Here is a 71219-nt window from a genome sequence, read left to right as displayed (position 1 = left end):
ATCAGCAACATCAACCTGTGTCACCCTTATTCTGAGACTTTCAACTTTACTAAGGGACAGGATCCTTTTTTAAAAAATAAATAAGAGATGAGCGTGGTGGCGCACGCTTGTAATCCCCGCGCTTGGGAGGCTGAGACAGGAGGATCGCGCAGGTTCAAAGCCAGTCTCAGCTACTTAGTGAGGCTCTCAGCTACTTAGTGAGACCCTGTTTCCAAATAAAATATAAAATAGGTCTAGGAGTGTAGCCCAGAGGTAGAAAGCCCCTGGGTTCCATCCCTGGTGCCACAAAAATTAAATTAAATTAAATTAAATTAAAAATAACTAAGTAAAACCTATGTGTCACCCATTATGGGGGGAGCTTCTCTGTTTCACCCCTGCAGGAACTTCCACCTCCACCCCAACAAGGTACCTCTAAAGAACATAATTTGCAAATGTCTCTTTAATCAGACATCTTTAATTTACAGATAAGAAAAGAATTTGAGGTCTACCTATGGGGTCTGATTTGCACAAAGCCTCATAGCAAGTCCGGACCGAGAACCCTTCCTTTTCTCCTGTCCAACCTCCCTGCCCCTGTAAAAATCCAGAGACCCTAATATTTGATTCATATCTGTTGAACATTGTTATCCTCCTTAGAAGGTACTATAAGCACTGTTCAACCCATTTCACTGATAAGACTCACTCCCAGGTATGGGTTATCCACTTTCCGAAGCCATCTGGTTAGCAGGTGAGAGCCTGGATTTGAATCTGGGCTCCAGGAGCAGCCCTGTGTTCCAATCTCCAAACCCAGCTCCCCATGGTTGGTTGCTGCCGAATGCCTTGTGGTAAGGGGTTTGGGGCAGGACCATCCAGAAGCACGGGAGGCCCTCCCTGAGCGCACCTGACCATCGGCTCCATGGAGGTCTCCAGACTGACTTTCATGTCCAGGGGGTAGGAACACGTGAAGTTGATTTTGATGTTGATGTCACGGACGATGATCTCCTTTGCCAAGTACAGAGTGTTGCTGTAGGTGGCGTGGGTTTCGTTCCTCTGTGTTGGGGTGAAGAGTGGGAGAAAGGGTCATAAAGATCTGAGCAGGATTTCAAAGCTGAAGCAGTTAATCTCTGGCCACCTGCAAGGCTCCCTCTCAGTCACTGCAATTAAAAGTTACAACAGCAATGACTATTTATGAGCACATGTCCCATGCCAGACCTAGAGCTAAACTCTCCTCTGAGACACTGCCTTGGTTCCTTCAACGAACCTGCAGTGCCGCCACAACCCTGCTTCGTGGGTGAAGAGACAGAGGCTCACGGTGGGACCTAATAAGCTGGGGCTCTTTCCAATATCCCACACTTCCTCTCCAAGATTAAAAGCCATACAAGTTATCACTAATGAAATTCTGCACACAGTCCTTGGCAAAGGACAATACATTTCCTCCTCCTCCTCCTCCTCCTCCTCCTCCTCTTCTTCCTCTTCTTCTTCTTCTTCTTCTTCTTCTTCTTCTTCTTCTTCTTCTTCTTCTTCCTCCTCTTCTTAATTTTCCTTTTCTTTCAGGGGACTAGGGAGTCAGGCAGATGCAGTGGTCCTCTCCAATACTGACAGAGTCCCCTGCAGGCACGACTAGAATATTCCAAATACTGATGATACCACTCTGCCTGTTCCAGGGCCTCTGGAGATAGACACTTGCTCCAATCCCAGTGGTGAGCCTACTGGCTCGGAATAAGAATGGCCATGTGGGCCCTAATTTCCCCATCTGTGAAGTGGGGACTTAGCATCATGGGTCACCCTCTTTATTTGAAGATGACTTATTGCCAGCCTCTGTCCTAGTCATGTGGGACACGTTGACTCATCTCATCCTCAGGATTCCTATGGGGTAGGTCCAGTTATTCCTTCTTTTTAGCTTTTCAGCCAGGCTAAATAACTCCCCCAAGCTCACCCAACTAGTAAGTTGTGGATCTGGAGCTTCACCAGGCCATGCTCCAGCCCTAGCTCCACATACCGTCAACTTTGTCCCACAGGCACCTTCGTGGGCCGGGGTCACCACAGACATCCAGCCCCGCTGGTCCCTCTCGCTGAAGCCTGAGCAGTGGCTGTCATGTAGGTACATGAAGACCTTCTTGAAGCCCAGGCTCCTCAACTGGCACTTGCTCAGGGACAACTTGATGTCATTGGCCCCACACTCCAGCCTTTTCTCCAGGAGGGAGACATCTGGAACAGTCAGGAAGGGGAGGGCTGGGACTCTTGTCTGCAGCTCAGGGGCCCAGCGTGTCCCCGGGGCCCAGTCTGAGCTGGCTAGGGGACACACAAACTGGTGGTGCTCAGAATAGTCTTGGGGTGATCATGTTCCCCTCTCAGAGTGATGAGGACAGGAGATTGGGGTCTGAGCATCATCAGGTGGGTCCAGTGGCTAAGCATTCCATGTTCCTCCAGGACTGAGCTGTATACAAGATGCAGGATGGTTTGGAGACATTCACTGGCCCAACATGAAGTATAACTGAATCTCAGTTTAAAAAAAAAGAAAAAGGTAATTTTGTTGCTGTCTCGTGTGTGTGTGTGTGTGTGTGTGTGTGTGTGTGTGTGTATGTGTGTGTGTTTGAACCTAGGGGCATTTACCTCTGAACTATACCTCCAGCCCTATTTTTATTTTGAAACAGGAGCTCACTAAGTTGCAGAGGGCCTCACTAAGTTTCTGAGGCTGATTGTGAACCTCCTGTCTCAGCCTCTCAAGTACTGGAATTATCAGCATGCACCACTATGCCCGGCTGCTGATGTCTTTAATAGTGTGTCCTTGCTAGTTTCCTTCTTAAACAAGAACAGGCCTCAGGCTTGGAGTATTGGGCCAGCAACAACCATCAGCCAGAATTTTTTTTAATTTCTTAACTATTAAAATGTTTTAATTTTTAGTATTTCTAAAAATTCTTTTATTGAAGTATTATGCAGCTGTTAGATTTTTAACAGCTTCCTTTTTGATGTTTTATTTTGACAGTTAACCTTCTAAAGTAAGTGTCCCTTGCTGAAGAAAAATACAGTGGTAACCCTCAACATCCCACCTAAAGCCGGGCATGGTGGCACACGCTTGTAATCCCAGCATTCAGGAGGCTGAGACCTGAGGATTATGGTCCGCCGACAGCCTCAGCTACTTAGTGAGGCCCTCTGCAACTCAGTGAGACCCGATTTCAAAATAAAGAATAAAAAATAGGGCTGGGGGTGCAGCTCGGAGGTAGAATGCTCCTGGGTTCCATCCCCAGTACCGAAAAAAACAAAAAAACAAAACAAAACAAAAAAAACACCTGAACTGAAAAGAAGGGACCCATCCGTTGGAAGAAAAACAAATTAATAATAAAAGTGGTCACTTTTTGTTTGGAGAAAGCAAAGTTATGAAACTGGTCCTCAGATGTGACAGAAATCATGCCCGGAGTCTGGAAAATGAGAGCCATCTTCCATAATTGTCTATAGGAGGAAACAGGCACAGGGAGGGCCAGGCCCTTGCCCTGGATCCCACGCTGGTCAGTAGACTGGTGAGTCCTGTGTTCTGGTGCTCCAGTGGGGAGCAGACCGTGTAGCCACTGTGTGTGGGGGGAGGGGCTCAGCAAGAAGTCTGGGTGGGAGGCTCCTTCCTGAACTTTGGAGCTCCCCTAAAGGATACAGGAAACCCCAACAGTTTTATTTTTATCTTTTTCCAGTATTGGGGATTGAACTCAGGGGCATTCTCCAATGGAGCTCCATCCCCAGGCCTCCTTATTTATTTATTGGGACTGGAGATTGAATCCAGAAGCATTCTACTTCCCAGCTACACCCTCAGCCCTTTTTTGAATGTTTGACTTTGAAACCATCTCTTGCTAAGTTGCTGAGGCTGACCTCAAACCTGCAATTCTCCTGCCTCAGCCTCCCAAGTCCTGGGAATACAGGTGTGTGTCATTGTGCCTGGCTCCCAGTGAGCTTCTTGCCAGTTTTAACGGGTACTTTAACTCAGCTGGGGTATGAACCCCCTGGTTTGTATCTACCCCCTACGCCTCCAGGGCTATGTCCCAGCCACTGGCCACTTGCTCAGCAATGGCCACCTCTCCGCTGGCCTCACCGGTGATGTTGTGGTCTTGTTTGCACTGGCAGCGCCAGCTTCCATTATCCGAGAAGCAGTCCTCGTCGACGCCACACTCGTCACATGTCCCCTCCACGGAGCTGGGATCTGCAGGATGGGTCACAGGGACGGAAGGTCAACGGGGCGGTGGTGCCCTGCGGTGCCCTCGGGGCTGGGGCAGGCAGTCTTACCTGTGCAGTAGGCCAGGTGGCACTCTGGGGGTGCCGTCAGGTTGTAGACGTAGTAGCCGCCGGCACAGGCCTTCACCTGGACCGCCGTGTCCCACTGACAGCAGTGGTCGCTCCAGTGCGCACAGGCCGTGCGGTTCACGATGCCCTCGTCGCTCGATGGGTGTGTGCCGTTGAGCCACATGGGTGCCGCCGTATTGCAGCGCAGGACGGGCACGCAGGTCTCAGCCAGGCGCGTGCCACCCTGGCCCACGAAGCGGTACCAGCCGCTCAGAGCCCTGTCGCAGGAGTAGCCCGCCCCGTACTCGGAGCTGCGCCAGTATTCGTCCAGCCTGTTGTGTGCCAGGCACGGGTCGGCACACACCAGCTCGCTGCCCTGGGTCACGCAGTCCAGCCCCGGCCCGCAGGAGCCTGGGGAGCACGCACAGTGCCACCCATCCCCTCTGTAGCCCTCGGGGCACACGCACGAGTAGCTGCCCTCATGGTTGATGCAGGTGGCCAGGGCATGGCAGCCGCTGAGCCTCGGCTCTGCACACTCGTCCACGTCGGTGCAGCCCTGCCCCGGCGTCAGTTGGAAGCCGTCCTGGCAGATGCATTTGTAGGAACCCAGTGTGTTCACGCAGTTGCTATTGGCCGAGCAGTTGTGCGCCTCTGCAAAGGCACACTCATCCAGGTCCACGCACGACAGGCCATCACCAGAGAAGCCCTTCTGGCAGGAGCAGGTGGTGACGACCCCGTCCTCTATGCAGGTGGCATTGATGTGACATTCAGAGCATCTTACTGCAGACAGAAGAGAGCTGGGCAGCTAGCCACCCAAGGATTCTTCTTGCCACCAGAGGGAACCTCTGTTCTTTTCAGACTGGTTTTCTAACTGACTCCCTCCAGACCAAGTGACCAGCCAGCCTCCCTGGCTCCACTTAAGCTTCAGGTTGAGTCTGCTTTCAAAATATCCACGTTCCCACATCCAAAGAAACAATCCTGACACATCAGTAGGGTTTCTGGTGAACCTGCTGCCCCTGCCTGGGTGCCTTCCCCCCAGGTCCCCTTCCCTGCCCGGGGAGCTGAAGACTTCCCCTAGGCCACCTGGCAGGAAGATTGTACTTTATTTCTCCACAAATAATGTAAAGAAATTAAAAAATAAAAAATTAGGCCTGCTGTTTAGTAAGCATTTATAACATGCCAAATAGGCATTGGTTGAATCCTTCCCAGTGGCCCCTTGAGATTGGTTTTTATTTATCTTTATTTTAAAGACGAGGAAAGCTGAGAGTGGTGGCACACACTTGTAATCCCAGTACTTGGGAGGCTGAGACAGGAGGATGACAGATTGGTTCAAGATAAGCCTCAGTAATTTAGTGAGGCTCTGTTTTAACATTAAAAAAATAAAATAAAATCAGAGCTGGGTGTGGTGGTACACATTTGTAATTCCGGTACTTAAGAGGATGAGACTGAGGATTGCAGGTTCGCAGCCAGCTTCTGCAACTTAGTGAGGCTCTCTGCAACCTGGTGAGATATAGATCAGAGGTGAAAGCCTCTGGGTTCAATCCTCAGTACCACAATCAATGAATAATCAATCAATAAAAATCCAGCTGGGGGTGTAGCACAAAGGTAGAATGCACCTGGGTTCAGTCCCCTGTATCACACACACACACACACACACACACACACACACACACACACACACACATAAATAAAAAAAATAAAATAATATATATATGTAAATAAATAAATAAATAAATAAATAAAAGATGTGCAAATTGAGGTTCAGAAGGGTTAAGTCACGTGCTCAGTCGGTGAACAGCAGAGCCGGGACACACCTGCACAGGCAGGACCACAGAGTGTGCACTTGAGACTGTGACCCGACAATGTAGCATTTGCTGAGCTCCATAGAACAGCAGTAGTACTTGCTGTGCCCCAAGAAGCCGTGAGTGGGGTGAGGCAATGCTCAGCTGGAGGGAAGACTCCTATGGTTGAAAGGCGAGGTGTTTGGGAGACTTTCTAGTAGTGTTGGAAGGCCTTAGGGATGATGATCTTCACACCCTTGCCTTTCAGTGTGTGGTACCAAGACAGCAGCATCTGCATCACCTGACAGGTGTGTAGGAAACTCAGAGCCTCGGGTCCCACTCCAGACCTACTAAACCGGCACTTGCATTCTTTCAGGTGAGTCCTGTGCACTGTGAAGTCTAACACATAGACTGGGAATAAGAACTATGCAAACCCCAAGGCTGATAGGAAGAGTAAGATTGCCTCTGCCAAGGTGCGCACACACACACACACACACACACACACACACACACACACACACTTACTTGCTTCTGAGGTGTCAGTGACCACAGCTGGGATGAGCCAAGAGGTCACCATCGTGACCATCAGCGCCCAGGTGAGAGAGAACAGCCGCGCCATGCCTTCTGCTTCCACAGCTGCTTCTGGTCCTGGAAACAGCTGCCCAGAGGCAAGGATGGTTTGGCTCCTTGGGATTTCTCCCCTGCAGCTGCTACCTGAAGTCCTGTGACCAGAGATGGGTGGGGTAGATTCCTGCTCTAACTCCCCACCCCTCCAGGAGAAGCTGTTTATGTGGGCTGCAAAAGTTGTGCAATGCTGTGGCCCTGGCTTTGGTGACACGAGGTAATTAACCTTGGAAATACATTTTAATGCTTTGAGAGCAGTCACTTATTATTTTACCTGGTTGGTAAAAACAATCCTAGGTGGATGCTAGTATTATTCTGATTTTTAACCGAGCCTGCAGCAGAGATTCAGATTCCTGTGCTGCCAACCACAAACTATGCAACTTGGGCAGAGGTTTTAAGGTGCTACAACTCGGTGGTTTTCTCATCTATGAGATGAGGATTGAAGATCACTGCTTTCGAAAATTGAGTCTCAGATGTTCCAGGCTCACTTCTAAGTAACCTTAGTTCTTGAAGAACTTGTGTTCTAGAATGATATTTTATACACCTTTGTGACTAAGACATGCCATTAGAGGAAAAAAAAACATTTATGGTGCAGAGCACTTGATCGGGCATGTGTGTGCAAACACACACACACACACACACACACACACAAGCAAAATATGCATTTTATCAAATAATTCTAATCCTTACTGTATGCATTGTTTACTGACATATTCTATTCTATTTAATTAAAAGAGGATTCTGGATACAAACTACAAGTGGAATGACCTCATGACCCACTGATGAGGTATGACATACAGTTTGAAAACAAAAGTCATGTGATGGATAGAAAAACCACCACACGCGAATGTCACTGGGATCCCCTAATAAGACATGCAAAGCTGGCCTGGTACACAGCACTGATGTTCACTGCTGTATCCCCCATGCTTAACTAATAGTCACAGAATGCATAAAAATAGTAAGCACTGTTATTAGGAAAGATTTGGCTCAAAGAGAAGGAGACTAACTTGCCACAGACCATGAAGCCAATAATCAGCAGAGTCATGATGCCAATCCAGCCCTGACCTGGGTGTCCAAACTCTTAACTTTCATGCCTATCTCCCTCAAATAGAACGGGAGCCCTCAGAAGACTAGAGAGGGGAGAGGCAGACAGCTAGAGGTAGCCTTACCTGAAGCCAGAAGGGCAGGACTGGCCCATTCACAAATGTTGCCTCTTATATACACACACTCATTTGTCCCCCCGGCAGGCGCCCTCTCCTCCAATTATTCTCTGTTCTGTTTCTTGAGACTGTTTCCTTGGGGATGGAATTTTTCTTTTTCCTTTTGGCAGTGTTTGCCTTTTCCAAGCTGTGAGGTGGTTGTTGTTGTTTCATTAATAGCCAGAGACACCAAATGATTGACATTGGGGGTCACACTATACCTGGAAATACAAGGTCTTTCTTTTGCCCCTTTGGCATCAAGAGATTCCTTGGTTAGACATTAACTGGATAGGAAGCAGTGCCAAGATGTTAGACTTTTCCTTGGTCACTGACGACGACCAGGGGGACCCCAGGAGCCAGGCAGTAGACAGTATCTGAAGCCAGGCTGTGTTAGAATCAAAGGGATGTGTGCTGCCCCTGCCTGGCGGGGCACCTGTCCTGGGGAGTCCACTCCATCCTCAGCCACTCAGCCACCTCCTCTAGCATCCAAACACAGGCAGAAGAGGAGATGAGAATGGCTGAAGGTCAGAGCCAGAAGACAACTCACACGCCTCACACATGCTATGAAACCAGAAACTTGAGGGCGGATGAGCGGGGAGCCCTTGGGTGGTGGAATAACCTCGTGACTCAGCAGACTGATTTTGGAGGCAGTCAGTCTGAACCCTGAACCTGCCATTTACGGTGTGCAGGTGGGCTCGCTTCTTAACCTTCCTAGAATCATTCTCCTCATCTACAAAACGAGGTTGCCCATCTCCCTGAGACATAGTGATGGTAACAGACGATGCACATAAAGGCACTTGGTGATGATTTTTTTAATAGGTTCTTCTTTTGTGTGTCTTTTTGGAACCGGGGATAGAACCCAGGGCGCTGCACCTGCAAGCAGGTGGGCTGCCACTGAGCTTCATCCTGGCTCCTTGGTGATAATTTTATTCATGGACAGTTTTCAAATGCTACTTGGCTAACATACGGTGACAGGGAGAGGGAATGACAACCCCTGTTGAAAGCCATGCCCTCTGACCCAGGCGCCTGCCCTCACCTTTGCCAAGAAGATGAGGGAGAGGGTCTCAGTTTGGCTCAGAAGGTCCCATCTAAACCCTAGTCTGGGTGTCGTTCAGGGGTTTAAAGGTGGTGGCCCCGCACGGCCTCCGGAGTTTTCTGGGTGGGAGTTTGGCTGGAATTTCTCCCTCAGTGTCCATCAGTGTCACTGTCTTTTCTGGTTTCTGTATTTGATGCTTTTATATCTCGGTGGGTCCAGAGGACAGCCCCTCCCAGGGAAAGTGAATTTCTAGAAATCATCAACAACTTGCCTTGGCTGAGCCTTTCCTAGGCAAATCCCCCACTCTATCCCCATTCCCCATCCTGCCTCCTGAAGGGGCTTCCACACCCAGGGTCACTGTCCCCATCCTAATCACCCCAGGGGAACAGCCAGGAACCAGAAAACTGGGCACCACTCCAATGCCCTGGAGCCCACTGAAATTGTGAAAAATGGCCGATCGTAAACTCCTTACCCTACCTCTCCCACGCCTCCCTGTAGACACCACATCACAGGCTCTTGTCCGCCCCTTCTGCTGGTTCCCTTTGCTTTGTGGTCAACCCAAGTGCTGCCCCGTGCTCCTTACCCCACTGCCTACCCTCTCCCGTGTGACATGACCTCTATTTTCTCTTAAAAAGTATTGCTGAGTAGAATTTTCATTTTGTAATCCGTTCATCTGTTGATGGACATCTCGGCTGGTTCCATATTTGGCAATATGAATTATGCAGCTACAAACATAGATGTGCACACATTACTATGGCAGCCTGGTTTTGGAAGGTCAGATGTTCTCCCTCATATGTGGAAGCTGGGAAGAAACTGGGACACGAGAGGAGGGACTCCAAACAAAGGAGGAGAAACCTTAGTGGGGTGAAGGAGGGGACTCACTGAGAGAGGTGTCCATTAGTGTCGCTGGGGAGGAAGGCTTGAGGAGGGAAACGCCTCAATGGACGCGATGTCCCTGCACAGACCACAGACGTATCAAAGCCAGCCACTGTGTTGGGCGTGGGAAGGTGCTGAGGGAGGGGGAGGGGAGCTGGGGGAGGGCTCTGTGTGTGCTGTGTGCGTCTCCATCACCCTGAACTGCATCAAGATGTAGGATTACAACACACCAACAAAAAAAACTGTTGGTGCATTCTAATTCTACATGGTAGACTCAGCGTGATATTCATATATACACTTAACATTTCTTGGTCTGTCCCCTTCCCCATCTCCCTATTTCCCGCCCTTCCTCCCCAGGTGCCCCTCCACTCTCCAGTAGACGGCCTCTCCATTCTCATGAGGGTCCCTTTCTTCCTTCTTACTAACTTCCATACATGAGAGAAAATAGGAGACTTTTAATTTCCTGAGTCAGGCTGGTCTCACTTCAGCTTCATCCATTTTCCTGTCAGTGAAATAATGTTCTTCTTTATGACGGAGTAAAGCTCTGTTGCGTTTCGCTCCACTTTGTACCACGTTTTCTTTACCCGTTCGTCTGTTGATACAGACATTTCCGCTGGTTCCATTGCCCCGCCCTGTTGGCCTCGCCTTACTGGAAGATTAATACAAGCTCCGTGTTAAAGCCAAAGGCACTGGCCGGGCGTGATGGCGCACGCTTGTAATCCCGGCATTAGGGAGGCTGAGACCTGGAGGATCGCGGTTCGCGAACAGCCTCAGCTACTTAGTGAGGCCCCTTGCAACTCAGTGAGACCCTGTTTCAAAGTAAAGAATAAAGAAAAATAGGGCTTGGGGGTGTGGTTTGGAGGTAGAATACCCTTGGGTTCCATCACCAGTATTTCAAATAAATAAATAAACAAATAAATAAATAAAAATAAATAAAGCCATAGGCACTGTCTTCACCGCACACAGCCGGGTCACCCTGCAGAACGTTTCTAGCTGGCCACGTGTTCCTGCTCCTCGGACCTCACTCACCAGCGACACAGTCAACGAGCTGGTGGCGACTAGCGTGGGAGCCACTAAGCGATGCCTCCCTCCTGGTCTCCGTCTACCCGTATCGCATCTCCTGTGGTGAAGTCATGTCCTTCTTGCAAAAGGTCTCTCTCCTGCAGGTCCTCCGAAGGCCTGCCCTTCTCCCCTGCAGTCACCCCTGTACCCTCACTCTTTCTTATCCCCCAAAGTGTTCTCAGCTACTAACCACTTCGACGAAACATTCCATCTCACACCCACTATATAATTTTTTTCTCTTTCTACTCTTTTACACAGCTAAATTTTTTTTTGTGTGTGTGTGTGTATGTGTGTTGTGTACATGTGTGTTTGTGTAACTGGGAATTGAACCCAGGGACATTCTAATCTCCGAACTATATCCCCAGACCTATTTTACTATTTTATTTTGAAATGGGGTCTCACCAAGTTGCAGAGGGCCTCGCTAACTTGCTGAGGCTGGCTGTGAACATGTGATCCTCCTGTTTCAGTCTCCCAAGTACTGGGATTACAGGCATGTGCCACCACATCCCACAGCAGCTCAGTTGTTTTTTTTTTTTAAGATTTTCATGTGTAAACTCTCCAACTTACACCCATATACCATTGACATTAACCATCAAAACAATCAAAGGCCTCCAGGCTGCCAAATGCAACACACACACACACACACACACACACACACACACACACACACATATATATAGTCTTATTTCCAGGGTCATGCTCAATAAATATTTGTTTTTGAATGAACCTCACTTGAATGCTTGAATACTCTTCCCTCTAAATTCCAAGCATGAGTAGGAGACTTAGTCTTGATAATCGCGACAGCTCTTGAGTACCCAGTGCCTCCCTGTGTCACACACTGTGCTTTTGAAAGGTCATTGGACACAGTGAAAAACAGTAACACATGTTACCGGAGAGAAGACTGAGGTTCAGAGAGGTTGGGTAACTTCCCCAAGATTACACGGCTACTTAGTGCTAACCCCAGACGAAAGCCCAAACCTCGGCTCAGATCGACCCCTCGTATGCACTGCATTCTGCGAGTGTAAGAATGTTCCATGGGCAGCCGTGGAAGGGCCTCAGAAGTGGTTTTAGGTCTTTTCTGGGAGAGTGAAGGAATGGAGTGTTTGGGGAAATTAGTCAGACAGAACGCAAGGGCTTAGGAGGAGAGGTTGATGTTGGAGAGGTGCAGGATTTGAGCCAGAGGAGGAGAACTTCCCGATAGAGGGGCATCATCTGTCCTGTGTCCCTAGACTGCCCCCCAATCTGAGCCCCACCTCTGTGGCTCCAGCTGCACCTGTGGGATTTGCGAGTGGCCCAGCTGTTCTCTGGCTCGTGGTTTGTTGGGGGTTCTGTTCCTTGTGACTTAGGGCAGCCCCCCTCGGACCCCGCCTTTGACAGGCAGCCACCAGGCCTCAGGTGAAGCAGGTGAGACTTGCGCCGTGTCCTGAATACTAACACCTGCCCGGGTCAGAGCGCCAGCTCCGGTGAGCTCCAGGCCCCAGGCTGTTCCCTGCTCTGTCTGGATGTGGACAGACCAGGCTTGGGGGTGGGGGTGGGGTGGGAACGGGCTCTGGAACTCTGAGAAAACAGCAGCAGCCCTTGCCTTCTGTGATGGATGGAAGGTGGAAGGATCCAGATGGTTTTGGGGGGACTAGCATTCCTAAAATAATACCCCTCTCCTTCTCTCAAGAAGTTCTATTCCTTGGCTGAAATAACACCTATCAGTAGTGTGTGCGGTAGGCTGAATAGTGGTTCCCCCAACTATGACCCCATCCTAATCCCTGGAACTCATGAAAATTTCCTTCCAGGACAAAAGGGACCGTGCAGGTGGGATTATCTAGGAAGCTGAGATAGAGAGGTTACCCCGCAGGCTAGACACAAGCACGGCAGTACTTTGAGAGGGACTGGGCAGTCAGAAGACACCAGGGATATAAGGATGAAATAGTTATTCTAGGGTAGAACCACACGTCAAGGAATGCAGGTGGTCCCCAGGAGCTAGAAAGGAAATAGACACTCCCACTCCCATGGGGCTGCTGTGCTGGGGTGGGGGGGGGCAATATACCATTACACAGCAGTATAATCAGATGGGTGTCTTTGAGGTGGCAACATTTGAGCTGAGTTTCAAATGGTGAAAAGGACATAGTTATATAAAATTCTGAAGGGAGAGTATTTAAGTGGAAGAGACAGCCATGAGGAGAGAGAATTTGGCTTGTTCAAAAAATAGCAAAGTAGCAAGGCTAGAGCTTAGACAGGGTGGCAGAGGGAGGGGAGAGACCTAAAGTGCAGACCTTTCAGAACCGTGCAGGCATGGCAAACAGATGTTACCTTAAAAGCAGTAAAGATGCCACTACAGGGTAGAGGTGTGAGCACTTGTAGCTGTGGCTGTTTGAAACATCACCTCAGCAGCTGGAGGAGTGTGGAGTGCTTTTTTAGGGGGAAGAGGAGAGGGATGGAGTGGTGGGAGAGAGGGCACTGATCAGGCTTCTGTGCTGAGAAATGCCTAGGAACTGTCAGTGGAGATGGAGAGAGGAGAGTCAGGTGGAATAAAGCAAATGGAGTCACACGGAAGGAAGTGGGCGGAATCCTATGGCCTAGTAAAATACTTTATTTTTGTGGTACTGGGGTTCCTGGGCTACACTCCCAGACCTATTTTATATTTTTTATTTGGAAACAGGGTCTCTTAAGCCGGCGTGGCTCACTTTGAACCTGCGTGATCCTCCTGTCTCCGCCTCCCAAGCGCAGGGATTACAAGCGTGCGCCACCACGCCTGGCAGGTAGTAGTTAAATACTTTTATGGTAGTCAAAGGAGGCCATGGGGGATGTTTCTAGCATGATTGAGTGCCCAGGCCACTTACAGCTATGTGGAAGTGTGGGGATAGGTTGGGGGTTGTATCTATTTCTTACTGTTTCAGAATGCAGCATAAGACATCAATCCAGATCATTTGAAAGGCACAACCTAACTCTGGGGGCTTCGAGCTGGTAGGAGGTGGTTTAGTGCAGTCTCTGGAGTGAGATGCATGGACTCTAGCTTGACAGCTTCTTGGCTGTGTAATTCTGACTGGCTGCTTGACCTCGCTGTGCCTCGATATCCCCATGGAGATAAAGAAACTCAGATGAGTGTGCAACCACGTGTTCAGTGTTGCCATCATGGCTTCCCTTGGCAGCCCTGGCTGAATTCCAGGTCAAAGAGCTCTCCTGAGCTGCGCCACACCAACCACAAAAAGAGGTCTTGAGCAAAACAGGGCCCAAAACATTCTGGGGCTTTATTATCCCACTTGCACCCACCCTGCCATAGCAATATATCATCGGAGTAGATTTGCTCAAAAATGATTTTGGGACCAGGAAAACGCACCCCCACCCCAGCGCTGGAGAAGCTACAGTTCATCTTTGGCTTTGGACGTCTTCTCCTGTCTTGCAGGTCCTTTTGGCTTGGCCACCTCTTCCTCCTCCTCCTCAGTGGTTTTCTTCTGCTCCACTGGCTCTTCCAGTGTGGTCACATTCTCCCCCATGGGCATCTGTTGCTCAGGCAGCTCCTTTTCCATAAAAGGCACCTCCTTCTCCTCAGCTATGATCTCCTCCTCCATCGATTCATTTTGCTCCATAGACAATAGCTAGTAAAGAAAAGGGGCAAAGGAGAGGGAGGGGAAAGGGAGATAAATACATATATGTGCATGATAATAGTGATGTAATTGTCAAGCCTCTTTTTCTGACTGTGCCCAGAGAGAACCGGTCTTTGGCTTGGAGGGTCCTCAGAGACAAAAAAGGGCCACTTGGATTGAAAGTGACCAGCTCTGGTTTTGACCTTCTAGTGAGAGAGTATTTGGGGGAACCACCCTGCTCCCCCTCTAGACGAACAGATGCCACATAACCCTGCCTGACTAATGAGATCCCAGCCAGGGCATTTGCTGAGACTGCTAAGAAGTAACTGGTTTGGAGCTGTGGGGTAACCTTTGATCCCCTATTGGGAAGTAACTGCAGGAAGATAAGGATAACATAGAAGAAAGCAGAGATGGGATGATAGAAAGCGAGTCTGAGCTTCAGGATTCACCCATGCCAGAAGTTCTTTTAATTTGTATGGGTTAAATCCCATTGCCGACATTTGCAAAAGAGAGAGTCCTCGTCGAGATGGCACCTTCCTGAAGATGGCCTTGCTGAGATACACTGTGGGGAAGGAGGGATTGTGGGCTCATCATTCTCCAGGAGGATGATGCCAGAGGGCAGAATCTCAAGACATCTGGCTGCCATCTCCAGAAGGCAGATCCGGGGAAAAAGCAGCTGTGCGTTAGCTCCGAGATGTCCCCTTCCCCGGTGTTTCTGGAGTCTGCCATTTCTGAGTCCTTATAGTAAATGCCTTTGAAATAAGGGTGACTAGTAAAGTCCACCCCAAATGGGTGATCAGCTACCCCTCCTCAGCCATCTTCAAGAGCATGGGGTTATAAAACTCTCGGCACACTTTTTCCTCGTCCATTGAGTTTTTGATAATTTTGTGTGGGAGAGACTAACACAGCAAGTTGCCACTGCCCCTTACCTCATCCTCATCCTCAATCCTGACCTTGATGTGGCTTTCCAGAAAGTCAGAGAAGTCCTTCATGGTATGCTCCCCCTTATATATCACAGCCTAGAAGAAGACAGGACAAGGTTAGCATGGCGCTTTCTCCTACAAGCTTTCCGTGGATGGTTAGAAAGGCAAACCCAGGGTCCAATTCCTAATAATAGCCTGAGTGTGTTGAGCAGGTTTCCAGACCTCTCAGAGTCTCCATTACTGTAGCTGCAAAAATAGGCAAAACAAATATTCCTCCAACATAGGATTGTAGCGTAGTGGGTCACAGCGGGGACTAGAAAGCCACACTGCCAGAGATTAGCCCCTGGGTGCATTGCTTAGGAGTGTGATCTGCCTGATGAACTTCTCTGACTCTGTTTCCTCATCTGTAATATGGAGTTAATGCTGGCACTTACCTCGAAGTGCTATCACAAGATTAAATGGATTAATATATGAAAAACGCTTAAAACAGTGCCTGGCTCATAACGAGCAGTATGTGCATATGCTATTATTATACAGTTATAATAACAATAATTTATTATCATGGCAATAACACTAATAATAGTTATTTACTAAGCATCGGGCATGTGGGCAGTCTTCAGTCATCACTAGGCAGTGCCTGTTCTTCTTCCAGTTCTTTGGGATGTTAAGAAGCTACTGACTGCTCAATGGTTGTCTAAAATCTTTGGAGAGAGCTGGAGATTAGTGACTCCTAGCCACTCCTCTCCATCCAGAGCCTCGCTTTCAACCACCGTCCCACTTGATGCACGATGGCATCTGATGCAGTTGCTGCATTCATCCTTCTGTTCACTTCTTTGCTTATACCGTCCTCCTTCCTGTAATTCACTGCCCTCTTAAATATTCTGACTTAAACCCTCACCATTCCCCAGAGTTCCAAGTCCACAGAAGACTTCAGTCCCATCAAGCCCAGTTGCACCTGAAGACGGGCCCATCCCATAACAATGTCTCCCTTGTGCTCCGCTTCCTTTCAGGAGCAGAGACCTTGGCTCATGTTTCTTTGATTGGCACGGATCCCATATGCCAAGGAGGCATGGGGATTGTGCCCCACTGATGTTAGTGATGGCTGATTGATGACTAATCCCAAGGTGTAAAAGACACACTGATGCTGATGATTTCTCTCTAACATTATCCTTCCTTCATCTGGTAGCGAGCACCCATCCCTGCTATTCCCACAGAGATCCCCCCACCTTCTTTTATATAGTATGGGTGGAGCTCGACCTCAACACTAGAAGGAACCACGAAGTCCTGCCTGATCAGAACACCCACATGCACTTGGCCACAACGCCTGGGTCAGGGATGAACCACTGACCTAAGCTGTGTGCAGTTCTGGGAGTGTTAGGTCTTTAGTGAAAGCTGTTGGAAACTCTACTTGAACATAAGAGTTAATCATAACAGGAACTGGAGCTCAGATAGAAGCTGGCTTGGTAGAAGGCAGAGCTGGAGAGAGGGAGAAATGGATAATAATAGCACTTTTCAGCTAGGTGGGTCCAAAGACCCCTCACCTGTTGAGAGTCGGTGGGGAAAAGCCGGAAGAATGGGTACCGGTCCAGCTTTGACAGCTGGACATCGTTTGCCGTGATGTCGATCCTGGCGATGGTGACTGTGGAGTGGTTTTGATATTTCCTACCCAGCTCCTCCAGCAGGGGGAACAGTACCTTGCATTTCTCAGACCAGGGGGCATCTAGGAGACAAAGGTCACTGCTCAGGACGACAAACGCCAGCATCACCCATAGACACCGCTGCTCTTCTGTGCGGCTGCTTTGAGAATTGTGCTCTTCCTTTTATTCACATGTTAGGTTGTTTTTAAAAATCTTTCATAGCACTTGCTCACTATCAAATATATTTTGTGCCTGTTCCACCCAGGCACTAACACTTTCTGTTAGCATCTTCTATTGTTTTATTTATTTATTATTCCTTTTAATGTAGCATTCCACTCCAGTAGGAGAAAAACCAAGAAAAAGATATTTGTGCTAAATGATTCCTCATGCTCTGCTAAAAATAAGTATGTGTACATTTGTGTGTGCGTGAGGGAATGAGTTGTGAGTTATGACACAGGGTTTTTCAAATGAAGGTTAAGCTACCTGTCCAAGGATTTGAGGACAAGCGGCATTGACTTGTAACCACTGTACTAAAACTATAACATAACACAGGGTTGTATTGCACAACATAACATAAATACACTATGCCTTTCAGTTCCTTGCAGGAGAATATGGCCAAGAAGTGAACAAGCGTGCCCCCAAATAATGACAAGTATGACTATCCCTCGATAGGGGACACCAGACTTTCCTATTAATGTTCTTTGTGCTGTGAGTGAGGCCCAGGCTCCTAGTTGTCCAGAGAGAAGCCAGAGACCACCTGTGATGCAGAGGAGCCAGACCTCACCTGTTCCTCCTTGCTGTAAAGCCTTGCACTCGAAGTCTCAGTTCTGTGGAAGGAATGGCTCCCAAGGTCCTGGACACTGCCTTTGGGTGATCATGGCCACATTTACAAACCAAGTGCCTCCATGTCCATCTCCCCTACCAGCTACACCCCAGGGTGCCCTAAGCCCAGCAGGCCCTGGGTCTGAACAGGAGATAATGGCCGGAGCCCCAGGGGGCCAATCTGACCGCCCTGCTTCTGAGAAAATGAGGTTACTTTTACCTTTAATCAAAACCAAATGAGTGTTCTTAGAACACTCTGGCTGTCTGGTAAGTACTGCAAGGCCACCCCCAGCCTCTCGTTTGAAGGCAGTGGGTGGCAGGGATTCAGCTACAGAGCCCCAAAACACCTCGCTCTGGGGACAGGAGTCCAATTCGGTGAGATTGCAAAAGGCCTGCAGGCTGCAGTTAATCAGATGATGGTGCAGAGCTGACTTTGAACGTCAGGTTTTGGTACTTACTGTGTGACCTGGGGTAAGGGAAGGAACCTCTCTGAGGCTGTGCTTCCTGACATACCGTGGGGAAAGCCACCCTACCTTCCTCACGGGCCTGCTCTTACACACCTTACACCAAAGTCATGCTGGTTCAGGGTCAGTGCTCATTAAATGGTAACTGCCTGTTAAAATAAGAGGTGCCTGGAGTGACTTCAGAATTACCTTCTCTGATGTCTCACGGTGGGAGAGAAGGTCTCTGGCTTTGGAGCCAACATAGGGAAACCATGAGAAAGGTCAACTAATAGTACTTACTTGAGCATGGAAAATAATGATAATAGTTGGGATAATAAAACAAATACTTGTCATTCATCGAGTGCTTTTAATATGCTAGATGCTGTATTTAAGTGTTCTATGTGAAGAATTTGGGTCACCACCTCCAGGGGGCCATCACACTCATTCCAAAGCAAGGAAATTCTGTAGAGCAGGATGAGCGAAGGTGCTGGGGTCAGACAGCTTAGGTTCAAATCCCAGTTAGAGCACTTAACAGCTATGTGGCACTGGAAAAGTTCCTTTACCCTCTGAGACTTTGTTTAGTCATCTGTACCAGTGATCATGGGAGCCATCAGCAGTATTATAAATAGCTCCAGGCCCGGATTATACAGAAGGCCTTTTGTACATTCCAAGAATTAGGATTTGGGCAGGCAGAGCTGCACTGAAGCGGATCCAATCTCTTTGTCTATCTTCAGACCACCATTGGCATGGCGTCTTGATGGGTTTTGAAGACTGTAGTGTTCTTCAAGAATTGAGGAATGTCAGCTAAAAGTACTCCCGGGGCCCTGACCCCTCCACAGCCCCGCACTGGTACTTACAGAACATTACAAACACATCCCTTTCCTTGTCGAAGACAACCACATTGAAGTTCTTCCCGACAAGCTGTTTCACCGGACCCTGGTCCCAATAATTTGGGATCTCTTCACTGGATTCATGTTTCTAGGAAGGAAATTGGAGAGGTCTGAGTCCAGAAAGGGGTGTGGAGTTAGGACTCCTCACCCTGCTTGGAAACCTGGAAAGGCTTTCTCTCTCTTTTTTTTTTCCCTCAAGAGTCATGGGAAAGAGTTTGAAGTATGGATCTGGCCCGTGAGCCTGATGTCAGCTCCAACTGTCCAGAGCAGGTGGGGGTCAGAGGGCTGAGGAGGAGATGAACCTCCAGGGAAGTTCAAGCATTCAAATTTATGACTTAGAGAAAAGAGGGGTTCACTTTTTTTTAGCATCTTATATAGTTTATTTCAAAAAATAGGTGTCCCCAATGACTCTGAAAGGCCTAAGCACATATTTTATTACACTTTGGATCCTGCATTTATAACCATTCTTCTTCTGCTTTCTCCAGCCATACAGGTCATCAGTGACCCCAAGGATAACCTTCCCCCACCGGTGTTCTTCATTCATGCTGTCCCTCTGCCTGAAAGGTCTCCCCCATTCTCACCCCTTTATCTAATCTCCCAGGCTGACTTCAAGGGGGAATTTCCTGGGCTCTCCCCTAGAGTACATGAAATAGATTCCTTGAGATAGGTTCCTCTATCTCAAGTTCTTTTTCCTTGTAGGACGGATAAAATTTTATCCTTGACATTTATTTTTCTGGTTATTTGATCCATATGTCTCTACCATGCTAGGTGGAATGTCATGTCTGGTTATTTGATTCATATGTCTCTACCATGCTAGGTGGAATGTCATGAAGAACATTTCTTCCCTCGTCATTGGGTATCCACTGCCTGGCACATCATAGGAGCTCAGGAAGGGTTTTACAAGTGAAGGAATGGATTCAGCTCCTGCTTTCATTTGGAGGAAGTAGAAATCTCAGAACATGTTTTTATCCATGACTGTTGGCTTATTGGCTCTCAAATATCTCTTGAATCCACATTCTTCTCTTCATTTACCTTGCTGCTTCCCAGGGCAGGTGACCTAGATCTCCCACCTAGGCCTCCGACTGTTCCCTCCTCATCTCCTTCTAATTCTCACCATGCTTTTATTTTCTACAAGCAGGGGTCTGTTTTCACAGTGCAAATCTAGATTCTCATTGCTCTTAAAAGAGAAAACCTTGAGTGTGCTTTTGAGGTTCTTGCTCTCTGGCCTTGATGGCCCAGTTCACCAGCTTTTTCTCCCATAATCCCTTCCTCTCACCACAACCTCTGGACAAGACTTAAAGATTCTTCCAATGGGAGCATAACAGAGGTGGGGGCTGTGCATGGGGGATGGACAGCAGTGAAACTGATGGAAAGTTGGGAATGGGCCAAATCAGGTAAAGCATAGGTCTTGTAAAGGATGCTCTGCTACAGAAGCACCAGAGGACATGCTGGCTACCAAAGGAAAGTAGATATCTCCTCAGATCTAACAGGAGGGAAGAGAGAGGGGATGGGTCAATCTCTAGGTAGGTTTACAGAGGTGATAATAGAAGCCTCAGGTATGGAGGCTTGTCTTTTCTTGGTGACATATGAGAAGAGTACTCAGCTAAGAGTGAAGGCAGGAATGAGCAGGAGAAACACTCAACAGAGATAGATTGGGGTGTTTCTGCATCCATGGGAGGTTTTGGTTGGTAGCTCCATGAACACAACCTCATGGTGATGTCTTTGTCCAGCACTGGTCTGGAAAAATTGGTCTGGAGGGGGAGCAGCTAGAGTTGGAATCTTGCCTGGCGAGTACCACAGAATCTAGAGGAGGCAGAAGATGGTGGGGATAAGGGAGTGATCAGGATGACAAACTGGGTTAGAAGTTCCTGAGTGACATGGCATTGAAGAGACTGTGAAATGGGATCAGGAGATTGGAGACTGTGAGATGTGTGAGGGACTGTAGCAATGTGGGCAAAGAGGGTGGGAAACTTGAAATAATAATAAAAGAAGAGCGTCTACTTGAGAAGGTTTAAGGAGTTGCAGTATCCTTAGGAGAAGGCACAGAGGTCATGAAAGCACTTGGAGATAAGGTGACTGCAGATTTGGGGCTGCCTGGAGAGTCTACATTGACTCCTGTTATTCTAGAGTATTTTTGATGAATGTCTCCTCTTTACTCTCAAAGGTGTTCCAATTGGAAAAATAATAATTAGTGGGCAGGATAATTGAAGATACAGTAAATGCTAACCAAACAGTGGATGGTGATGTAATATATGGCAATCTTCCTGAGCTTCTCCTCCTTTTTTAACAACACAGACCCCCTTCTAACCCTACCCAACCAAAAGGTCCCTAAAGCCTTTAAGACTCCGATGTTCTATCTTCCCTGGTCCCCAAAGCAAGCATCTATCCTTTCATTAAAAAATTGGCTGGCTTCAAGTTTGGGGGAAAGGGAGAATGAACTCACAGTGAGCCTCACACTCTGCATCTTCATTCAAGATTAAAGGAAAGGAATGATTTTTGAGGTTCTGGCTAAAACAGATCTGAGAGAAAGCTTACCTTGGCACTTCGACTTAGGTAGCTGCGGCCAAATTTCTTGAGTTTGGGATAGGTGATCTCGTCCGAAGGCATCTTGTACCTGGCGTCGGAGCTCAAGTTGAGGATTTGGACAGAAGGCAGATGGACTTTCATGACATGGAAGTAATTGAAGATGTGTTTGTTTTTTGGTTCATCTGCATCCACCAGGATAAAAAGAATCTGCCAATTCAAATAGCATCTTTGTTTTTTTGAACCCTTTACTAAGAGAGAGAAACTACTGGGAAGTCGTGGACTAATGGGATTCAAAGAACAAGTCTGTGTGGCACTTCTGAAACTGGGCTCGGTAACATTGCCGGAGCCAGCTGGCAAAAGTACGGGCTCCGAAGAGAGGCGTGAGGATGAAGAATTAAACTCTTAAGAATTTGATTCCAATAATTATTTTATTTCTAACGTGGGGGGGATGCCAGCCTACTATCTCTACTGACTGACCCCTGCTCCTGGGTCAATATCTCTACTGGTCAACGACTACTCCTGGGTCAGTATTCTCTATTGGACTGACCTACTGGCTGACCTACTGGCCGACGCCTATTTCTGGGTCAATATCATCTCTCTCTGACCGACTTACTGGCTGACCTACTCCTGGGGTATTTATAGAGTTACAGGTCAGTCAACATCCCCGTGCTATCACTGCCGGAATACAATAGAGACCAATCTAAAGCACATACATTACAGGTAGGTTAATCAGTACCCTCCTGCCTTCACCACCTGATCTTCTCTCAGACCTTTTACTTTGAACTTTCCATAACCCCAAACCTTGTTGACTCTGGGCGAAGGACAGTCAGCTGAATCAGAAATATTCTTTAAGGGGAAAACCTTAATAGCTCTCCACATAACATGCACATGATTTTAGAAAGTCAGGAAGCCCAGAGGTTTGATCCTTGTTCTATACCTCAGTCTCCTTACTTTTAAAATGGTCCCTGCCTTCGAGGGTTACTGTGAAAATTAAACAAGCCAGTAGATGTACAGGCTTAGTTCAGTGACTTAGTGATGGGAAGGTAGAAAATGTTCAATGCATACACACCATCCCTGGTTATTATTCAAAATTACTCATTCAAGGAAGCCCAGGAATTCATTTTTTCATTCATGTAATGAGTACACATAGAGCACCTACTATGTGTTAGGCATTTTACAGAACACTGAGGACACAATGCTGCCCTGCTTTCACAGAGCTCCCATTCTAGTGGAGATAACAGACAATAAATGAGTAAATTGATAAATGTTGTGAGTGACAGACAGTAGAAGAGAGCCATGGCATACAGTGACTGCCCAAACGAGGTGAGATGTTCAGCAATATTTAGGGTTATCAGGAATATCTGATAGGCTGGGACGTAGGAGATGAGTCACAGGTCAGAAAACAGAGGTCCAGGTCTTGGAAACGGTCAACACAAACCAAGAGCTCAGAGTGTCTGCCGAATAGAAGAGCCATTGTAGCTTGAGTCACAGAGACGGGTCAGAGGCGGTGAAGATAAGGTCAGAGGCCCAGTACCAATGAAAGACAGGAAGCCAAGGAGAGACATGATGAGGAATTTTAAATGCCCTCTTTGGTTGCAGAGAAAAGCAAGTGAAGAAGAGGACAAGTTAGGGATCCTGGTGACATCTGGTGAGATGGTCATTTATCTATCGAGAGATCATGGGCCCCAGAAGGTACCACTCTTCTAGGTGCCAGGGAGACTCTGAATATCAGAGTGGGATGTTAAACCCAACCTTGTACATGTTTATCTTTCAAATACTGGCTGCCTTCCACCGGCTGGGTGCTGAGCAGAGGCGAGAAAGATAGATGTGGGATACAGTCTACTGGAACAATATCCATCCAACTTTGTTTTTTAGCTCGTAAATGGCATTTATGAAATATCATGAATTAGGGAAACAAGAATTTATAACCTCATCTCCCAATCTATGCCAAAATAAATTCCAGTTAGATTTAAAAAGTTTTAAAAAACATGGAAGAAAATATGGCTGAAAATGGTCCATTATAGTAGAAATAGAAGAAAAGCAATCATATCATAATCAATTTAGTTACATCACCTTAATGTGTAACATTGAACAATCAGGGAGTATATTTATAAGAGCTATTTCTATGATTAGAACCATCATTCTGGAAACTGAGAGGGTGGGATGTGGTATGAACATTATATATATCCATATTCTAGTGGCTTTCTTCTGTGTCTGTTTTAGGTCTAAAGGGTTTTTAAATTGCTTACTTTTAGAATAATTTTCTTTGAATGAAAAAATTTGCCAGTTATCATACTTCTTAAAAAGATAAAAAGAATGCTGAGTAAATAGCACCCATACTCTGGGTGTTGGTAACTAAGTTACACACAAGGTCTGGAGAAACGGATTTGTTTCTAAGAATGATAATGACAGCAATATTAATAATAATAAACAACATGTTTGTACTTTTGTTCGTTGCTTTGTGTATAAACTTTCTAATTCTTATTACAAGTCTCCATTTCCTGCATATCAGCATCCTGGGGCTGAGAGGTTAAGAAACTTGCCTAAGGCAACATAGCTTATAAAAGGAAGAAGAGTTGAGTTCAGGTCGGTATGATGTCAACATTCAGAATTTTAGCAACTATTTGCCAGATAATTCTTGCTGTTGCACACCTCCAGGCTTTTCATGAGTTCCTTGTTCTCAGGCAAGAGCAGTCTTCCCTCCTCCTCTCCACCAAGCCCAATGCTACCATGTTGCCATCCCCCATGGCTAGTGGGTAGTGGTCCATTAGAACATTGGTGAAAGCCTTGTGCTCCCGGGGGGAAGACTCATTAAAAAGAGGGAGTGCAAAAGGAGTGTGAGTTTGGCAAAAAAAAGAAAGTGAGAGGGAGCAAGAATAGAGGAGGCTGATTGAAAGTTAAGTTGTAAATAACAGAGAGGTAGATAAGAAAATCAATATGCAAATCCATGTACAAATTATTCCTGACTTAATTTATGATAACTGGGGCAGTTATATAGCCTGAGAGTCTGTAGGTCTTGTGTTTCTGTCCAGGAGCCCCAAAGAACAATGACACATTCTACAAACCTTGTTCTGGAATACCTTCGATGCCATTTTATAATGCTGAATTATGATTCCAAATGCCTCGGAGCTTTTGGAGACAAAGAGCAGCATGTGATTCAAGATGGCCAATTCATAAATCAGATCCTTGTTCTGAAATTACAAGGAAAACACTTCATCCCAGGCACACACGGCCTCCCCAGCTGTCCTCCCCCTGGGAACCTTTCCCTCACTGACCTCAATGTTGTATTCAATCACAAAATCCGTAAGGTGCTGTTTTATGACGTACTTGAGGTCATGTTTGTTGCTACTCTCATTAATAAGCTCTTGGCGGTTCACTATTTTTCCCTTGAGCAAAAGAAGAAAAGCATTGGAAGGCAGTAGTTTCCATCATATAGGAACTTAATAAATATAAGTAGTACAAGCTTTCCCTTGGATAAAATAAATGCAGTGAGGGGCATTGTCAGGTATAATACATAATCCGGGTACTTAATAAATATGAACAGCAGAGCAGATTAGTCTGTGGGTAGAATATGGGTACCTGGACGGCAGTCATGAGATTCTCAGGGCTACAAAGGGGAGTGTCAGAGACCAACAACCCCAGCCGAAACCCACCCAAACATCTGGGCTGAGGCTGCCAAGCAATGACAAAGGGATGCTAAGGGACCCTCTCCTAGAACCGCCAGGACTTTCCTGATGGCCATCTCTGATGAACTTTCTTAGAACTCCACCTCAGAGTCTCACCCATCCAACCTTCCTTCCTTCCTAAGGATCAGCCCTTCCTTATGGTCTAAAGTCCCTCTGACTCTCCTCCAACTCTTTGCTTTCTTTCTCAGTCCTTTTCTCGAATAAATATTTTGCATCTCTAACTCAGGGGGTAACTGTTTCCTAGAAGAATCAGAGTGAACAAGGAACATTTTGTGTGTGTGGGGGGTACTGGGGGTGGAACCCAGGACTATACTCCAGACCTATTTTATATTTTATTTGGAAACAGGGTCTCACTAAGTTGCTGAAAGCCTCACTTAGTAACTGAGGCTGGCTTCGAACTTGTGTGATAATTCTGACTCAGCCTCCCAAGTGCAGGAATTACAGGTGTGCGCCACCATGCCCAGCTTTCATGAATATTTTTTTGTTTTTGTTTTGTTTTTTTTTTGTTGTTGTTGTTGTTTTTTAGCCCAGGATTGAAGTCTTCAGGGAAAGAAGAAGCAGTAGCTATCTTCAAATGTCTATTCCATCTTTTTCTCCACCAACTGATCCAAATTTCTCACCTGGACTCCTGCAGTGGCCTCCCGTGGGCCTTCTAACTTTTCTTCTTCTTCCTCTAATCAATCCATCTCTCACACTTCTGCCAGAATATATATCTGATTATGTCATTATTTTCTTGCTTAAATAGCACCAAATTATCCTCTGGATAAAGTCTCAGCTATTTTCTGGTCATAGCAACAGTCTAATAATTAGTAGTTACAGAGGTCATATCATGCCAGCCGCAGTTCTAAGCATGTTATATTCATTACCTTATTTAATCTTCAAAAACATATCACTAAACTATGCATTGATATTTTCTGTACTTTGGGCATGAAGAAACTGAGGCATGAAGAAGTGAAATACCTTGCCCAAGGTTGCTAAGCTAGGAAGAAGCAGAGCTAAGATTGATTGAGCTGTACTCCCATCCCCGGAGCCAGGATTTAACCGAGGGAGTCTAACGGAAGTGCATATATAGTCTTACCCATTACAATCTACCACATTTATCTCAAATGTATTCTCCAGGTTTGATACTTGGCTTTTGGTTTTGTGATTGGGTTTATTCTGCAAAAGTCTTGCATTTTTATGAGATTCAAATTTAGTAGCATTTTTAAGGCTTTTGTCATGCTTTATAAAAGGGCTTCCCCATTCTAAGTCCAGAAAACCAACTCTACCATAGCCTCTTTCAACCTTTCTATAGTTTCATTTTCTTCATATATTTATTTTTTATTAGTTCATTGTAAACAGATATCATGATGACACTCAGGGTGATAGAGGCACACCTGCACACAGTATTCCTTGATCCTCCCCCAGTTCCTACCCCATGCCCTCTCTCTCTCCACCTTCCCGTGCTCAACACCAACTGCCTTTGGTAAGTTTGTATATGGACATCATGTCCATTGAGGTGGTTCCCTCTTCAAGTCTTCCTCCCTGCTCCTGTCTCTCTCTTCAAGTCTTCCTCCCTACTCCTGTCTCTCTCCTTCACTCCACTAGGGTTTCTCCTCCTCCATCTGGAGTACCTCCTATGCCCCAATCTCTCCCTAGCTTCCACATACAAGGGAAAACATCCGGCCTTTCACTTTTTGTGACTGACTAATCTCACTTAGCATAATATGGAATTTAGTGTGGTGTAAGATGTAATGTATGGATCCAGCTTCAGATTTTCCCACATAGGGCTACCCAATTGTGTCAATATCATTCATTCAAAAACATTTTCTCCACTGGTCTAAAACACCATCTTCCTCATAGACTAAATTCCCATATGTGAAAATGTGGATCCATTTCTGGACCCTGTGCTGTCACACTCAAAAACATCAATCACATTATTTTACTCCCCAGCTTAAAATCTCTTGATGATATTCATGGTCCCAGAGAAAAACAGAGGCTCAGAATTTTCTCTGAAGGTCGGGCAGATCTGGTATCACACCATATATCCACCATGCCTGGCCACGGTGGAGATTTATGTCTTGGGTGTATAGCTGGTAATTGTTGATGCAGGGTGGATGGAGAAACATGGACCAGAAGGGGAGAAATGCACAAAATAGAAAGATATGACAGATTCCAGGGTCTGTAAGTTACGTGGCCGTTGTGAAGACTTGACTTTGTGTGGGGAGGGAGCAAGGCACATTCCAGAAACCCATCTGTAGGTAGCTAGAACTTTCAACAAAATCTTCTGCAGTAATAGAAATATTCTATGAAGTTGTGCTGTCCAATAAAATAGCCACTAGCCCCATATGGCGTTAGAGCACTTGAAATGTGGCCAGTGTGATGACGGAGCTAGATTTTTCAACTTAATTTTGATTCAGATAGTCACATGACACTGCTGTCTTCTATGTTGTACAGTTCAGATCTAGATCTGGAGAGGTAAGGAAGGTGTACTGTGAGGTCTGCATGAGGTCATGCTGGAAGAATGGAACAAAGGAACAAAGAAAGATGAATGCCCCTTGACCATTCTGCCTCGTGATGACCTGGTACTAGCGCACCAGATGGTGGCTTACCCAACTACTTCTGTAACCTCCCCCCTTCTCCCCATAAAAGCCCCTAGCCTGTAAGGAGGTGGACTTTCTGACTTTCTCTCCCCAGTCAGATGCCTCCTTCCAGGTTTTATTCCTAAATAACCTGTTTCTTACTGTGGGTTTTTTTTTTTTCTCCTAGATAACTCAACATGTACCATGAGCTCAGTCTTGGAAAGGCCCTGGGAACCTCATTAAGGACCGGAGTTTTTATCCTACTCATGGAAAAGTCATTAAAGGGCTTTCATGGAGAAGTGATCAGCAGGGCTGGATTAGGAAGATTGCCCTTCAGAGCCCCAGAGCAGCCCAGTCAGGTTATCTCAGCAGGCCATGGAGCTCATGATCACTTGATTTAGTATAGTTGCAGAATATAGGGAGAAATGGGTAGATTCGAGGGGAATTGGGGGCTTAAAATCCATAGGACAGAAATGATAGGTTGGTCCTGAAAAATGGAAAAGAGGCCGGTATTAGATGTCTAAGTTTCTGGATTACTTTGCTAGATGGGAGAGATGGTGGTACCACCCAGTAAGTGAACACTGGAGACTTGGGGAGGAGTTGATAACTCCAGGCTTAGCTGTGTTGAGACCTCTTACACTTTATTCTGAGGTCTGGAGATATTATGTGTTATGTGATATTTATGTCTTGGTATATAACTAGTGATTGTTGACGGAGGGTAGTTAGACAAGCATGGACAACAAGGGTAAAAAACTGCATGAAACTGAGTCTTGGTGAACGACATTTGTTAAGAAAAGGAGTTGACAGAGAGGGGGGAGGGAGGCAGGTATATGGAAGGAAATATACCAAGTGATCGTGCGTTTACGTTCCTATCAGTTTGAACCTCACTATTATGTATATTACATGCACCAATAAAAGTATTTTAAAGAGTTGAGCTTCAGTAAAATATAAAAAATAACTCCAAAAGCATCTTCAATGACCTGGAAACTGGTCATAATATGATGCTAAATGAAACATCAGGACTCAGGCAAGCATGGTGGCGCACGCTTGTAATCCCAGTACTTGGAAGGCTGAGACAGGAGGATTGCAGGTTCAAGGCCAGCCTCAGCTTCTTGGTGAGGTCCCCCCACAACTTAGTGAGACCTTTTTTCAAAAATAAAGAATAAAATAGGGCTGTGAGTGTAACTCGGAGGTAGAATGCCCTTGGGTTCCATCCCTAGTACCATAAAAAAAAAAAAAAATCAGGACTCAAATATTTATTTATTTATTTATTTATTTATTTATTTATTTATTTTGGTGGTACTGGAGTTCCTGGAAGCCCTTCTACCTCTGGGCCACACTCCCAGACCTATCTTATGCTTTTTTACTTTTTTTGGAAACAGGGTCTCTTAAGCCAGCGAGGCTGGCTTCGAACCTGTACAATCCTCCTGTCTCCACCTCCCAAGCGCAGGGATTAAAATCGTGCGCCACCACGCCCGCCCTCAAGTTTATATTTAAATTATTATTAAAATAAACATTAAATAAATAGAAATAAACTAGAACAATAAAAAGAGGAGGAGGAATGTTTGATGGAAAATTCTGGCAGAGAGGCCAGAGAAACACCAGGAAACCTGAGATTTTGCAGAAATCACTAGTCCGAGAATGCACAGCCCACGGTGGCTAAGCCCACACTCTGCAGGGGTGGGAGGTGCATCGACTCTCCGTTGCTTTAAACTAGAGGGCCCTCCACCAACACCAGGATTCGTGCTCTACCTTTTTGAACACCAGGACGCTGTCGAGGATGACGTGGAAACGGCCAAAGGTGTTTTTGATCTCTATCGCCGCAAATGTTAGCTCTGGGAAGTCCTTGATCACATCGTAGAACAATTCTGCTACTTCTTCCTCTACGTCCTATTTGGGAAAGCATATTTTGTAAAGGTTTGGTAGAAAGTCGAAATGTCTGGCTCATCTAAGGGGAAGGCCAGCACGGTGGCTGATCTGTCGCTTCACTTTGCTAAGTGCCGGGGTTTTCCTGGGTCATGAATGTTTCAGACCTGGAATATTCCTCTGGCTAGGACTACAGCCCTAATTGGAAGATCCTCAAAGGTCAGTGGAGAGAATTGATCATCTTCATCTTTTTCCAATTATTAAAATTAAGGCAGTTCCAACACAGGGGTTGAGAAGCTATAACATTTCACTACTAAAGTGCTCTGAGAAGTGACAATTGATTTTTTTTTTGGGGGGGTCCTGAGGATGGAACCCTTCTACCTCCAGGCTATACTCCCAGAATTATTTTATATTTTATTTGGAAACAGGGTCTCTTAAGTCAACGAGGCTGGCTTCGAACCTGCGCGATCCTCCTGTCTCCGCCTCCCAAGTGCGGGGATTACAAGCGTGCGCCACCACGCCCGGCAAGAAGTGACAATTGATTTGACCACGTGTAATATCACATGTGAAACAGTTTTCAAAACACGGCTGGAAGCGGGCCTGTTGGCGCACGCTCGTAATCCCAGCATTTGGGAGGCTGAGACCGGAGGGTTGAGGTCCTCGAACTTCCTCAGCTACTGAGTGAGGCCCTCTGCAACTCAGTGAGACCCTGTTTCAAAATAAAGAATAAAAAATAGAGCTGGGGGTACAGCTTGGAGGTAGAATGCCCCTGGGTTCCATCTCCAGTACCGCATAAATAATAAATAAATAAATAAATAAATAAATAAATAAATAAAATAAACATGGCTGGCACTTCAGCCTTTTGAGTATTTTTTTTCTTTTTTCTTTCTCCAACATCACCTCTGCAGTGACATCTTTCCTGACTACATCCTCCTCCTTTTCTTTCTCTTGTGGTACTGGGGATTGTACCCAGGGGGATTCTCCCTCTGAGCTACACTCTCAGCCCTTTATATTTTTTATTTTAAGACAGGGTCACCAGGCGTGGTGGCGTATGCTTGTGATTCCCGTGCTTGGGAGGCAGAGACAGGAGGATTGTACAGGTTCGAAGCCAGCCTCACTGGCTTAAGAGACCCTGTTTCAAAAAAAAAAAAAAAAAACCTGGGTCTCACTAGGTTATGGGGAGTCTATGTTGCTGAGTGTGTCTTAGAATCAGCCATCATCCCATCTCAGCCTCCCAACTAGTAGAATCACAGGCGTGCATCACTGCAGCGGACTCTGTCCATCTTTCTACCAGTTCATCTTTTTTAAACTAACTTCTAATAACACTTTGGTTTCCTCTTTTTTCTTCATTTGAACCCTAGACCTGCCCCAGAAAACCAGCCCCTTGGCTGGGAAAACTTGGGCATGAGACAACCCAAGAAGTATCTCCTCAACCTCGCCCTCCCCCAGAAACAGTGCTCCTCACCAGTTGAAAGGCCACCTCCCTCTCTCCCCTTCTGACCCCAGTACCTGGAAAAAGCCAACGATGACCAAAGGCCTGGACATCACAAAATCCACCAAGTCACTGCTGTGGTTGAACAAAAACGCCTTCTGGCTAATTTGTCTTCGCAACCAAACCACCAAGGCTGTGGATTCCACCACTCCTGGAAGAGATACAGTCATAAGTAGAATGCAGAAATACCCTCTGCAACTGAAGCAAGGCCTGTTCTCTCCACACTTAATGAGTGGAAGCAACTTGTCTGGAGTTCCCGCGCCTTGAGAGGCTGTCATCACTTTCTTCGTCTCCTTTCTGCCTCAGCTCCAAGTATGAACACTAACAACCGCAGGTGAAGGCTACTGAGCTCTTGCCAAGGGCAAGGTACTGTGCTGAGTGTTTTGTGTGTATTAAATCACCACGACAATCCTATGGGATAAATGCTCTCACACTCTCCTCCTTTTGCAGATGAGGAAACCAAAGTTCAATCTGCTAGTAGTCAACTGACTAATCAACCTGGGTAGCAAACCTAAGAGGATGCGTTCCAAATCTTTCCTTGTGCACTCTCTAAGGTGACAGGAAAGTGAGTTGATTTTCTAACATAATTTATTTTATTTATTTATTTATTTATTTATTATTTTTGGTGGTACTGGGGGTAGAACCCAGAGGCTTTCTACTTCCAGGCTATACTCCCAGACCCATTTTATATTTTATTTGGAAACAGGGTCTCACTAAGTTGCTGAGAGCCTCACTAAGTAGCTGAGGCTGGCTTTGAACCTGTGCGATCCTCCTGTCTCAGCCTCCCAAGCGCGGGGATTACAAGTGTGCGCCACCACGCCCAGCTTAGCATAATTTTTTTAAAAAAAAAATCAGATAACTCTGTAATCTTGGATAAACCTGTCATCTTTCTGTGACTCTACTTCCCTAGCTGAGACCTAAATACCCCACGATAGAGAATCCTGATTTCCATTTCTCAGGATCATATCATATAGATGATGTCAGGCACCCAAAAGTCATTGTTTCTGAAAATAGGGCACAGATTCCACATCCAGGAAGGCAGAATGGCGCGCCATATTGTACACAAGGCTAAAGATACACGAACGTGTGTTTCTTAGGAACATCAGCTTCACAAGATAGCAAGGAAATCCGGCTTACTATTTTATATCAACGTCTGCTGTGGAGTAGAATGGAACGCTGTGAACAAGGTCATGAGACAGAAAGGCTGCATGTTGGGTAGCTTTGAAATAGATACACAGACCTTTAGTCCCTCGCTCACTCCTTCCTTCCTGCCTGCCTCTTTCACTATTCGTCCATCTGACGAAGGTGTACTGAGTGGCAATACACCATCAGGTGCCATAGCTAAGCCAGGGCTATGATGGGGAGAGAAACAAGAGCCCCAGTGTTTTGCAGCTCTTTGTTCTGCTGAGTAAGATAGTCACCAAATGATTCCCCGAACAAATGTGCACCCGAAGGAAGTGTTTGGAAGCAAAGGTCTATGAGGCTGTAAGAAATCCCTGAGCCAGACAGTAAGGTCAAGTCAAGGCAGGCTGCCTGGAGGAAATCACTGGAAACTGACAGTGCTGCATAGGAGTTAACCAGGGGGCAGGTAGGAGAGGGGAAGCCTCCCGGGGGAGCAAACAGCCCGGGCAAAGGCCCCGCAGCAGGACAAATGACTTCGGGGGCTTGAGGAAGGCACCTGGAGTTGTTAAAGTCAACTACCAAGGGCTCCACATTCAGCACCTTTTCTTACATTCCCTAAGAGTATTAGGTCTTTAAGAAAATGCTAGAATGTAAGTATATGTATATGCAGAAAGGCACACCAATCATAATGTATAATTTGATGGATTTTCATAAAATGGACACACCCATGTAATCGCCACTCACGTCGAGGACTAGAGCGTTGCCAGCCCCTCAGAGGCACCTGTCGTGCCCTCCGCCACCACCACTCGGGGGTGGCCACTAGCCTAACGAGTAACAGGCGGCCTCTGTCTGCTTCTGAACTTGGAGTAATTGGAAGCACATGGCTATGCGTTTGGGTCTAGCTATGTTAAGCTTCTGAGAATCATCCACACAGTTCACATACTTGAAAAAGTATCCCCACAGCCACATGGAATCCCACAGCATATTCCATGGTTTGTCTTTTCTCTGTCAATGGGCATTGAGATGTTTCCAGTTTGGGGACATCTTGAATTAGTTCTCAACCATGTCTCTGGGGGCACACTGAATGGACTTCTCTTGATTACATGGACCAGCAGTAGAATTTCCAGGCAGAGCAGCTGCCCATGTGTGGATTTAGTAGATATAAATAAGGCTATTCGTTTCCTTCCTTATTTACTTTACGGTACTGGGAATTGAACCCAGGGATGTTCTACCTCTGAGCTATATGCCCAGCTCTTTTCATTTTTTTACTCTGAGATAAGGTCTCACTAAGTTGCTGAGGGCCTAAGTTGCTGAAGGGGGTCTTGAACCTATGATCCTCCAATCTCAGGCTCCCAAGTACTAGGAATTACAAGCATGTGCCACCACACCTGGTTAAATGAAACCATTTAGAAGCTCCTGTGAGGATCACGTGGTGCCTTCAGGAGTCAGAGAGGACCAAGGAAGCTTCTTGCAAGAGCCCCAGGCCGTGGTACCCCACCCCATGGCTGACACTCCCTCCTCTGAGAATCCGGCCAAGCTCCACTTTGGTTGATTTTCCATGCCCGCTGTTCCTGGGCACCTTTCAGGAGACACTCAGAGAAGTAACCTGCTTCCTTAGAAGGACTTGTCTAGCTAAACCATGTTGTCAGCACCGTGAAGGGAACTCATCTAAAAATTCCAAAAGTGCCAAAAAGGTGAACCAAAACCCTCCACGTGAGCTGAAATCCTGGGCCATCAGAACCATTGCCCTGGTTTCTCTTTGGGCCACCCTTTGCCTGTTCGCACTCCCGAGTCTCCCAGCACACTGGCTGGGGCCCGCCAGTCCCTCCGCCTGGGGGAGGCTCTCTGGGGGAGGCACCGCCGCCCACTCAGGTCTCAGCGCACCCTCTCCCTCTCGCCCCTCACCGCCCTCATCCTCTAGCTCATGATCTGTTCTGTTTTCTTCATCTGGTCTATCGCTTTCAAAAACTACAACTGTGATCTTTTTCTGTTAACCTGTCCAGTGTGAGCTAGAATGCCTGGCACACACTCGGTGCTCAGGAAACCATTCTAGCATGAAGAAACGAAGGGAGCAATCTTTAAGAAAACTGGCCTGAGAGAACTCAATTTAAAAAAAAAACATTTTGCAATGTAAATATACTTTATTTCTTCATAATTTATTGGGGCATTGCAATCATATACCTTAGTGGGGTCTCCTGTGTTTAAAGCATGTATGCACACATCTCTTGTGTATTCCTCCCTCCCCATACGAGTTAGTGAAATTGATAATAAGAGATTCACATGGGAACTCCATCATGAGCCGTTCTCTCTAGGATGCCAGGCTCCGTCTGCCCCTGCAGACCCTGAGGGACTGGGGTAGCTTATTCCTGAGCCTGTGGTTCGAGCACTGCCCTTGGAGGGTACTGGTCCTCCCCTGGTGCTTGGCTCTGAGCCAGAGGACACGGTGACAACTGAGGTGTGAACGCTGTGTCAATGATTGACTGGGGCGGTGCTGGGCTGCATATTTCCAGGTGCGAATGCATCATTACAGAGGCCCTAGAGGCAACGTGAGTCTCCCCTCTCCAGGGAGGTGGACCAGGCCGCTTACCACCATCCATCTCTGGACATTAGAGGAGATCCGGTCTGGGGCTTTGACCCAGCAAGGACTAACTCCTGCTTGCCTCCCAAGAAAGGTTTTCCTAAAAGTCACATTGCAGGAGGTGTGCCAAGCACTGTCCCCCTCCTAGCTCTGAGGAGCCCTGTCAAATTGGCAGAACGGGAACTATTCATTCTGTCTAGAAAATAAGACACCGGCAACTCAGGTCTGCAAGGTCAGCGCAAGGGCTCACAGCCAGTGCTTGCCCCGAGGTGTCCTGAGTCCCACCCTGTCCCCATCCTGCAATCTCAGTGCCTCTTTCCCTGGGTAGAAGTGATACCGACAAAAGAGGGGAGACAACCCAGTCCAGTTTGGAAATGTGGGTTGTCCTCTGACCCCATTCTACCTGCGCTGGGGCTTGCCATTTCCATCCTGTTCAAACTCAGAATCTATTAAGAAGATAATTGTTCCAAGCCTTGTACTGTATCCAGGAAACTCTTATAATAATAATAATAATAATAATAATAATAATAATAATAATAAATGTAATAGTAATAATAAAAAACACCTACCATTTGTTTAGAGTTTAGCATAATGTAGAGCGGGGCCCAACAAACTACAGCCAGTGGGCCAAATCTGGCCTGCTGTTTGCTTTTATAAATAAATTGGAACACAGTCAGGCTTGATCATTGGCACAGATCTGCTTTTGTCCTACATCAGCAGAATGGGCGGTTGTGACAGAGATTTGTGTGGCCTTTTTTCTTGGGGGGAGTACTGGGGATTGAACTCAGGGGTGTTCTACCTCTGAGCTACATTCTCAGCATTTCTTATCCTTCCTTCCTTCCTTCCTTCCTTCCTTCCTTCCTTCCTTCCTTCCTTCCTTCCTTTAATTTGCAGTACTGGGAATAGAATCCAGGGGCATTCTATCTTCGAGCTACACCCCCAGCCCTATTTTTTCCTTTATTTTAAAACAGGGTCTCACTGAGTTGCAAAGGGCCTCACTAAGTGGTTGAGGCTGTCTGCAAATCATGATCCTCCTGTCTCAGCCTCCCAAATACTGGGATTACAAGTGTGTGTCACTACGCCTGGCTTCTTATGTTTTATTTTGAAACAGGGTCTCACTAAACTGCTGAGGCTGACCGCAAACCCACAATTCTGCTGAATCTACCTCCCAAGTATTGGGATACCAGGAGTGTACCACTTTGCCTGGCTCTTAAGGCTCTTAAGGCTGAAAATAAGGATTTTGCAGAAAAATGTTGACTCTAGTGCTCAGTGGCTTGTGTGCTTTGGGGAAGTTACTCCACCTTTCTGTGCCTTCATTTCTCCACCTCTAAAGCACCTCCTAGGCTGGGCTGTTGTGGCATGGGGGGCCTGGACAGCGCCTGGAGCACAGAAGCTGCGCAGGCACATGTTGGGCCCTGCGCCTACAAGCTTGTGCCATCTTCCCAGCCACCCCTGGAGGCAGAGGTTTCCAGCAGCTCTGCTTTACAGAGGATGTCCTAGGACACTGAGGCTCTGCACCAGGAAGCTCTTACCAGTAATGAGGATTTGGGTCTGACCTAGAGGGCTGTGCTGCCAATCCTAGGAGGTGCATCAGAGGACCCAGGAAGGGGAGTCAGCTTGGCCCCCAACCTGGCTCTTAGAGACAGCGAGTGACAGACAGTCCTGGGAGGCGGGGGCCTCGGTGGGAGAAACACAGGAGGCAGGGGACCAGAGAGGAGCAGGCTTCCTCGCCAGGCAGTCAGGGTGGGCTTCCTGGGGGAGGAGACCATGCCACCTCTTGCACAGCAGAGGAGGTCAGCCAGCACTGGCTCCCACCATGAAGGAGGATCAGAAGGCCTTGGGGACCTCTGGCAACCTCACACTCAGCCTGGAAGTTGACACACGCTCACCTCATTACCTCTCAAGGAAGTCAGGTCTCACCTGTCCAGGAGAGAACACACCAGTTCCTGAGCCACTCCGAGCAGCTATGGACTTGGTCACAAAGTGACCCCCGGCTTCTGGTTTCTCCCCACCAACACATCACTAAGGGCTACTTGGGACCAGTGGGTCCCCAGTGTTGAGGATCATTATTCGTGTCCTAGGAGAAGCAAGAGACTCCCCATCTCTCCCTCTCCCCATCTCTCCTCAACCCCTGCAGGCACCACCCTCCCACCCACCCGTGGCCACAGCCCCGCGGGGTCTGTCGTGTAACTGCCCCAGGTTCTCCCCGGCCTGGGCCAGTCACCTGTGTTGCTCATGCCCCCGGTGTTCATTCTGAGACTGCAAGGCATCCTCAGAGTCAAACCTTTCTGTCCGTGTAATAAATAGAGCACGCTCTCAGCCGGGCTTAGAGGAAGACACACACACACGCGTGCACACGCACACACACACACGCGCGCGGCGCACACACACACACACACACACACACCCCATGGGAACATTCTAGTAGCACAGTAGAGACTGTGCAGAACTCTTCTATGTTCAGTGGTTTTATTATATCCATCCATCTGTTCATCTACCCCTCCCTTCTACATTCATACATGTGATAATTATGAGATAATTAGGACCCAGCACATTTCATACAAAAGCACAGAGTTGTCCAAACATCCTCATCATCAAGATGGGGTGTGATGCAGAGTAGGTCATCAGTACATGAACGTTGAATACGTTACTGCACGAGTCAATAAATAAACAAGCCAGGCGTGGTGGTGCATGCTTGTAATCACAGCACTTGGGAGGCTAAGAGAGGAGGATCGCAGTTTTTAGACAACCTCAGCTACTTAGTGAGACCCTCTGCAGCTCAATGAGATCCTATTTCAAAATAAAGAATAAAAAATAGGGCTGGGGGTGTAGCTCAGAGGTGAAATGCCCCTGGATTCCAACCCCAGTACCACAATAAATACATGAATGAATGAATGAATGAATGAATGAATGAATACATGATGGTGTAGGTTTACGCATTTGGGAGGTACCTGTCTTGTTTTACCGTCCCTCTGTCTCCCTTTTGGCTGACTCGTGCTTCTCTGGCTTGTCAAAAGTAGAAGACCAGGGGCAGAGATGGATCAGGAGCTCAGCCTCTGCCTGGTGGTTGTAAGCCCTGTGTCCCACTCTGGGTGCCTCTGGGGCCTCTCAGCCATATGCGGGAGGGAGCCTGGGTCCCAGCGAGGCTGAGCACCGCCCATCTCCAGCCTCCGGCTGCCACCTGGGCGTTAGGCTGGCATCAAGTCAACCCGACACCTGAGCACTGTTACCTTTGCAGCTGATGGGTTCTGACCTGTTGCCCTCAAAAAACAGCTTCAACTCTGGGGCCTTCTTGACGTCAAACTCCTGCTGAAGCTCTTTCTCCACGGTGATGTCCACCTTGCCAAAGCCGACCCCGTTCTTGCCCTTGCCCAGGATCTCCACAGCTTTTCCCAGCTCCGAAGCCAGGCTCCTGGATTGCTTTGAGGACGGGTTATCTGAAAGGGCAATATGAGGATAGAACTAGCTGGAGGCTCCCCCCACCCCATCCCACCTCCCAAGGCAGAGTCCCGGGTAGGCCTGCTTAGCGCCTGGCCTTTCAAGTGTCCAACTGCCAAGGAGTAAGTTTTAAAAATGTGATAGGATGTGAGACAGGATGGGGCATGGAATGGGATGATTTGGGAGAAGTCCATGAGGATCCTTAGGGTTCATGAACGCTGGAAACGACACAACTGTGGGCACCTTAACCCCTCTGTCCTCTGCCATCCACTGGGCATGTAAAGCCTGTGAATAATAATGCTTGGCACTTGGTAAGCACACACACATAATGACTATTAAATTACTACTTTTATTATCATTGTACAATTTCTGTGGTCAGAAATTAGAAGTGAAACTATCTCATGAGCGCCACCTGGTGGGATGTTCTGGTGCTGACAGGTTGCCCCAATGCCTCTAGTACTCTTGTAGCTGAGTAGGACCCAGCAAGGAGCACCGGCAGGCCAGGTGTGGGGAGGGTGCCTGTGGGGCATATTACGATGCTCCCGACTCCATCTGCGCCTCCCCTCGAGGAGAATCAGTGATGAGTACGCTGCTGTCAATCAAAAGGTCTGATGCTTTGGAATTTGGGCTGTTCAGTTCCTGGGCAGTGAGGTAGAGAGGGAAGAAATCTCTTCTGAAGACAGCTCAAGGTGCTAGCATGTGACGCTGGCCATAGAAGAGGCCTTTCTGGCCTGCCTGGGAGGGGATGCAAAGGCGCTTCTGGTAGCTTTTCTTCCTCCAGATAGCAAGGTGAGACTGCAGGTCCCTCGCTGCCCTGAGTCTGAGCAGTGAGTGAGCCAGGGCAGGGGGCCACTGATTCCCTTTCATGCCAGAACAGAGCCCCCTGAGCCCTTGGAGAAGGTGCAGATCACCTCCCCGTGGGATGCAAGTCCAGGTGGAATGGAGAGGTCTGTTGTAAACACACCCTGCCAGTCAGCCTGTCTGCTCTAACAATGGAGCCCCAAAGTGAAAGATTGTTTTCATTAAACTCCCCATCAAAGGCCAGAAGCAGAGACCTCTGCATCCCTCCTGGATTGATGCCCGCTCCCCTGTGCCTGCTTCATCTCTCTTGTTGCCTTTGATGCCCCCCTTCCATCTATCACCACCAGCTGGCGCCGGCCTCTTGCGAACTGCTCTGGACAATGGCCTCCCAGTTTCCTTGTAGATTTGGCCGCACTTGATCTTAGCCAGAAAGCTACACACTGACGATTTGGCCATGCCGGCCTCAGGCTTGCTGCTCAACGTCACATTCAAATCTAAGCTTCTAAAGGCAGAAACTCAGGGTGAGAGAAACACTTGGCATGACGGTCCAGGTAGTGGGGTGCTTGGAGATGCTACTCACAGACCAGTGCCCCTGGGTGTCTGAAATGGAGGCAAGGGAGACTGTGACAGCTGGGATACTATCATCTAAGAGCCAACAGGATGGGATCTAATTGTAATTGTCATGGGCTTCATTCATTCACTCATTCATTCAACAAATCTTTTTTTAGGATGTGCCACCTGCCAGGCACCATTCTAAGAGCAACCAGATACAAATCCTTGAGGTCACTGGAGAAGGCAGAAAATAAAAGCATATGACACGTGCTGTGCAAGATGATAAATACTATAGAGAGCCGGGCGTGGTGGCGCATGCTTCCCAGCATTCAGGAGGCTAAGACCGGAAGATTACAGTTCCTGTGACGGGTCCAGCCCGTCAGCGGTGGGGCTGAGAAAGAAGGTGGGTGCCAATGGCCCGAACAGAACCACAGGAGCCGGGAGATGTGTCAAGCAGGAGCTTGTTTATTCTTCTTCAAGCAACATATATATAGCATAGAACCACAAGGGGGATTTCCATTGAGGAAAGAGCCTAGCCTATTGGGATAAAGGTCACCTCTTCAGGACCCAGCATGTAGCTCGCATCCAATCCCAGGCCAGTACACGAGCCATTCATGTGTGCGGAAGCTCCTTTAAAGGGAAAAAGGGAAAAACTACTCAGTCTCCCCACCCAGAACGAATGGGGAAACCACGCCTTCGTAACTTCCTCCAGGCGCTGTCTTAGCCCCTTTTCTGCAGAAGTTCTTAAACTTTAACTAAAGCTTAGCCTGCGGGCCACTCAGGCCGAGGGAGGCTGCATCTCTTTAGGTGCTGTGTGCACACACCCCAACATTCCTGGACAGCCTCGGCTCCTTAGCAAGGCCCTTCGCAACTCAGTGAAACCCTGTTTCAAAAAATAAAAAGTCTAGAAAATAGGGGTGGGTGTAGCTCAGAGGTACAATGGTCCTGGGTTCAACCCCCAGTACTGAAAAAAAAAAAGCAACATGGAGAAAGAAGAAGCAGAGTTGGAGGTGAATTGTGAATTTAGGAAGACTGAAGAAGGCCTCACCCAGAAGCAGCATTTCAAGAAAAAGTGAGGATCAGATAGGGAGCAAGCCATGTGGCTATGGAGGTAGAGAGGTCTAGGAAGAGGAAAAATAGTGTAAAGTCCTTGGCATGTGGTATGTGAGATGCCTGAGGAACTCCAAGAAATCCTTTGGATCTGGATCAGCGAGAGCCAGGGAATTGGGGCAGAAATGATTGAGAATCTTATAAGCTGGCTGGGCATAGTGGCCCATTCTTGTATCCCAGCACCTGGGAGGCTGAGACAGAAGGACCACAGGTTCATGGCCAGCCTCAGCTACATAGTGAGGCCTTCCACAACTTAATGAGACCCTGTTTCAAAAAATATTGTAGGCTATTGAATACATTAACCTTTATTTTTCAGAAAAGTGTAATATTATTAGGTTTAGAGCAGAGTTAGATGTCATCTGATTTACCTTTTAACTGGACTTCTCTCAAGTTATAGAAAGATTAGAACAAAGGGGAAAAAGAGTAGATTCAGAGAGACCAGATGGATGCTACATAATAATCTAGGAAAGAGATAGTGATAGCTTAGGTCAGTGTGGTGGCGCGGGAGGAGGTGAGAAGTGGTCTTAAGTTGAGAGAGATTTTGGAGGAGTTGATCAATTGTATGTGTGTGTAAGTGCAAGAGAAGAATCAAGATGATTTTCAAGTTTTAACCTGAACAACTAGATAGATGATCATGATGATAATGCTGGTGGTGATGATGGTGGGGATGATGGTGGTGATGGTGATGATGGTGATGGTGATGGTAATGGTGGTGATGGTGGTGGTGATGTTAATGATAATGGTAATGGTGATAATTATAATGATGGTAGTGGTGATAATGATGGTATAATGGTGATGATAGTAGTTATGGTGATTCTAGTGATGATGGTGGTGATGGTAATGGTGATGATGATGGTAGTGATGGTAATGGTGGTGATGATGGTGGTGGTGATGGTGATGATAATTGTGATGATGGTGGTGGTGATAATGATGGTATAATGGTGATCATAGTGATGATAGCAATGATGATGATGATCCTAGTGATGATGGTGGTGATGATGATGGTGATGGTGGTGCTGATGGTGATGGTGATGGTGGTGATGATGATGATGGTGAAGGTAATGGTGGTGATGGTGGTGGTGATGGTGATGATGATGATAATGGTGATAATTATGATGATAGTAGTGGTGATAATGATGGTATAATGGTGATGATAGTAGTTATGGTGATTCTAGTGATGATGATGGTGATGATAATGGTGGTGATGATGGTGGTGGTGATGGTGATGATGATGATGACAATTGTGATGATGATGGTGGTGGTGATAATGATGGTATAATGGTGATCATAGTGATGATAGTAATGATGATGGTGATCCTAGTGATGACGGTGGTGATGATGATGGTGATGGTCGTGATGGCAGTGATGATAATGATGGTGATAATTGTGATGATGATGGTGGTGGTGGTGATGATGATGACGGGAATGTATAGAACTGGAGAACATTATGCTAAGTGAGATTAGTCAGTCACAAAAAGTAAAAAAAATAGGATGCTCTCCCTAATATTCAGAAGCTAGGGAGAAAAAGTGTCATAGGAAGAACTCTTGACAAAGAAGGATAAACCATAGATGAGCAAATAAGGGAGAAGAGGGTGATTCCCTAATGTACATGATGTACATTCACAAACATATCACAGTCAATCACTAAACCAAACATAAGGAGGGAGGGGGGAGGGCTTGGGGTGAGAACTGGACAAAGTCTAAATAAGTGATGTGTGCAGGTATGCCTCCACCATCTTGTACCCCCTTACGATGTATGACTACAGTGCACCAATAAAAAACATTAAGAATGATGGTAGTGTTGGTCTTGACAGTGATGGTAATGACGATAGCAATTAAAACAAAATAACATGTATCACGTACTATGCCAAGCACTGTGCTGCCACGGCCCCTCCCCTCGGCATATACGAGCATGAAAATGCCATATTAATCGGCACGGTCCAAGGAGGCCAGGCCCCGAGGAAGGAGGCGTCATCTCTGGCAGAAATATTCCCTGCTCTTAGATTTCTACACTAAAAAGCTCCGATGATGTAAAACAGGATTCCAAGAATCAGGAATGTGAGAGAAACTGAGTCCATGGAATATAAATTTTCTAATAATTTGTCTAAGCCTCTAAACGTCCTCGGCTTTGTTCAAATGGTAATAAAATCTAGTTAGAATTCAGATGCAGTGGCAGCATTCCAGTCACAGTAATTACAAACGCAGATTTCCCCTCTATCTCTGACCTTCATCCTAATCATTAACTTACAACAAAAGCTCTAAAGGGGAGGCAACCTGGTGCCTCTGTTTACCCCTCTCTTTGTGATCCTGCCTAGATACATAGAAGACAAATGTTGGGTGTAACATCAAAGCAACCTAGTTTATGAGCAGCTAATACTGTCCAATACAATAGAGCTGAAGGTTAGGAAGGTTCTTGACCTTTACACCCAGTATGAGCGCTGCCCAAGACAGGGAGGCGCCACGTGGCTAGGAAAAGAATATTGCAAAGGGTCTGTGATAGGAATATGGATTATTTATAAGATGAATAGGCTTCTAATAAGCCTATCGTTTGAGGAAAAGTGTTCAGCAGCTAGAGAAGTACATCTGACAACTAAATCTAAAAACTTCATGTTAACTTTTGGTGTTTACTTGCCAAACTGTGTTGTGAGTTTGCTTAAGCTTTCAGACTCTAGAAGGTAATGCAGATGAAACCTGGGAGAATTCCATCACATCCACCTGGATCGCCACATCTCCCCATGCCTGCCATATGAACTAAGCCCTAAAGATGGTAAGTTCTAAAAAAGTTAAAGAAAATTCCATGAGAGGCCTCCAAGCCCTGGGCGTGCCCATGTCTTCTGGAATTTGCCCTTTGGAACTGCCTGTCTGCAAGATCTGGAGCTAATCTCTTGAATGTCGGACTAGTTTTTTTTTTTTTTTTTTACTTTGTTTACATGTCATTCACTATTGTTTTGCAGTGATTGCACTCCCCTCTTTTTTCTTACTATTAATCTCACTGGTGAAGGGTATAAATTTTCTGGGTTCTTGTAATAAAGTGTCAATTGCTCAAGAAGCTTTTGTCCATGTCAGATTCTTTCCCGAAGCGCCATGAATAGGAGCTTAAAGAAATTTATTTCATAGAGGGGAAAGAATCACTGCAGATAAGTGACTGCAGAACGGCACCCATATCCTTGCCCATCTTTTCTGAGATAAATCGATCTCAAGTGGACTCACGGCCATTCTGATTGAGCCAGTCCTCCGCACTGTGCTAAGTGTTCCATGCATGTTATCTCGAGTCATCTTCAGAACAATTCTATGAGTGATCTGTTATCTCAGGCAAGGAGTATTACAAGGACATGGAAGGGCAGAGTGGTTAGGCTGAGATTCAACTCTGACTTCTAGGTTTGTGCTCCAACTGTTCCGATTGGTTTGCTGGCTTGAAAAATGTTCCATTTCCTTGGGACAGAGTGAATGGGGTGCATTTCCCATCCCCCCTGCTCTGAGTGGTTGCCAGTAGAGCTGCCACAAGCCCACTCTGTGATTCATAGCCCTATTCTGTCTTCTGTCTTCTTAAAATTTGCAAACTGGGTTTACCTCTGGGGCGCTGGAATCTTGAATTCCAAATTCTTGACAAGGAGCTGACATCCCAGGGCCTGGGTACAGAAATGCCAGGAGGATACTAGGGACAGAGGGAAACTCAAGTGCAGAGGTCCTGAGCCAGGATGACCTGCTGTGGCCACCACGGCGGCTGAGGGTTGAGCACTGTGGTGTTCCAGTGGAATGAGAAGCAGGCCACTCTGAAAAAAGAAGACTTTGCAGCCATGTGCAAGAGTTTGGGGTTCGAGAGGACATTGAGGGTTTTAATCAGTGAGAGACACAATCTGATTTGCGTTGGGCATTTTTCTTCTGGGTGCATTGTAGAGAGCCGGGGAAGAGGCAGGAGGACCACACAAGAGGACGAGGGCGGAGCTGAGGCAGCTGTAGAGGGCTTGGGGCTGTGTAGGCGGTGGCATCCACAGGGCATCAGATATAAGAGTAGAGAAGGAGGGAGAATGATCTTGAGGTTTCTGGCTTTGACACTGGCTGTGTGGCAATGCTCTTGGTGAAGGCAGACTGCGAGGAGTGGTGGTTGGGATCAAACCCAAGATGCTGAGGTCTGTTTTGGACACTGGTGGCATTTAAGACATGCAAAGTATACATGAGAGAAAAGGTTCTTCCCGGCCTCCATGCACTGGATTTGGGACCTGAAGTTTTTAGAGAGATGCAGCCAGAGCAGGAGTCAAGGATTTGTGAGATGACCTCAGAAAGAAGCTTTCATAATGTCTTCCCACAAGTGACTAATTTTTTTCAAAGCTCACTTTAGAAGGCCTGCCAGTTTTTGAAGACTCATTTGGAATTAAATTGCATATTGGCAGAGCCAATGATTCAGATGTAATGAGTTTGAGTGTTTCTTTTAGATAACAAAACTTCTGTTGGTGTGGAGTTGCTTCTTTGAAATATCCACTGATGGGAATTATTAAAACACTTTTAGGTATTCAAATTGGTTGTGAGCCAGTGCAGTTAAAGACTGTGAAACTGATGGGCTTCCTCCTGTGGCCCAAGTTGTGTTGAGCCCTAAGTGGTAAGACCTGAAGCGCCAGGAGCTTCCTGGCACTGGGCAGAGCCTTGCGTTCTCATGGGGACAGGACGTGCTCCCCAGCCACCTTTGGCACTGTTTCTGGAAGGATAAATACCAGTGGAGGTGTGTGCTGTGTTGTGAAAAGTGTGTGTCTCCCATTCTTCAACACTTCCATTAAGAATCCAGGATTCAGAGATCAGAACACAGGATAGAGAGAGAGAGAGAGAGAGAGAGAGAGAGAGAGAGAGAGAGAGAGAGAGAAGAGGGTTTGAATACTTCTGCAAACCATTAACCTACAACCCCACAGCAGGCAGGAGCAGGGCTGCAGAGTTCTGGGCTCTTCCCAGTGAAAGGAACCATGAAACAGACTCACGAGTCATGGTGCAGTGGGAAATGCAGCACTGGACAGAGGAGTCATGTAGCACAGTGGCCTCCCCTTTCAGGGACCTATCTGAAGGAGACTGCCAAGGCTTGGGTCAAGGGGTTTTGTTCAGTGAAGTAAAGCAGGCCCATCTCTAGGACTTCTGTGGAAGACAGTCATTACCAGCCTGAGGTGGAGGGAAGTCTGGAGATGGGAACTTTGTTGACAGGATTTATGCAAGGTGCATGCTCTGAACCGCATGGGGGCAAGCATCAGCCAATTACATACTTCTTTTGAAAACTGTCAGTATTAAGGGCACAAAGGGAAGATAACTCATGTCACCCTGAAGTGGTTGCACAACCCAGAAGGGGCAACCCTGGGATGCAGGAGGACTGAGTTGGATGGATTCATGTGACATTTCTCAGAGAGATTGTATCAAATGAGAAGTAAGGCTTGAGAAAAGGGCTTTAGAAGACTGGAATTTCCAGCAGGGAACATAAACTCCATTGCTCTGGGTGAGGCTGAGGGTGTGACTTTGGGTTGGCCGAATAAGACTATGAGGCACTGGGGCACTAACAAGCATGTTCTCTGACCCAAGGAAAAACCCAACTCAGTTCTAATTATCGCCTTGCAGGAAGACGGGCCCGTGTTTCCAGATCTTTTGATATTTCAAGAGCGGATACAGCTTCCATTTTAATCGTGACAAGTTCCGGTTTTTAACATACCAGGTTGGCTACACATAAGCCACCTTTGGTCCATGGTTTCCTGCTACATTCTTGATTTTAGGGTTAAAGGAAAAAGGGGGAGCCACCAAGAAAAACTGGGAAATGGCAGCCAGAGAAATCAGAGGGGACCAGAAGAGAATGAGCTCAGACCCACGGTGGCCAAGAGTCTCAGGACAGGATGCCAAGAAGGGGAGGCAAGGCGAGTACCAGTGGGGTTGGGAACTAGCCATCCTTCGAGAGTTGGCCTGAGCCAAAACACTCAGGGAAGTTGAGCTCCTGGAGAAAACAGTACTTGATGTTTCTGTCCAGAAGAGAATGTTTTTCCCAGGTGGTTCATTGTGCTAACGAGCTTACACCAGGCTGACTCAGCCGGGCCCTTGTCTTAACTGAAGGCCATTTTCAGGCTTCTAAGGCAAAAACAGGTTCAGTATGACTCGGGCAGATAGTGGTGGGGTCCCTCAGGCCCTGTTTATTTTCTCTCTATGCACACAGTCAGACTTCAGTTCCCAGCTTCCCTTGCAGATGAGTATGGCCATGAAACAGAAGAATGTGGGGAGAAATGGTCCACCTCAGAGTTGACACACTGATAATGACCATCAGTTCAAGAGAGTATATTTGAAATATTTGAAGCTTGTTACAATGAAGACTGATTCATTACCTCTCTTACTATTTATTTATTTAATGATTTCATGGTACTGGAGATTGAACCCAGGGAAGTTCTACCTCTCAGCCACACACCCCCAGCCCTATTTTATTTTATATTTTGAAAAAAAGTCTTGCTAATTTGCTGAGAGGCTTGCCAAGTTTCTGAGGCCGGTCTCTAACCTGTGATCCTCCTGTCTCAGCCTCCCAAGTACCATACCGCGCAGGTTGCCCACCGCTCAGGCGTGGGCAGGACACTCACGGAACAGCACCATGAGGAAGCGCGTCTGGTTCAGCATGTAGTCCAGGCCGGCCGGCGTCAGCACCAGCAGGTTCTTCTCCACCCGCATGTGCACAGGCTGGATGATTTTCATGGGAAGATTATCATCGTCCTTAAAGAAGCAGTGGACAGTGGAGACACAGGAGGCCACCAGCAGCAGGGGTGTCCAGAGCAGCCCCATGGCTGTCCTACAGGGGCAGGAGAGGGGACAGAGAGCCTTTATTGCCCCAGGTGGTGAGCACTCCCCTCCTTCTCCGGTGGGGAAAGTGACCCGAGCACCGGGCACTGCCTCCCAGCCACGCCGCAGCTTGGCTGCAGCCCGGGCAGTGGGCACGATGCAGGATGGCCCTGGGCTCAGGGTGACTATGTGGGTAAACACAGAGCAGCCAGGCTCCACTCAGAGCCCGGGAGCTTCCCAGCCAGCTGGTGAGACCTTTGCTGGGATGGGGGCCCAATCCAGAGTCCCAGGGTGAGCCTCTGTACCTCAGAGATGACCGGTCCAATCCCCCAACACCGCCTTTCAAGGCCCCCTCTGCTAGCAATGCCAGCTCCTGTTTGAATGCCCCTGTGGTGGGATGCTTTCTACCTTGTGGTATAGTCCTTTTGGTTCTGAAATGTCCTCAAGAGTGTGTGTGTGTACCCATATATGTAGTCAATAACCATGCCAGGCAAAGTGGCTTGTGCCTATAATCCCAGGGATTCAGAATTGCAAGTTTGAGGTCAGCCTGGGCAACTTAGCAAGATCTGGTCTCAAAGTTTAAAAAATGAACACGGCTGGGGATGAGTTCAGTGGTAGAACAATTTGCCTAGCATGTGTGGGGCCCTGGGTTCTATCCCCAGTACCCAAAATGAAAATAAATTAGTAAAGCTAAAATCAATCAAAATATGCACTTAAGAAAGTTCCATATAGTACAATTAAAATATGTTATGTAGAAAATAAAAATTTCTCCCATATTTTCACCACTGGGAAAACTGCTAGTTTAGAATGAATCCTTACAGATGCTAAAAGAGCCTGTATGGACACACCTTTCAATGCTCATTTTTAAACATAAATAGAGTCAGACTATATTATTATCTGGTGCTTAATTTTTTCTCTGGGTTTATATTAAAACCCCCTGAAAGTTGGGTGTGTGTAATCCCAGTACTTGGGAGACTAAGATAGGAGGATTGCAGGTTGGCAGCCAGTCTCAGCTACTTAGTGAGTCCCTTTGCAACTTCGTGAGACCCTGTTTCAAAATAAAGAATAAAAAAAATGGGGCTGAGCATGTAGCTCGGATGCCTCTGGGTTCAACCCCCAGTATCACAAAAGAACAACACCCCCTAGAGAATTTTAAGGGTACAACTGAGGGTCAGTCTCACCCCAAACCAAATTACTTTAGAACTACAAAGGGCAGAGCCCTAATAATCACATTTCATGTGTTTCCAAGATGATTCTTTTGTTGTTGTTGCTTTAGTTTAACATTTTACTTAGGAAATTCTGAACACACAAAAATAGACTGGTCTGATGTCCCCCCAACGTGCCCACCCCTCGACTTCATTGTCACGACCAGTCATGTATATCCTCATGACTCTCTGCCCTGGGTTGTTGTGAAGCCAGCCTTAGGCACTGTATATTCCACTCATAAATATTTGGTTATGAATCCCTAAGTGATAAGGACTTTTAAAAAACGCCACATAACCATAGTACTATTACCATACTTAATGAAATAAACAATAACATCATTTCATCAACTTCTTTGGTTGTCCCATATATTTCACGTGTTTGAATTGGGATCCAAAGGGGGTCTTCATATTGTCACTGGTTATGTCTGGAGTCGCTTCTAGATAATTCCCTGGCTCTGTTTGTAGCCGGAGAACCCAATGGCCAAATGGAATCAATAAAGGCGAGTGGGGATAAGGGGAAGGCCAAAGGGGAGCCTGCTTTTCTGGAGTGCTGGCTGGTGCCTCAGATCTGTGTCTCAGCCATTGCTGCTGACCTGGACTTAAAGCTCCCTAGAGATCTACGCAGGGTGACTGCGACGGAACTTTTGTTTTTAGGACTAACTTACTTGTGTGCTCGGTTGTTCGTTGAGTCATTTACTTGCAAGGGAAACTGACATCAAAACACTAGGGTGTTAGTCTGGTCTGTTTCAGTGGTTCTCAACCATGAACACACACTTTGATCTCTTGGGAAGCTCCACAAAGCTTTTGCCCAGACACAGTAGGTTCTAACACAATTGGTCGTGGGTGAGGTTTTTCTCTCGGTTACTTTCTTTAAAGCCCCCTAATTGATCCTAATGTGTAGCCATTTTAAAATCATGACCCTGGGCAGGGAAAGGCTGTCTGGGCAGGGCTCGAGGGTTGACATTTCACCTGCTCTTGTACCTGTGGGAAGCCGGGTTTCTCTCGGGCTGCAGGGCTCAAGCTGGGCTGGAGCAGCAGAGTCCTTGGCCCGTTAGTAGGGAGGCTGTGGCTTGAGGAGTGAGCCTTTGGCTTCCTGGTGTGCTCAGAACTGGCCCAGCAGGCAGCTGGACCTTCTCAAGAAACTCTGGGGCAGAAATGCGGTCCCTTTCTGAGAACCCTGAGGCCATACAGCCCAGTGCAGCGTTCTGAGTTCTGGGGTTCTGGAGGGCCAGGAGTGGTCCTGAGAAGAATGGGGCATTGTTGAGTAAGAGAGTCCCTCCCTGCCCAGCAGCCGCCATACAGAGGGATTTGCCCATAGGTCCAGGGTCCACCTGGGCTCACACGAGGGCCAGAAACTAAGTCGACATGTAGGGGAGCAATGGGGGTGGCCTAGGAGGACCTGAACTTAGTGTCTGTCCATTAGAGTTTGAATCTCAGCTCTGTTCTAAACTTGGAACATGTGTTTTTTTTTTTTTTTTCTGAGGCTCAGTTTCCTCTCCTGTTCAATGGCTTGCAGCTTACAGGGTGTAGTAAGGGTTAAACAAGAGATATGTGCGGCGGGGTGTGATGGCACACACCTGTAATCCCATTGCTTGAGAGGCTGAGACAGGGGGTTTAAAAGTAGCCTCACCAACTTAGTAAGACCCCAATTCAAAATAAAAAAATAAAATAGGGATGGGGTATAGCTTGGAGGTGGGATACTCCTGGGTTCAATCCCCAGTGCCACACACACAAAATTAAAAAGCAGATGCTATGTGCAAAAGGAGCAGTGACAGCACCCTCTCCCAGCTGCACCTCTAGCCCACTCTTAGTACCCTTTCCCTGCCACATCGCGCTGGGCATCAAGCCCAGGGCCTTGCGTGTGCCAGGAAGCACACTGCCCAGGCTTCACACCAGCCCCTCACTCACGCTGCTTCCTGTTGAGAACATTGTTAGCTATCCACTTTGAGGTCACCCCAGTGCAGCTTGGGAGAGAAACAAACTGCCCACCCAAGTGGGAACTGCTTGCACACAGACAAGTTTTCAAGGACCAAATGGGATTGATAACCAGGGACCGACCCTAACCGATAAACAAAGACCCTGACCGTGTCCTTGCTTACCCTTTCCTTCCCTGATTCATCTGTGACCACCTTGGTGTCATTCCCTGACTCACCCCATGGTTACTTTGCTATTTCCTGTGGTTAGCAATTTCTTATAATGTTTTGGTTATAACCTTCAATTAAAGCAAGATGCTACTGGAAGGATGGCAAAAGTAGAGACATCTCTCTCCTCTCCGGCCTCCCCAGCTGCATGTTGACTCAGTTGTCGTTCATGTGAGAGAGGACTTCTCGTCAATCAATCAACATCAACGCCTTCCACTACAGCTCCCCACATTGGCATCCTTGTGGGTCCTCAGATACAACAGTCCTGCTCTTTCCTGCCTCAGGGCCTCTGCAGTTTCCTCCTCCAGGAACCTCTACCCCCACGTACAGTCAAGGCTTCCTCTAGACTCCGTCCACTCTTTGCTCCTGTGCCGCTTCCCCAGTTGGCCTTTTCCTGACCACTTTGTTTAAAACAGTAACAGCTTGAAGCCGGGCGTGGTGGCGCACGCTTGTAATCCCAGCATTCGGGAGGCTGAGACTGGAGGATCGCGGTTCGCGGACAGCCTCAGCTACTTAGTGAGGTCCTCTGCAACTCAGTGAGACCCTGTTTCAAAATAAAGAATAAAAATTAGGGCAGGGGGTGTAGCTCAGAGGTAGAATGCCCCTGGGTTCCATCCCCAGACCCGCAATAAATAAATAAATAAATAAATAAATAAAACAGTAACAGCCAACTGGATGTGGGTCCACAGTATTTGGAAGGCTGAGACAGGAGGATTGCAGGTACAAGACCAGCCTAGCAACTTAGTGAGACTCTGAGCAACCTAGTAAGATCCTGTTTCAAAAACAAGAATAAAAAAATAGATGATAAATAAACAAATATAAAAATAAAAGGATGGGGGTACAGTTTAGAGGAAGAATATACTTGGGTTCAATCTCTAGTACCACAATACATACATACATACATACAATTAAAAAATACAAATAAATAAAATGGTGCCAGCCCCATTCATCTATCAGAGATGACTTCATCCTCTTTCCAGCCTTTATTTTTCTTCCAAGCATTGACCACTTTCTTAATTCCATATCATTTCCTTTGCCTAGCAGGTAATCAGTGCCCAGTAAATATTCTTTGGAAGAATGAGCAAAAGTCCATCGATATTACTAACATTATCATTGTTGTGGTCAAAATGCACCACCTTCGGCTATCTGCCGCCCCACTGCTATCAATTATTAATGGAGAGTAGTGACACAGAGATCAGATGGCCTGAAGAACAGGCCATCACGCCACAGTCCTGAGAGCAGAGATTGTATATACAGAAAGGGCTGGAAATCCAGAGAGAAGGGTGTTGCCCGGGACCCAGTAGAGGTGCAAGATTGGTGGGAGGGAGAGGATCTGTCTATTTGCAGATAAACTGTTCTCACTAGCCAGGAAATGAGGCAGAGCCACTAGGGGCTGCAATTACAGTGAGGGCTGATCACCCGCATGACGTTGACACCAGTATCTAAGCGACATCCACTGCCCCTCCTCCACCAGGGGACTTTGGCCCAATTCTTTGGACAGATAAGATTCTTCATAACAAAACAAACAAAAGTAGGTGCACCTTCTACTCAGAATGTCATAAATTAATATAAATTAATTTTTATCTTTTATACAGGAAAAATAAATCTCAGCACCACGCATAGTAGATAAAAAATACTGAATATCAGTTATTCACTATTCATTGGCTTAACAAATATTTGTTGAAGTCTCCCAATATGACAGGCACCGTTCTAAGTGCCAAGGATACAGTAGTGCGGAAGATCGAAAATTTACATCCTCATGGGGAGCATGTCCTAGTATATATGTATGGAAAAGACAAAGTAAATAAATAAAAATATCAATATTAGAAAGTGATCAAAGCTAAGGAGAAACCCCAGCAGGGAATAAAGGGTGGAAGTGGGAGAGCAGAAGGGGCTCTGAGTTTAGGGAGGAGAGAGGGCTGGGGCTTAGACATACAGAGGGAACCCTGGGGAAGGAAGAGTTGGGCAGAGGTCAGCAAGCCCCGGCCGGAAGTGGTGCAGTCCCGGAGCCAGCCAGCAGGGGGACCCCGAGAAGAATGCCAGCTCGCAGAAGCTTCTCCAGCCCTTTAAAGCCTCTGAAGCCTGGAGTTGTGCCTGGTGCTGGTTACACTACACGGTGACCAAAAAAACCCCTACAATTCAGGACCCTCTTCTGTTGCTCTTGTTGTCAGAGAAACTGTTTCCCAGCAGCCAGCTGTGAACCAGAATTTGAGAGAACCAAAAGGAAGAAGGACAGCCTGGTTGGAGCAGAGCGATCCAGGAGAGAGCAGACCAGGTGGTCAGGACGGGTGTTGGACTGTGCGGGGTGTGGGTCTTGGCAGAACTTTTTTGCTTTGAGAGAAATACAGAGCTGTGGGATTCTCTTTACTTATTTTTAACCGCTTTATTTACACAGTGTACAATTATAATTCTTTTTCTTAAAGTTACAGAGTGGTGGCATGATCGCTGTCCAAATTTAGAACAATTCCGTCATCTCAGTGAGATCCCCGTGACCCTGGCAGTCACTCGGCTCATGCACTTAGCCCGGAGCAACCGTTCACTCACTTTCTCTTTCTACCAGAGGGTTTTGAGCAGTAACTAGGTAAGACCTGATTTGCCTTATTATTACTATTGTTTCCTTTTTGTTTAAATAGAGCAAAGTTTCTATTTTCTTTTTAGCTGGTGACTTAATTTCTTGGTGGACATATCCACCAATCCGGTGGCTCTCACTAGGTGCTGGAACGGGGCTTGACCTCATAGCCACAGGTCAGAAACCTGACCCAGAGTCACTCCATAGGTCAAAGTGCTCTGACCAGGTGCAGCACTCTGGCTCCTGACTTCTGGCCCTGCCCTCTTGTGGTTGTGTTTGGGGCTGAGTCTGCAATTTGCCTTCACCAGGGTCCCCGAGAAAATGAACAGTTAAAGGCTCTCACGTCTGCCCTTCTGCTGGAGCAGAACACAGGTGACTTTCACATTTCCTGGATTTAAGAACAAGGTAATTGGGCAAGAAATCAGCAGCGGCAGGTGTTAGTGGCCCCGGAGGCCCTTGTATATTGCCCCAGAGGAGGGAATAGCATAGCACGAGACCATCCTGGGAAACTACAGAGGGGAGCCTGGGGGTTCTAATTATCAGCTGCCAAGAAGCCAGGGGTGGGGGGGCAAGGCACAGGCTCGGGCAGAGTTTAGGAGTACCAAGCAATTCAGGGAAGAGGCTTGCCAAAGTCCGGGGCCCAGAATCGGTGGCCACAGCAGAGGCTGGGAGGTGACTGGTAAGTCACTTTTTCTCTCTAAGCCTCCCTTTCTTTATTTGCAAATTGGAGAAAGTAACATTTTCAATCTTGACTTGCCATAGGATTTAATGAAGTAATGCTTTTAAAGCACTTTTGACACGCTCGCTCCACAATGAGTTTCCCATAGACAGTAGTGGAGATCGGACTTTGTTTTTGTTGGGAAACATTATTATTGTTGGTTGTTATTTTAATAGTCTGGGTTTTTTTTTAGTTACCAAGAGGAGCTGAGCAGAAGGAACTGAAACCGGAGCCATAGCCCATAGGCAGAGCTTCTAGAAGTCTAATGTGTACTTAGTGCACCTGGGGGTCTTGGTAACAGGCAGATGCAGATGCCACAAGGGTGCCGTAGGGACCCAGGTTCTTCAGTTGTCACAGCCCTCAGGTCCAAGAACCACTAGGAGAGCACTGTGCAGCACTGTACCACTGCACACCTGTGGCTCTTGAGCACTTAAAGTGTGATCAGTTGAAACTGGGATGTGCTTCTAAGCGTGAAATGAGCTTCAGATTGCAAGGACTTAGAAACAATGCAGAAATGTCTGTATTAGTCAGCTTTTTGCTGCTGTGACAAAATAACTGAGAAAAACAACTTAAAGAAAGAAAGATTTATTTTGGTTGACGGTTTCAGAGGTTTCAGTCTGTGGTAGCCCGGCTTCCTTGTTTCTGGGCCTGTAGTGAGACAGTTTTACACGGAAGAGTTCAGCAGAACAAAGCTGATGACCTCAAGGCAGCCGGGAAATGTGGGGAAGAGGATAAAGGGCCGGGGACAAGATATATCCTTCTAGGGCACTGCCACAGTGACCTTCTTTGTCCAGTTAAACCCCATCTCCTTCATTTTCTACCACCTCCCAAGAATCCATCCAGCTATGAATCCCTCAATAGATGAGTCCATTAATTAGATGAGCCCTCACCATCTCATCGATTCCCCAGAGCCCCACCTCAGAAGTTGCTGCACTGGGGACCAAGCAATCCTTCAACACATGAGACTTTGGGGACATTTCAGGATATCTTTAGTAACTTCTTTTCCTATTGATTTTATGTTGAAATGATAATATTTATCATGTACTTGGTTAAATAAGATGATAATTATAATTAATATTGCCCATTTTTCTTCCATGAAGGTACTAGATATTCGTAAGGTGTACATGTGACTCATATTTTATTTATATCAGACAGTGCTGCCAGAGAGCTTTCTTCAGTCTTATCAGGACAGTTCAAATATCAGTTCAAGGATATTAGAGGGAATGGCTGGTGTACTAGTATTGGGAAGAGGTTTCAAAATGTATTCATTTATCAGTATTGGGAAAGATTTCCAATTTTAAAAATATCTTTTATACTAAGAAAGCCAGGGCTAGCTAGCAGGGACTTGTAATTTACATTTGTAAAAGAGAAAGAATGCTGGAGCCAGAGATGGGAGGAAATCCCAGATCCCGGAGAAACAAGTTCACACATCTGGGGGGATGGAACAAAAGGTGGTCGGAGATGGGGCTGTCCCCCCTTCCGGGGCAGATCTGCCTGGAGACAGCAGAACCAGGGCTGGAAATAAGGGGTAGCATTATCTCCAGATCAAAGGACCTGCCGCGGACTTGGTCGGGATAAAACACTTAGTAAACTGGAGTTCTATGGCATTTTCATTCAAATTGCCCCCCTGTGCCCCGCTCCGGCACAGGGATGTAACTATCTCTATATTTCTATCTTTTTAATAGACTTCTTTAAATCTTCAGCAACTGTCCAAGCCATGAATATTTATTCTTATCTTAGGACAATAATCCATGTTTTTTCTGTTTGTGTGGTGGTGGGGGGAATTACTTCTCCCCACACACACCATGCACATTTCACCCCGCAACAGCTGGTAGAGAGGATTTTAAATGTTCCCAGCACAAAGAAATGATCAATGGCTGAGGTAATGAATATGCCAGTTACCCTGAGCTGAGGAGCATTACCCATTATATATATGTACTGAAATGTCCCACCGCACTCCACACATGTATGCAATTGCTATGTGCCACTTAAAAATGTATTTTTAAAAAGGTTTGCAAAAATGCAACAATACAATCAGTGATATTAGAGAGATTCCCTTAGGGGGGTTTGGCTGAAGTAGCATGGGGCTCCTGAAGCCACCACCTCTATACTTCCCTGTTACCAATAAGCAGCCCACACCCAGCTCACTTTTCCTTTATGAGCAGGACTTAGTTTTGAGATGTAGCTCTGAGTTGATGACCTCAGGTCCAGGGAGACCCACAGGTAGTGAGAGGCAAGAGGGACGACCTCAGGTTCAGAGGTGAAATGACCCCTGTCACAAAATGGAGACTGGTGGCCAACAGAAAGTTCTACAAATCAGTGTGAGCCATGGTCACACGCAGGGTAGGCTGCAGGCTTCTCCCCAACCCCTAGGCCTAGAGTTCAGAAGGATGGTCTCTCTCTTCTCTTTGGTGGCAAGCAGGAATCCACAGAAGGCATGAGACTGTGGCTAAGAGGCCTGGCGCTCCAGGCTCTGAGGAGCTCCCGGAGATTCAGCGGGTCTCAGGGGCAGCTGCCGCCTCTTCCTGTCCCTCAGAAGATTGTGGCCACCTGGGAAGCCATCAACCTGGGGAGGCAGCCGATGCCCGAGTACTTCAACTTTGCCCATGATGTGCTGGACGTGTGGACTCAGCAGGAAAAGGTAAAGCACGTCCTGTCCTAAGGGCCAGCTTGGACATCCGATGAGACAGGGCTATGAGGCAGGTTGATGTGGACGTAACTACCTGGGAACTCTGCAAGCCTTAAATGTAAACCATTAGCATTTAAACTTTAGGGGAAAAATATGATCAAATGTTGTGAGCTGTGAGCACCCTTGCACAATCCTAGAGGCGTCTCACGATTCTGAGCCTAAATCACACCAGGACACAGTGACACCCCTCCCGATTCCCTTCTGGTAGATCTGATCAAGCGAAGGAGGAAGTTTTGTTTGGCTGCTACTCTTGTTTTCCTTATTACGTTCACTCTCATAAATCCCTTTTAAATAAGGAGAGAGTGAAGCGGGTGCTCAAAGCTTTTCACAGGTCAGTGCAAACACAGAGAACTGTATAAGATAATCCTGGCTTCACTGTGTTTCTGTGTTTAAATCCCTTTTAATTTTCCCTTCCATCTGTAACTGTTTCTTTCTGTGCTGTATGTATACTAAAGTTACTAATGTTTCATTCATAATAAGGGGATACACATTTTTATTTCAAAGAAACTAGTGTTAATTTTTTTTTGGTGCATTGTAGTCATACATCTCAATGGGAAAAAAGATGGTGGAGACATACATGCACACACCACCCAATTACCTGTGTTAATTTTAAGATAGCCTTGTTAAAAGAAAAAACGAGGCCAGGACTACAATTAGGAGAAATAGTGATGTTCTGGTGCCAGTGGATGTGGTCAGGCTCCACAGGTGCTGCGAAGATGAGTGACACTGGACGGCAGGCTCTGCAGTCAGACAGGCGCGGTTCACCCACAAGCTTGAAGTGTCATGTTGGACGAGGTCCCTCCATTTTATAGATCTGTTTTCTCACCAGGAACATGAGAGCCACACCATACGCTTCTCAGAGTCATCGTGAGGGTGATATGAGAAGTGGGTGGGAGAGAGGAAGCTCGGAAGCTCCATTTGTAACTGTCTTTTCGATCTAAGCCTTGTACCCTGCGAGGGAGCCGTCTTAGAGGACTTCTAATCGTACCAAGCAAACAAACAGGATCAAGTCAGCAAAAATGATGAAATAAGAACTTTAAAAAAATTCTCTTGCTTCATAAAAGTTATGAGAACAATGATAAAAACAGCCCCAGGAAAAGTTTGAGAATCAGCTTTTTCAGAACATGGGGAGCCAGCCAGAGATTGCAGCAACACAGGGAGTGTCTATTAAGGGAACTGGCTGACTCTCAGCCGGGATGGCAGCTGGGTGGCAACTTAAGCTTCCTCAGTCCCAATCCCCACTCTCCAGATAGATGGCCGCCTTGGAATTCGCCAGTGCTCATTCCTGTGCCACCTGGTCGTCACGGGTGGGTGCAGGAAGGAGTTGGCGCTTCTTCAAAGCTTCCTTTTCGAAGAATTGTCATTATTTAACTTGTCTGGAGGTTCTTTGAAAGACTCCATTTGCAAGGCTATCTGTATTTGACCAGCCTCAAAACTCAACTGGTGAGAAACATCTTTTCCCTGGGGTCCATTTGGCAAAAACATTACAAGCCAAGTGTTTTAACTGTGTGTGTTTTCATGAGGTGGTAGATAACAGTTGGAGCAAACAATAGACAAACATAGAAAAGCTCAGGAAGGAAGTTTCTAGAGAAGCTTTAAAAACCTGCAACATCTGCCAGGAAATCTTGAAAGGAAGAGGCACAAGCAGGACTGTTCACTTCCAGGGCTTCACACAGGCTGAGGGATGATGGGAGAGAACTGCACTGCGGGCGTCACCTCTGGCTGACCTTGAGGTTCTGAGCAAGCAGGAGGTTAAGGCGAATTGTGAACTGTTTCTTGTTAATAATGAAACCATTTGGGAGTTAGATAGGGGTGACAGTTATTGAACGTTGTGGAGTATACTTAAAAACCATGAATTTTATACTTTAAAGTGGTGCTTTTTTTATTATTGCCTATGATTAATAAATATTTTAATCCTTGAAAAGGGAGGCCACAGGACAGCATAAATCATCAGCTACCGTTTGTGTTTAAAAGATTTTAAACTGTAAACTCATGTTTACCTAAAGAAATACTACAAGGAGATGCAAAAAGCTAATAAAAAAATATAAGCCGGGCGTGGTGGCGCACGCTTGTAATCCCCGCGCTTGGGAGGCAGAGACAGCAGGATCGCGCAAGTTCGAAGCCAGCCGCACGCACTGGCTTAAGAGACCCTGTTTCCAAATAAAAAAATGTAAAAATAGGTCTGGGAGTGTAGCCCCGGAGGTAGAAGGGCTCCAGGAACCCCAATACCACCAAAAAAATAAAAATAAATATATAAAGGGTTGCTCAGTGAGAAGTGGGGAACAGGGTAGAAGGCAGAGAAACAGAAGGGACTTCTCAATGTGTATCTCAATGTCTTGATTTTTGAAGCCTATGAATACACTGAATGCATTAACTATAGTATAAAAGAAAAAAATATATATATTTTAAATCCTCAGCTAATATCTTCTCCTCCTCTTCGTCGTCCTCCTCCTCCTCTTCCTGCTCCTCCTCCTCCTCTTCTTCCTCTTCCCCTCCTCTTCTACCTTCTTTGTGTCTGCACCCTGTCTAGGCCGGGCACCGCCCCCCAAACCCTGCATTCTGGTGGGTGAGCGGTAAAGGAGCAGAGGTCAAATGGAGCTTTGAAGAGCTGGGGAAGCAGTCCAGGAAGGCAGCCAACATTCTTGGGGAGGTGTGTGGCCTGCAGCCTGGGGACAGGATGATGCTGGTGCTCCCGCGACTCCCGGAGTGGTGGCTGGTCACCATGGCTTGTGTGCGGACAGGTCAGTGAGCAGGGTGGGGACTCCTGGTTAGCACAAACACTGCCTTCCAGAGCTCTGCCATTTCCACCGGGTGATGAACGAAATAAATCCTCTGTGCAGTTCTGTATTTCCCCTTCGCTCAACAACCACAAAATGTGATCAAATCCCGGGGGCAGATAGCAATGTTATACATAAAAGCAGGCCCACTCGTTATGGGCCAGAGTGTAAGGAGCTGGCTTTTCTTTTGTGAGCAGTTGCCAGGCTCGGTGGTAAGCGATTTGCATGACCCACACTTCTTTTTGGAGTGTTGTTATTTTTATGTTACCTGTCCTTTCCATTATATAGAGTCCTCTATTTCTCTGATGTCTACAAGAAATAACTCAAAGCCATGTTCCATGTTTCCTTGTCAAGTCTAACATCCTCTCCAACATTTTAGAAGATACCCAGGCTGACGTCCTGACAGTCTCGCATCCCTTGTCCTCCTTAGACACCTCTGTCATCTCTCCTCCTCGCTTTAGTGTTTCATTTATTTCCCTTGCTGACAGCTGTGGATGTCTGCCATCTTCTCAGGTCCCAAAGTAGAACACAGTCCCCAAAGCATGGCAAACAAGATATGCGTGGGACAGACTTTCTGCTGGAAATAATTAAAACAGAGAGGTGGAATGAGGTACCATACTGTTTAGCTCCAAGGGTTCACACTGGGGCCTAAACCTTGCAAGAGTTTGGGAGAATGAAGCCAGGCGTGTTGGTGTAGGCTTGTTATCCCATATTTGGGAAGCTGAAACAGGTCGATTTCAGGTTTGCAACCAGCCTCAGAAACTTAGTAAGACCCTCTACAACTTAGTGAAGCCCTTTTGCAAAATAAAATAATAATAAAAAGTAAAAACGGGCCCAAGGTGTAGTTCAGAGGTAAAATGCCCCTTGGTAACATACACACACACACACACACACACACACACACACACACACACCACACAACAGTAAGGACCCTGCCTTGTCTGTCAAGCAATTTGAGATTGGTTTCTTTCTGTCTTCACTAGCTCAATGAGTTGGGATGTCTGAATCTTTTAGGAGCCATTTATTTTTGTCTCTGAAAGGAGAGGGTCAGATTCAATGCAATGTTTACAGCTGCATTCTGAGACACTCAAGGTTTTCAAAGTGTCTGATTCAGATTTCTCAGATTTGCTCCCGATTTCTTTTTCTTCCCCTCTTCTCCTTGGGAGGAGATGACGTCAGCCATTCTTAGGGGGGTTTGGCTGAAGTAGCAATGGGGCTCCTGAAGGCACCACCTCTATACTTCCCTGTTACCAATAAGCAGCCCACACCCAAACATAAGAACTCACTGCAGCATTTTGAAAGGTCTGGAAAACCATTGAACTAGGTAATCTCTAAGGCAATATAATGAAACTGAGATGATAGACTCTTAAGATTACCACCATGTGGCTTCACTATTCTAGCTTTACAACAAATTAGCTATGTACTCTTGTGCAAGTTACTTAATTTATCTAAGGCATAAAGGTCTGAAACTTAGGGCTTTTATAAACTTACGAATGGCTATCAGAATAGCATTCACTTCCCAGGGTTGTGAGAATTAGATAAAGTAATGCATGTAAAATTCTCCACACATGCCAGCATGCCAGAAGTATTTTCTGGATCTCCTCACTATCATTATCATCACCTGTTCCAGCTGGGGAATTCCAGTCCTCTCCAGCACCTTCCTTCGCCCATCTCTGGTCTCGACCCTGGGATCTTCCTCTGCTGTTCAGTCCACCTTCCCCCTCTGTGTGCTATCAGGTGTGATCATGATCCCTGGCATCTCCCAGCTGACAGAGAAGGACCTCAAGTACCGGCTGCAGATGTCCAAGGCTAAGTCCATTATCACCAGTGGCTCCCTTGCTCCGAAGGTGGATGCTATCAGCGCTGACTGTCCCTCCCTCCAGACCAAGCTGCTGGTGTCTGACAGCAGTCGCCCAGGCTGGATGAACTTCAGGGAACTTCTGGGGTGAGTTGACGCTCTCCATGAGAATAGCAATCAAATGAAACCAAGGTATTTCCCTTTTAAGCCCCGAAAGATGAAACACATTGCCAACTGCATGTGAACGGACTGAATCAGAGAGGAAGGTTTGCTTTGGAAGCCAGACTGACTGGAGGACACATAGCCCTTGTGACCCTCTTAATGTTCAAGGTCACCTGTTCAGTCAGTACTGCATGGGTCTCTCGCTCTTCAGAACCCTATTTGCCTCTATAATGGTGGCAGCAGTAATTAGAGCTATTAAGGTGTCTGAGATAACCGGCATGATGCCTTTGGTACCTAGCAGGTGGTTAATAACAAAACAGCTGCCACGGATTGAGTGTTTAGTGTATGCTAGGCACTATGCTAGTTAAGCACGTGCCTGCATTCATTCACACAGGAAAGATTTAATGAACATCTATTTTGTGGCCAGCACCGTGCTAGGTGCTCAGAACACCATAATGAATGATCTTATTGAATCCTTGAAAGGAAACCTATGAAGTGCAATTGAACTTGATTTTGCAGGCAAGGAAGCAGGCCTGGAAAGTGAAGTGATTTGCCCAGGATGCTAAAGCATAATTAAGTCTGGTTTGGGATGCAGCCAAGGCCATGTGTGCAGGACCTGATGGAAAAAATCTCTGAAATTTTGCCCTAATCAGAGGGGGCATTGGGAAAGGGGGAAGGGGCAGAAAATGAGGTTAGAAAGCAAGTCAGATAGGGTCCAAAATCCAAAAGGAGCCCCTCGGAGTCCTGTGCTACTGACTCACAAATGGCCATCTCATCAGTTTACCAGAACGTTGTTCTAACTGTAGATTCCAAGGCATTGCAGTAAACCTACTTAACCATGGATACCTGAGCAAGAGCACTAGGATTCTGGGGTTTTTTTTTTTTTTGGTTTGTGTGTGTGTGTGTGTGTGTGTGTGTGTGTGTGTGTGTGTGGTACTGGAGTTCCTGGAAACCCTTCTACTTCCAGGCTACACTCTCAGACACCTATTTTTTTTTTTTATATATTTTTAATTTGGAAACAGGGCCTTTTAAGCCAGTGTGGCTGGCTTCAATCCTGTGCGATCCTCCTGTCTCCACCTCCCAAGCACAGGGATTACAAGCGTGCGCCACCACACCTGGAAGGATTCTGTATTTAAAAAAAAATCAGCCCAAGCCAGGCATGGTGGCACACGCTTGTAATCCCCGTGCTTGGGAGGCAGAGACAGGAGGATCGTACAGGTTCGAAGTCAGCCGCGCTGGCTTAAGAGACCCTGTTTCCAAATAAAAAATATAAAATAGGTCTGGGAGTATAGCCTGGAGGTAGAAGGGCTTCCAGGAACCCCAGTACCACCAAAAATAAAAAGAAAGAAAGAAAAAAAATCAGCCCATGTGATTAGGTTGGCCTAGATCAGTGATTCTCAATTTTAGTTGTCATTAGAATTGTCAAGCTTCAGAAAATGTCAAGATGCTGATTTTGTTTTGTCCAGGGTGGGGCCTAAGCGGCAGTGTTTTTCTTTTCTTTTTTTTTATTTTAACACACCTGAGGATCTCAAGGTACAGCTAGGGTGGATGACGGGGTTTAGCTGAATCTGAAATCATAAAACTTTGAAAATTGCCCAGATTTTGACCTCTAAATCTGAGTAAACTAGCCAAATCATTAATCATGGAGATACAGATGGGGCTAAGCTTAAATGTGCAGAATTATGCACATGGATATATGTGTGTCCTCCTGGAAAGTTCTCAATTCTGGCCAGAGAACTTGGGGCTCTTTGGAGAGAGTCATTTAACTATTTGGGGCTTCTGGTTTTTTTTTTTATCTCCAAAAGGACTTTGATGATAAAAGCCCATGAGGTGGCTCAGATAATATAAGTCGGGGCTCTCAGCATGGCACCTCACACATGGTATTTATTGAAATGGTCATTACATCATTGTCTATCATAAACCTTATTGAAGCTGTTCACTATTTTTACTAGGAGTACCACCTCTATTTTTACATTTTCCAGAGAGGCATCCACAGAACACACCTGCGTAAGGACCAAGAGTCGAGACCCGCTGGCTATTTACTTCACCAGTGGAACTACCGGCTCCCCTAAGATGGTCGAGCACTCTCAGTGCAGCTACGGACTGGGTTTTGTGGCCTGTGGGAGGTACTGGAATGGCTTGTCTGGAGGGCCCAAGAGTGAGCAGGGGGTGTTGGGAAAGGAGGAAGGAGCAGGAACTGAGGTTAGAAACCAAGTCAGATTGGGTCCTAAAGACTTTGGGTCTTACTCTGAGTATCATAAAAAGTCACTGGAGAGTTTTTAAAAGTTGTGGTTATATATAATATACTACATGTATTATAATATACTTTATATTTTACATATTATTATTTAAAGTATAAATATATTTCATTTATACTTTACATATCACACTTTAAAAAATATTTTTAGCCAGGTGTGGTAGTACATACCTGTAATCATAGTACTTGGGAGACCAAGACAGGATGATTGCAGGTTCCAGACCAGCCTCAGCAACTTAGCAAGACTGTCAGAAACCTGTTTTCTAAAAAAATTAAAAAGGGCCAAGGGTATAGCTTGGAGGTAAAATGCCTCTGGATTCAATCCCCTGTAAACCCCCCCCCATAATTTTTTTTTTTTTTTTTTTTTTTTTTGCAGTACCGGGGATGGAACCCAGGGGCATTCTACCTTCAAGACACAGTCAGAGCCCTATTTTTTAAATTCTTTATATTGAAACAGGGTCTCACTGAGTTGCAAAGGGCCTCACTAAGTAGCTGAGGCTGGCAGTGAACTGCAGTCCTCCTGTCTCAGCCTCCCAAATGCTGGGATCACAAGTATGCGCCACCACTCCCAGCCCCATGATTATTTTTAACTGATACATAAAAGTTATACCTGTTATGAAATATCATGTGACATTTTAATAAATGAATACTTTTTTTACTGTTTAAATCAAGGTAAACCTATCTCTGTCCTCAAACATATATTTATTTATAGTGAAATCATTCAAAATCCTTTCTTTTAGAAAAATTTGCCCCCTTAATCCAGTGTCATTAAATACTCAGTGTTGTGCCACCATCACCAGCAACCATCTTTTCCTAATGCTGAGTCTAGACTCAGAGTTGAATAAATACTGGTGGGGAAAAATGCCCTTACCATATCTCTGGAGGTTATTTGTCTCCTGGTACCCTGCCCTTGCTAGACCGTGAACTCCTTGACAACATGGGACCATAGTTCTGTACCCTTAGCCTGGGATGGAGATACAGAAGCGATGCTCAATAGATGTTCATTGAGGAAATCGTACCTGATGGCTCTTACACAGATGTGACCAGCATAGCAACCTTATGGTCAGAGCTCCAAATGGGTGGTGTGGATCATGCATTCCATTATAAAATTAGAGGCATTTTGGGGGGTGCTGACGTTTTCTCATTTTTGACAGGCAATGGGCAGCCTTGACCACAAAGGACATCTTCTGGAACACATCCGACACGGGTTGGGTGAAGGCGTCCTGGACTTTATTCTCCGCCTGGTCTAATGGAGCTTGTATTTTTGTGCATGAGCTGCCTCAGGCGGATGCCAAAGTTATCCTGAATGTGAGAGACTGAAACATCACTTATGTCTTGGGTGGAAATTATGAGTGGGATGTAGATTTCAAGATTGCAGGGGGAAAGGCACAAGGCAGGGACCTGGGCTTCCTTCATGCGATATGAACCACAGTCGGTCGGCACCTCCGTTCTTCCAGTCCCTGCCCCCCTGACCTCTTCAATTACTGTCTGTGCCTGGATATAAGAGCATTTCATCTCTTCAAAATTTTGCACATCCAACTGTTTTCTGCCTGGGCTGCCTCTCTCTACTACCTTCCTGTGTATCCGTCCATCAGCACCCTCGTTCTTTGTTAAAACACTGGGTAAAGTCAAAGTCTGCTCTTCAACCCCACATTCTGCCATCCTTGGTGCTTACCATGAGTCTTTCACACAACTCTAGTCCTGACAGCTCCTGCCCTGCTCTCTGGGGGTCTTCTCACAAGAGGGGGGGGAGAGGGAGAGGGAGAGGGAGAGGGAGAGGGGGAGAAAGAGAGAGAATATGAATTGATGACCCTGCAAGGACACCGGGAACTTTTCTTCTGTCCTCTGCATCGTAACTGATATTCTGTAAAACATTAGAGGACCCATCTTCTGGTACTCATTGCATTAAGGCGAGATGTATCACATGGTAGCTAACGATGTCAGACCTGGACTCAGCCTACATAATCCTTTTGCTAGCAGTGTGGCCTTGGGAAAGTCACCTAGCCTTTCTGAGACTCAGTTTCCACATCTGAAATAAAGGAAGAGTTATATAGAGTTGTCACCGGAATGAAAGGGATACTAGATATAGGTCCTGAGTCAGAGTGCATTCTTAACACCTATTAATAATTATTGCTAAAGCTCATCACCATAATTATTAGTGTAAGACTTGATCAGCCACTGTGTGTGTGTTCTTTCTTCTTGCACAGCCTGCAGCCTTGATGTGATGTATTCATTACCTATTATTGTATAGTAACTATAACGGTTTGAGATGTTGCTGTGGGTTCTTCTTCTTAGCTAGTATAAAAAAAATAGCCAGAACTATACGGCTGCAAGCTTAAGTAATTTTTATTATTACAAAGGTAGAAAGAAGGGGCAGAGAAATCAAAGCACTGTGTAAAAAGGATGCAGTGGAGTACCTTGAAAGTAAGACACTAAAGTTTTTGAACACATACATTTTTTATAAGAATTCATTATCTCCTCTCTCCCATCCTGCTTAGCGAATAGTTTTTCTTCCCCCAAATGCAGGTGCAGGCCTGACAATTATTTTTGCAGTGTAAGCCTCTTATGTTAGATTAATGATGAAGATATGTTACTTGGTTAGTCAGGGTACATGGTATATGCCCACTTTGAAGTTTAAGGTATGTATGTGTCCTTGGTGAGTTTTCAGCCTCTTTCTATTCTATCTGCTAGAAGTTACTCATTAAGTTGAAATTTTTTTGTGTGTGGTACTGGGGATGGAACCCTTCTACCTCCAGGCTACACTCCCAGACCTATTTTATATTTTTATTTGGAAACAGGGTATCTTAAGCCAGCGAGGCTGGCTTCAAACCTGCGCAATCCTCCTGTCTCACCTCCTAAGCGGGGGAATTACAAGCGTGCGCCACCAAGCCCGGTGAAAACTTGTTTTATAACGAAGAGAAGAAAAATATACAGGGATATAGTCCTTTAAGTATGGAGGCTTTGGACTATAACTCTTTTGTGTAATTAGTAACTAATATAGGATTCTTTTAACTTTAAACTACTGTGAGAATTTAGTTTTTCTTTGTGTTTTAACAATCTGCGTTTAGCTGGGCTAATGGCCAACTTTTAGCTGACCAAGGTCAATATTGGTTGCAGTTCTTGGCTGACAGCTTAGAGGCAGAGAAAAGATTTTATTGTTTTGTCTAAGTATGAAAGCTTATTCTTATTAGCAATTCATACAGCTCTTATTAACAATCAGTTCAGGCTCAGTCCCCATCAGTAACATTTACTCCAAACTTAGCAGCTTAAGACACATTCACTACCTCACAGTCTCTGACGGTCAGGAACCTGGAGGCAGTTTAACTGGGTGTTCTGGAGCAGTTCTCATCAAGTGCAATAGGCCAGAAATCAGCTAGGTACCACCATGCTCACAGCGACATGATTAACAATTGCCAAAAGGTGGAAGCAACCCAAGTGCCCATCAACAGCTGAACGAGAAAAGAAAATGTGGTTTACACATAAAACTAAATATCATCCAGCCCATTTATTTACTTATCTCAGCCCTATGTTATTTTTTTGGTTTGAAACAGGGTCTCAATAGATTGTTGAAAGTCTTGCTAAGTTGTGGATGCTGCTCTCAAACTTGTGAGCCTCCTGTCTCAGCCTCCCAAGTACTGGGATTACAGGCGTGTGCCTCCACACCTGGCTTCATTTGGCCTTTGAAAGGGGGAAATTCTGATGCTACAACATGAGTGAACCTTGATGACACTGTACAAAGAAAAGAAGCCAAACATTGAAAGCCAACTATTACACAATTCCAATGTGTAAGATACCAAGAACAGTCAAATTTGTAGAGATGGAGTAGGACAGTTGTTATTGGGAACTGGGGGAAAGGGGAACAGGGAGTTATTGTGTAATGGGTACAGAGTTTCAGTTTGGGACCATAAAAAGAATTCTGGAGATGGATGGTGGTCATGGTTACACAATAACCAGGCTTAAGGCCACTGGACTATACGCTGGAACATGGGCAGAGAGAGTGGATTTTATCGTGTCTGTTTTACCTCAGTAATAATTTTTAAGAGGATATCATCTTGGAAGGCATTCCTCTCAACACTGGTTGGGGCTAGAGAATCTTACAGTCTCATGCTTTTTAGCAGCATTCAGTTGCTCATCTGCTGTCCTCATCTAGGCAGCTCAAGTCTATTGATGACCTGGTGGCACATCTCTTCCAGAGTGAGTAACCCAAGAGTCAGAGAGAGAGAGACAGAGGATCCAAGACAGACTGTTGTCTGTGTGCACGCTACTTTAAGCGATCCTTTGTTACCTTGACAGAATGTTATTGGTCACACCAACCAACCAACCACGGCACAGTGTGGGAGGGGACACCCACAAATACCAGGAGGTGAAGGTCATTCGGGGTCTCTCTGAGGTTATACCACATGTAGTTTTCTACTTCTCTGCTTTGGTGATGAAAATATGCAGACCCAGCTAACCTACCCCATCACCATGAAGTCCTACCCATGACTCTAACATTTTTTGTCCCTTTTCTTTAGACTCTCACCAAGTTTCCCATAACCACCCTCTGCTGTGTCCCGACCCTTTTCCGGCTGCTTGTGCAGGAGGACCTGACCAGGTACAGCCTGTTGGTTTGGTGTTTGAGAGCCTAAAAATGTGAATATGTGGCAGAGGAACCCACACACATAGCCACCTCTCATTCCAGCTCTCTCTCTCTTTTTGTGTCTCTGTATGTCTGTCTGTCTTTGTCTGGTACTTTTATTTCATACACACACATGCACACTCATCACAAACATACATCCAGATCCTTTGTACTCCTCAAAAATAGGTTTCGGGGCCCTAGGAATTCATTTCCAGATGGAACTGAATAGAATTAAGGCAGTCTGAAATTTTACAAGCCGACATGAGTTGCTTTCCTATGGGATCAGAGAAATGGCTGGATTAATATCAACCACCTATGCAATAAGACATCCTCCTTTCTTACCTTCTCAAATATTGGGATTACAGGTATGCGCCATCACTCCTGGCTAGGATATCTATCTTAATCTGTCTGTCTGTCTGTCTGTCTGTCTATTAATCTTATCTATCATCTATCTATCTATTATTTAACTTACATTTATTGAGCATCTAATTGTTCTGTGGTCTCACAGCAGGAATTTTAAGACAGACAGACTGAATTGAGGTTCACACGGGCTTGGCATTTGAGCATTCCTGACATCTAGTGGTCAAACTGAATACTTTTTTGTACTTTCACTGGTGCCTTCTAATCCTAGTCTCACATCATAACGCAGTTCATAGTTTTCTGTCTCTGAGGAATATACGTGCAAAGCCAGAGGGTGGGAGCACTGGAGCAGAATCGAAAGCAGGGACGTTTACTCTCCAGTGCTTCTGGGGGTCCGAACCTGGGCTGCAGTGCGGCGGGAGGGGTCAGGGTGAGGGTCATGAGAGTCGGGACTCAGCCCTCCTTGCGTTCCCACCTGGGAAAGGTACCGGTTTCAGAGCCTGAAGCACTGTGTGACGGGAGGAGAGGCCCTCAACCCTGACGTGAGGGACAAATGGAAGCTCCACACAGGCCTGGAGCTCTACGAAGGCTACGGACAGTCGGAAACAGTGAGTCCATGGGGCCGGGCTCCCAGCCCCCGCCATCCCAGCCCTCCGCCCCGTGGGCAGGATGCCTGGCCCTGCAGCACCTTCTGACTTTCCCCCTCTCCTTTCCCTGCCACCTGCAGGGCTGCCCTGTCCCCAGGGGAAACACTGATAACAAAACTCCATCAGCTTCTCTTCCTTTTACCTTAAACATAATTTCACAATTGTATCAAGACTAGCCAGCCTGCTCTCCACCAGAGCAGCCCACACCTGTTTCTGGGAGAGCCCCCCAAATCCTCAGCAGTGCCCTCTGCAGCCATCTGGGCAGGGATATGACGGCCAGCTGAGTCTTTGGGGCTTAGTGGTAATGTTAAACTCTGTATGTGATTATGCATTAGAGTTAACCATACATGTTTGTTGACTATGGAAAGAAGAAAGAAAGGGAGAAAGGAAGGGAGGATGGAAGGGAGGGAAGAAGGAAGGGAGAGAGGAATGGAAGGAGAGAGGAAGAAAGGAAGGAAAAGAAAGGGAGGAAGAGCTAGGAGGAAGGAGGAGAAAGAAGGAAGGAGTGAGAAAGGAAGGAAGAAGAAAAAGAAAGAAGGCAGGAGAAGAGAGAAAGAGAGGGGAAAGGAAAGAAAGTACAGAGTAAAGAAGGGAAAGAAGAAGAAAGAACTGGATGGAAGGAGAGAGGCATGGCCAGGGAAAGAAGCTAGGGGATGCGGCTTCTCCTCTTGTTGGTACTTATTGGCACTGGCTCCTCCCCAGGTACCAATCTGTGCCAATTGCAAAGGCGAGGAGATCAAAACTGGATCCATGGGGAAGGCGTTCCCACCATATGATGTGCAGGTAGGCCGCCCCTGCCCACCGTGGGCGAGGAGCACGACGCCTGCCGGTGAGCGCGGCTGGGCTGGCGTGGCCTGGCTCTGCAGATGCTCAGACCATCCTGCATCCGCCCCACCAGGTTGTGGATGACGAGGGTAACGTCCTGCCTCCTGGAGAAGAGGGGAATGTTGCTATCCGCATCAGACCCAACCGGCCTTTCTGTTTGTTCAATTATTATGTGGTAAGCGGCCATTCGATGACTGTGGTGTGGAGCCTGGCGTAGCGCATTTGATAAATATTTCTTTGTTCCACTCTTGCATGAGGTAGGTTGGTAGTATTATCTGTAAGGTGCTGTTTCCGTTGATTTGGAAAGCTATAAAGCAGAGTGACTTACCCAATGTCCTGTGACTGGTGCCTACCAGTCAGGGCATTTAAATATGGGTGTGTCGGAGAGCCCAAATGTATAACGTGAGGGCAGTCTTGGCACTTGAAGGATGAGATCATAGAAGTTCAGAGGAGGAAAGGGATTTGCCAAAGGCAAAACTGCAATTTTTGCCAGAGCTGAGTTTTCAGGGCTATCTCTGCTAATCTGTCCAAGATTCTCAAATAATCCAGTCACAGCCGGGTGTGGTGGCGTACGCTTGTAATCCCCGCACTTGGGAGGCGGAGGCAGGAGGATATTGCAGATTCAAAGACAGCCGCGCTAGCTTAAAAGACCCTGTTTCCAAATTTAAAAAGTATAAAAATAGGTCTGGGAGTGTAGCTTGGAGGTAGAAGGGTTTCCAGGCACCCCAGTACAAAAGAAAGAAAGAAAGAAAGAAAGAAAGAAAGAAAGAAAGAAAGAAAGAAAGAAAGAAAGAAAGAAAGAAAGAAAAGAAAAAAAGAAAAGAAAAG

At 46.5% G+C, this 71219-nt stretch overlaps 3 protein-coding genes across 4 annotated transcripts in view; 1 reads left to right on the top strand and 2 right to left on the bottom strand.

The window, feature by feature from the left end:
• The window catches only part of UMOD (uromodulin), a gene marked incomplete at both ends in the record, with an annotated part of 13782 nt that extends 7140 nt beyond the window's left edge, over nucleotides 1–6642 (bottom strand). The window contains 5 exons of the mRNA XM_080702569.1: nucleotides 878–1026; nucleotides 1976–2184; nucleotides 4055–4162; nucleotides 4246–5022; nucleotides 6549–6642. Coding sequence (XP_080558695.1) covers nucleotides 878–1026; nucleotides 1976–2184; nucleotides 4055–4162; nucleotides 4246–5022; nucleotides 6549–6642 — 1337 coding nt within the window. The remainder of the gene's footprint in view (nucleotides 1–877; nucleotides 1027–1975; nucleotides 2185–4054; nucleotides 4163–4245; nucleotides 5023–6548) is intronic.
• Nucleotides 6643–14173: 7531 nt separating this feature from the next.
• On the bottom strand, nucleotides 14174–47631 carry PDILT (protein disulfide isomerase like, testis expressed; the record flags this gene model as incomplete). Its single annotated transcript, XM_080703359.1, has 11 exons — nucleotides 47430–47631; nucleotides 38175–38381; nucleotides 31262–31395; nucleotides 29639–29776; nucleotides 24915–25025; nucleotides 24705–24830; nucleotides 21649–21846; nucleotides 19081–19201; nucleotides 16863–17041; nucleotides 15328–15417; nucleotides 14174–14410 (listed from the first exon to the last, which is right to left on the bottom strand). The coding sequence occupies exons 1-11, from the start codon at nucleotides 47626–47628 to the stop codon at nucleotides 14174–14176; spliced, it is 1740 nt and encodes a 579-aa protein (XP_080559485.1). The 5' UTR covers nucleotides 47629–47631.
• Nucleotides 47632–56695: 9064 nt separating this feature from the next.
• ACSM5 (acyl-CoA synthetase medium chain family member 5) overlaps nucleotides 56696–71219 on the top strand; it is a gene marked incomplete at both ends in the record, with an annotated part of 20139 nt that continues 5615 nt past the window's right edge. For both annotated transcript variants that reach the window (XM_080702412.1, XM_080702413.1), the window contains 9 exons: nucleotides 56696–56899; nucleotides 59478–59688; nucleotides 61462–61669; nucleotides 63667–63810; nucleotides 65096–65249; nucleotides 68456–68535; nucleotides 69404–69527; nucleotides 70269–70349; nucleotides 70465–70566. In XM_080702412.1, the coding sequence (XP_080558538.1) occupies nucleotides 56696–56899; nucleotides 59478–59688; nucleotides 61462–61669; nucleotides 63667–63810; nucleotides 65096–65249; nucleotides 68456–68535; nucleotides 69404–69527; nucleotides 70269–70349; nucleotides 70465–70566 (1308 nt within the window). The remainder of the gene's footprint in view (nucleotides 56900–59477; nucleotides 59689–61461; nucleotides 61670–63666; nucleotides 63811–65095; nucleotides 65250–68455; nucleotides 68536–69403; nucleotides 69528–70268; nucleotides 70350–70464; nucleotides 70567–71219) is intronic.

This window comes from Muscardinus avellanarius (assembly GCF_963383645.1).
Source record: "Muscardinus avellanarius genome assembly, chromosome: 10".
NCBI lineage: Eukaryota > Metazoa > Chordata > Mammalia > Rodentia > Gliridae > Muscardinus > Muscardinus avellanarius.
The sequence above is the reverse complement of the archived record's forward strand: the minus strand, read 5'-3'. Positions and strand labels throughout refer to the sequence as shown.